Source organism: Pongo abelii, chromosome 20 (genome assembly GCF_028885655.2).
Source record: "Pongo abelii isolate AG06213 chromosome 20, NHGRI_mPonAbe1-v2.0_pri, whole genome shotgun sequence".
Lineage (NCBI taxonomy): Eukaryota > Metazoa > Chordata > Mammalia > Primates > Hominidae > Pongo > Pongo abelii.
This window is the reverse complement of record NC_072005.2, coordinates 16,384,555-16,454,703: the sequence shown is the minus strand read 5'-3', so window position 1 is coordinate 16,454,703 and position 70,149 is coordinate 16,384,555. Positions and strand designations below refer to the sequence as shown.

The following is a 70,149-nucleotide window of genomic DNA, read 5'->3' as shown; positions in this document are numbered from 1 at the left end:
CTCCCTCCTTTGAGGTAAAGGCTGGCAAGTGGCTGAGCCTGGGTGGTATTCAGGTCCGGCTGGCTCCAGTACTTGAGTGCTCAGTGCCCCACACGTCCTTCTTAGTGGCTCTGTTACCCGTGGCCCTGCTCCTCCTGCGCAGTGGCATGGTGGGGGCTACAATGTGACTGCACGTCTCCACACACACCCACTCACGTGGCCGGCCTCCTGCTGCCCAGGGCCTTCTGGGAACTGTGCAGGTGCAACCTGTTTCTCTTGGAATGGAACGGAGCCAGGGGTGGGATGGGAAATGCGCTCAGCTCAGCGTCAGGGCAGGCGGGGCGGGGGAGGGGCCCTGCAGGAACTGCCGTGGGGATGGGAATGTTCTGGGCTGCAGGGAGGCTCCCAGCCTGCTGTCTTGGGAGCTGGCACGTGCCAGTCCTTGCCGTGTGTCCCTGCCACGTGAAAGTCCTGGCTCCAGCTCATTCCTGACTATTCAGAGCTTGGGGACGTTGCCTCTGCTCTCTGACCTCAGTTTTCCTCTGCAAAATGGGCTTTTTTTTTTTTTTTTTTGAGACAGTGTCTTGCTGTGTCACCCAGGCTGGAGTGCAGTGGCGTGATCTTGGCTCACTGCAACCTCCGCCTTCCGGGTTCAAGCGATGTATGTGTATGTCTGTGTTGTCTGCATGGTGTCTGTGTGTCTCTGTAGCTGTTGTGTGCGTGTGTCTCTGTGCACGTTGTGTGTCTCTATGTGTGTCTGTGTGTTGTGTGTGTAGTTGTGTTTTGTGTGTCTGTGTGTGTTGTGTGTGCTTTGCGTGCATCTATGTGTTATATCTGTGTTGCACATGTGTTGTGTGTTATATGTGTGTCTATATGTATGCTGTATGTCTCTCTGTGTTGTGTGTAGTTGTATTTGATGTGTGTGTGTGTTGTATGTGTGCATCTATGTGTTATGTGTTTGTCTCTGTGTTGTACGTGTGTGTTGTGTGTGTTGTATGTGTGTTTGTCGTGGGTTTCTGTGTGTCTCTGTATGTTGTGTGTCTCTGTGCATGTGCCTTGTGTGTTGTACGTGTATGTTGTGTGTGTTGTATGTGTGTCTGTCGTAGGTTTCTGTGTGTCTGTGTGTTGTGTGTCTCTGCGTATGTGTTTGTGTGTGTTGTATGTGTGTCTCTGTGTGTCTCTCTGTGTGTTGCATGTCTCTGTGTGTGTGTCTGTCTCTATGTTGAGTGTAGTTGTGTTTGATGTGCATGTGTTATGTGTGTGTCTCTGTGTTGTATGTGTGTGGTGTGTGGTGTCTCTGTGTCTCTGTCTCTGTGTGTTGTGTGTCTGTGTGTGTGCATCCATGTGTTGTGTGTGTGTCCGTGTTGTGTGTGTTGTGTGTGTTGTCTGTATGTCTCTCCGTATATTGTGTGTCTGTATGTGCAGGTGTGTGTGCCTGTGTGTGTCGTGCGTGTCCGTGTGCATGCTCTGCCCATGTGCACACACGCGCCAATGTGGCATTTTTGAGGAACTGAATCCTTGGTCGGATGTGTACGCTGCCCAGAGGGTGTGGGGGCCCCTCCACGCCACCCTCACCCCATGAGCTCCCCACCCCCACAACTCTGCTGGCCTCAGCCTCTTCCACTCTCTCTGGCTGCACCCAAATCCCACAATTCTCTCCCCACCCGTTCTCCGGTGGGGCCCCACCATCGCTCCCTGCTCCCACCCTGGAGCCCTGACCTCCCTTCTGCTGGGGTTCCTCCCTCTCCCATCGGTGGCCAGAGGCGGCCTTGACGCCCGGAACCCGCTGTGGCCCCCCCGTGCCCTCCTCACAGCCCCAACCCCCACTACGGGGCCTTGTCTCCAGGGACTTGGGGTCTCCATCCTGCTGTGTCCTCGCCTCCCCTTCTGTCCCTGCCCGCCCGACACCCCACGTGCCATGTGGTGACTGTCAAGGGCGTCTGTCTCCCACCCCGTGACTCCCCGGGACTGGGGTTTTGTCTGTCTGTGTCAGCTGAGTCTCTGTACACAGGAGGTGCTCCATAAATACCCAAACAAATGAATGAATGAGGGTCAGGAGTGGGGCTGGAGAGTTCAGGGGACACTCAGACTGGGCAGAGACCTGCCTGTGGGCCTGGACAGGGGCTGAGCACTGAGAAGGTGCCCAGATGCTCTCAGCAAGCACTGTGGGTCTCAGAAGCATCTCTGGGGTGTTGTTGGACAAAAGGGTGAGCACCAAAGGAAGAGAACTGGCCGGGCATGATGGCTCACGCCTGTAATCCCAGCACTTTGGGAGGCCGAGGCGGGTGGATAACTTGAGGTCAGGAGTTCGAGACCAGCCTGATCAACGTGGAGAAACCCGATCTCTACTAAAAATACAAATAAATAAATAAATAAATAAATAAATAAATAAATAAATAAAATACCTGGAATGTGGTGGTGCACGCCTGTAGTCCCAGCTACTCGGGAGGCTGAGGCAGAAGAATCGCTTGAACCTGGGAGGAAGAGGTTGCAGTGAGCCAAGATCGCTCCACTGCACTCCAGCCTGGGCGACAGAGCAAGACTCCAGCTCAAAAAAAAAAAAAAAAAAAAGAAAGAAAGAAAAAGGCAAAGCAAAGGAAGAGAGCAGTGAGGCCTTTCACGACATAGCCCAGCTCTGAATAGTCAGGGATAAGCCAGAGCTAGGACCTTCCTGGGAGATCCAGGAGGGCTGCCTGGAGGAGGGGTCATCAGAGCTGGGCTTTGTGAGATGAGCTGGAGCTTGCCAGAAGAGTCTGGGTGGTGGGGGGTCCTCTAATCAGAAGGACACACCCACTAACTTTCTCCAGCCTGAGCCCACAGCAGCTCCAAGAAGAGAGATGGGTCATAGGTCATCTCTTTCTTTTTCTTTTTTTTTGTTTAGACAGAGTCTCGCTCTGTGCCCAGGCTGGAGTGCAGTGGCTCAATCTTGGCTCACTGCAAGCTCCGCCTCCTGGGTTCACGCCATTCTCCTGCCTCAGCCTCCCGAGTAGCTGGGACTACAGGCGCCCACCACCATGCCCAGCTAATTTTTTGTGTTTTTAGTAGAGATGGGGTTTCACACTGTTAGCCACAATGGTCTCGATCACCTGACCTCGTGATCTGCCCGCCTCAGCTTCCCAAAGTTCTGGGATTACAGGCGTGAGCCACCACGCCCAGCCCCTTTTTCTGTTTTTATAGTCTCTAAAACAAAACAATTTGGGCAGCATTTTATTATTTATGTATTTATTTATTATTTTTTTTATTTTTATTTTTTTGAGATGGAGTCTTGCTCTGTCGCCCAGGCTGGAGTGCAGTGGCCTGATCTCGGCTCACTGCAACCTCTGCCTCCCAGGTTCAAGTGATTCTCTTGCCTCAGCCTCCTGAGTATCTGGGATTACAGGCGCGCACCCCCACATCTGGCTAATTTTTTTTTTTTTAAGACTGAGTCTCCCTCTATCGCCCAAGCTGGTGTGCAGTGGTGTGATCTTGGCTCACTGCAACCTCTGCCTCCCAGGTTCAAGCAATTCTCCTGCCTCAGCTCCTGAGTAGCTAGGATTACAGGCACTCACCACCACGTCTGACTAATTGTTGTATTTTTAGTAGAGATGGGGTTTCACCATGTTGGCCAGGCTGGTCTCGAGCTCCTGATCTCAGGTGATCCACGCGCCTTGGCCACCCAAAGTTCTGGGATTACAGGTGTGAGCCACTATGTCTGACCATTTTTTTGTATTTTTAATAGAGACAGGGTTTCACTATGTTGGCCAGGCTGGTCTTGAACTCCCGACCTCAGGTGATCGGCCTGCCTCGGCCTCCTAAAGTGCGAGATTACAGGTGTAAGCCACCGCGCCCAGCCTGGGTAGCACTTTAAGTATACAAAATATCAGTAGCATTCAAAGCATGGGTGATGGGGACATAACACAGGTGCAGATACTGCCCTGAGGCTGGGCGGGCTGGGGTTGCCTTGGAAGTGGACTATGGTCAGTCAGGGTCAGCAGGCTCTGGTGGGAGGGACAGGTTGATGCAGAGGAAAGCGCTCAGAGAAAAGTACTTGCCAGAAATTTCTAGGCACTATATTCCCAGTTTGGCCAGGGGCCTTATAAAACACACACACACACACACACACACACACTCACACACACACGGTGAAATTGTGAAATTCCTCAGAAAGTTAAGCCTAACATTACTATATGATCCAGGGATTCTATTCCTGGGTATATACCCGGAAGAATTGAAAGCAGATGTTTAAACAGACACTTGTGCGCGAAAGTTCATAGCATGGCTCACGATGTCTAAAAGGTGGAAACAGCCTTCATTTTTGTTGGCAGATGAACTGATACACAGAATGTGAGGTATCTGTGCAGTGGGATATTATGCATCCGTAAAAAGGAATGCAGCACTGATCCACACTGTGACGAGAGTGAACCTCAAAAACCTGATGTTGGCCGGGCATGGTGGCTCACACCTGTAATCCCAGCAGTTTGGGAGGCTGAGGTGGGCGGATCAGTTGACGTCAGAAGTTCGAGACCAGCCTGGCCAATGTGGTGAAACCCCTTCTTACTAAATATACAAAAAATTAGTCGGGTGTGGTGGAGGGAGCCTGTAATCCCAGCTACCCGGGAGGCTGAGGCAGGAGAATCTCTTGAACCTGGGAGGCAGAGGTTGCAGTGAGCTGAGATCATGCCACTGCTCTCCAGCCTGGGCGACAGAGCCAGACTCTGTCTCAAAAACAAACAAACAAACAAACAAATCCCCACAATGTTGAGTGAGAGAAGCCAGACACAAAAGGTCACGTAGTGTGAGATTCCATTGATATGAAATGCCCAGAACAGGCAAATCCATAGAGACACAAGATAGATTCGTGTTACCTGGGGCTGGGGAAGAGGAATGAGGAGTGATTGCCGATGGGGACGGGGTTTCCTTTTGGGGTGATGGAAATGTTCTGGAATCAGATAGCGGTTGCACGACGTTGCGAATGTCCTAAATGCCACTGAATTGTTCACTTTCAAATGGTTAACTGTAGCCAGGCGCGGTGGCTCACACCTGTAAGCCCAGCACTTTGGGAGGCTGAGGCGGGAGGATGGCTTGAACCCAAGAGTTCAAGACCAGCCCTGGCAACCTAGTGACACCCTGTCTCTACCCAAAACTACAAAAATTAGCCAGGCATGGTGGCATGCGCCTGTTGTCCCAGCTACTCAGAGGTGGCAGGATCACTTGAGCCCGGGAGACCGAGGTTGCAGTGAGCTGTGATCGCACCACTGCACTCCAGTCTGGGTGACACAGTGAGACCCTATCTCAAATAAAAAATAAAATAAAATAAAATAAAATGGTTAACCATGTGTTATGTGAATTTCACCTCAATTTCAATAAACAACAGTGCACTGGCCATATCAGGGTCTTTGTGTCATGTAAGAACCTCAGTGCTTAGAAAGAGCATCTCAGCAGTTCTTAATTGGTTGACAAGTGACCTTTTTCTTCTTCCAGAGACTCTTCTAACAAAGTGGCATGAAGAAGCCACCAGTGGACGGAGAAACAGGCCCAGAGAGGGCAAGGAGCCTGCTCAAGGTCACACAGCACAGGGAGTCGGGTCTGTGGGGCACAGCTTTGAACACGGGGCTTCCCTGCCCACTCCAGGGCCAGGCCACTGGTCGTTTCCTCTTGTGGGGAGTAGTCTGAGTTTGGGGCCCCCAGATGAACCTGGGTGGGCTCAGGCCCAGTTCTCCATCTATTGAATAGGGAACTGGAAGGAAGTGGGTGAGGGGCACCCGCCTGCTGTCCCCACACTGGGTCCCCAAGCCCTACCACAGATGGCAGCTGGGGAGGATTCAGTGGGCAGCAGTGGTGTGGCAGGACCTGCTGGATTCTGGTGTACAGAGTCCAGCTCCAGCCTGTCTCTGAGCCTCAGTTTCCCCATGTGTGCAATGGGAGCTGCTGAACCCAGGCAGGGATTGGGCCACCTGTGTGAGCTGAGGCTCCTCATGGACAGGAGGGTCAGTCTGAGCCTGGCTGCCCTGACTTGTTCCTCCCAGCCAGGCCAGGGCTCCCAGTGTCCCCACCCACCCTCCATCTGTAGCTTCCCTGTCAATGTCCTGTGAGGAGGGGGAAGGAGTGTTTGACATTTCTGTGGCTCTTTTTTTTTTTTTTTTTTTTTTTGAGATAGAGTCTCACTCTGTTGCCAGGCTGGAGTGCAGTGGCATGGTCTCGGCTCACTGTAACCTCCGCCTCCTGGGTTCAAGTGATTCTCCTGTCTCAGCCTCCTGAGTAGCTGGGATTACAGGCACCCGCCACCACACCCAGCTTTTTTTTTTTTCTTTTTTTAAACATTTTTAGTAGAGACAGGGTTTCACCATGTTGGCCAGGCTGGTCTTGAACTCCTGACCTCAAGTGATAAAGTGCTGGGATTACAGGCATGAGCCACCGCGCCCATCCCCTGTGGCCTTTCTGAGCCTCAGTTTCCTCATCTTTACCATCAGGCTGCAGGGAGGACCCTCAGGAAGGATAGCAGTGGTCTCCGGGTCGCTGCGTTCAGAGAGGGCTGGAGTCTCCCTCTTCCCAGGCCTGTCTCGCACACCTCTCTCTGTGGCCTGGCCCAGTGGGTCTCAAAGCCGTGATTTCTGACCCGTGGATGCCCCCTGGTGGTCATAGCTGGCAGAGCCTTGTATCCCCAGATCCCAGTCCCAGCGCAGTACTGCTCTGGACCCTAGGGACACAGCAGTGACAAATCAGATGGGGCGGGGGTGTCCTTGTGGAACTTCTAGGCAGACCAGGGGTGTGCCGGCAAAAGTGGAACAAATCACAGCTGCATGTATCAAGCTGGAGTGGCTGGAGGGGAGGGGACATTTGAGTTGAGCGGTGAATTTCAAGGAGGCAGCGGAGGCAAGGGTGCACCAGGCAGAAGGCACTGCAACTGCAAAGGCTCTGAGGTGAGAACAAGCTTGGGGCAAAGACGCGCGAGTGGCAGGCGAAGAGGGAGGAAAGGAGAGCGTGGAAGCCGGGGAGGACAAGCTGGACCCGGAGGACAAGGGAGCGGGGACTTTACTCTGAGGGCACTGGAGAATCATGGGAGGATTCTGAGCAGGGGAGGGGAATGACCTGAATTACAATCTTTATTAAAAGATGGTCTTAGGTCATCACAAACACGCTGATGATGGCTCTATCTTTTATTATTTGGCCATAAATAATACATCATTTTGTTTCATGTAATTTTAAACTTTGCACACATAATGAGGGCAACGTCCTTCAGCAAGTCACTCTTTTCCTTAGCATCATTTATTATTATTATTATTTTATCGCGTCTTGGCCTTTTGGCTAAGATCAAGTGTAGCATTTTTTTTTTTCTTTTTTTGAAACAGAGTCACTCGGTTGCCCAGGCTGGAGTGCAGTGGCACGATCTCGGCTCACTGCAACCTCCGCCTCCCAGGCTCAAGCGATTCTCCTGCCGCAGCCTCCCAAGTAGCTGGGATTACATGTGCCTGCCACCACACCCAACTAACTTTTTGTATTTTTGGTAGAGATGGGGTTTCATCATGTTGGCCAGGCTGGTCTCAAACTCCTGACCTCAAGTGATCCACCTGCCTCAGCTTCCCAAAGTGCTGGGATTACAGGCATGAGTCACCTACACCCAGCCCTTAGCATCGTTCATATTATTCTAGCTATTTTTTTTTGATAGGGTTTTAGTCTAAATATTCTTTTATTTGGGAGGTCCACTAGCCTGTATCATGTTTTGTTAATTAGAAAAAGAAACCCCCTTCCCACTATGTGGCTGGAACTCTAAGCCAGGGATCACAGCTTGGTGAGCAGAGTGAGCTCTGTACCCTTGGGAAGTGAATGCCTCACACAACCCTAGACATGTGTCCTGTTCTAATCGTTTTAATGTCTTTAAATCTATAGTAATGTCTCCCCCCACCCAATTCCAGTAACAGCTATGTGTGCTTTCTTTTCACGTTGATCAATTTCCCTAGTGGTTTTTCAATTTCATTCATTTTTTTAAATAAACTCGCTTTGTTGATTTTCTTTATTGAATGTTTCTTTTCTATTTTCTTTGTATCTACTCCCTATTATTTCCTTCTTTCTGTGCTCTTACATTTATTTTGTTGTTCTTTTTCTAACTTCTTGAGAGGAGGCTTAGATCATTATTTTAGCCTTTATATATGTATATATGTGTACACATTTAATATCTACTCATATATATTTCTTTTTTTTTTGAGATGGAGTTTTGCTCTTGTTGCCCAGGCTGGAGTGAAATGGCGAGATCTTGGTTCACTGAAACCTCCGCCTCCCAGGTTCGAGTGATTCTCCTGCCTCAGCCTCCCGAGTAGCTGGGATTACAGGCACATGCCGCTGTGCCCGGCTAATTTTTGTATTTTTAGTAGAGATGGGGTTTCACGATGCTGACTTCAGGTGATCCACCTGGGCTGGCCTCCCAAAGCGCTGGGATTACAGGCTTGAGCTACCTCGCCCAGCCTAGAATTGTAACTCTCAAACACTCAAAGGAAAACAATGACTTTATTTTTATTTTTAAAATTATTTATTTATTTTAGCCCCCTGCCTTTTTAAATATAAGCTCTCATCATTCAAGCAATGACTTTTTTTAAAAGCCACAAACAATCTTGTAATAAATCCAGAGAGGATATAAAAGAGAACATAGAAAGGACAAAAATAGAAAACAAAGTAAGATGGTAGATTTAAATTTAGATTTAAATGTAGTATCAGTTATTACATTAAATGTAAATGGACTTAATGCTCCAGCTAAAAGTCATTTTGTCAAACTGAATTTTTAAAATTCCAACTCTATGCTATTTTCCCCCCCAAATGCTGTCACACTCCTAGGAGCAGAGAGGTCATTCTGGGTGGAATTCTGGTCTCCCAGCACTTTGGGAGGCTGAGGCAGGTGGATCACTTGAGGCCAGGAGTTCTAGACCAGCTTGGCCAACACGGTGAAACCACGACTCTATAAAATTACATAAATTAGCTGGGTGTGGTGGCGTGCACCTGTAATCCTAGCTACTCAGGAGGCTGAGGCAGGAGAATCGCTTGAACCCAGGAGGTGGAGGTTGCAGTGAGCTGAGATCATGTCACTGCACTCCAGCCTGGGTGACAGAGTGAGTGAGACTCTGTCTCAAAAAAATAAGACAAAGAAGAAAAACAAAGTTACAGTGCTACTAAAATAATAAAAATGTTTTAGCTCCCTTAGATAGTAAAATGCATACTTATCAAAATGCAGATTTGGCTGGGCGCAGTGGCTCATGCCTGTAATCCCAGTACTTTGGGAGGCCAAGGCGGGCAGATCACCTGAGGTCGGGAGTTCGAGACCAGCCTGACCAACATGGAGAAACTCCGCCTCTACCAAAAATACAAAGTTAGGCAGGCCTGGTGGCACACACCTGTAATCCCAGCTACTCAGGAGGCTGAGGCTGGAGAATAGCTTGAACCCAGGAGGCAGAGGTTGCAGTGAGCAAAGATCGCGCCACTGCACTCCAGCCTGGGCAACAAGAGCAAAACTCTGTCTCAACAACAACAACAACAACAAAAAGCAAATTTTATCCATGTTATTTATTCTTCTCCCAGACAGTGATTAACTTGGAACATTTTAACTCAGTTTATTCCCTGAAGACTTTTTTCCTGTTGTATAATTCTATCACTTAAAAAAACTCCAGAAACTATGCAATCTATATTTGTCTAGATTTTCTCATGTATTTTCTACTTCTTTGCTTTATTTCTTCTTGCATCATGCCCTTCCGTCTGAGATCACTTTCTTTGTGCCTGATGTGAGTACACTGTTTACAATTTTCTTTAGTGTTAGTCTGCTGCTGGCAAACTCTTTTGTTATTTGTCTGCAAAACGTTTTTACTGTAACCTCATTCTTGAAATACTTTTGCTGGGTCTCTGATTTGGGTTGGTGGTTTTCTTTTAGCATGTTGAAAATGTCACCCAACTGTTTTCTGGGTTCCTTTGAAAAAGCCAGCTGTCTGTCTGTCTGGTTGTCATGTCTGAAAGTGATGTGTCTTTACCTCTGGCTGCTTTAAGTATCTTTTGCCTTTTTGCCCCTTTGTAAATGTTTTTGCTGAAGTGTAACATATATACAAAAGAGTGTGCAAATCATCAATGCTTGATGAATTCTCGAGAGCACACCCATGTCACCTGCATCCAGATTGAAAAATATTCTCTAATTATTTATTTGGAGACAGACTCGTTCCATCACCCAGGCTGGAGTGCAGTGGTGCAATCTCAGCTCACTGCAACCTCTACCTCCAGGGTTCAAGCCATTCTTGTGCCTGGGCCTCCTGAGTAGCTAGGATTTACAGGCATGTGCCACCACACCTGGCTAATTTTTATATTTTTAGTAGAGTTGGGTTTTCGCCATGTTGGCCAGGCTGGTCTCGAACTCCTGAGCTCAAGTGATGCACCTGCTTCAGCCTCCTAAAGTGCTGGAATTATAGACATGAGCCACCGCACCTAGCCATTCTCTAATATTTTCTAACTTCCATTATATTTTCTTCTTTGACACATGGTGATTGAAAAGTGTGCTTTAAAATCTCTCATATTGGCTGGGCGCGGTGACTCACACCTGTAATTCCAGCACTGTGGAGGCTGAGGCAGGCGGATCACTTGAGCCCAAGTTCAAGACCAGCATGGGCAACATGGCAAAACTCCATCTCTACTAAAAATACAAAAAAAAAAAAAAAAAAAAAAAAAAAAAAAAAAAAGCTGGGCTTGGTGGCGCTCACCTGTAATCCCAGCTACTTGTGAGACTGAGATGGGAGGACTGTTTCAGCCTGGGAGGCCAAGGTTGCAGTGAGCTGACATCGTGCCACTGACTGCACTCCAGCCTGGGCAACAGAGACCCTGTCTCAAAACAAACAAACAAAAAAACCTCTCATATTTGGAAATATTTTAAAGTAATTTATTTCTTGTTGAATTCTAACTCATTTCTCTGGAAAATCCCTCAGAGAGTGGGAACTCTAATAATAATTCTTGGAGATGTGTGGAAACTTCTCGGGGATCTAGTATATATATATGTTTTGCTTTCTTGGTTTAAAGTCTATTCTGGCCGCGCACAGTGGCTCACACCTGCCACTAGCACTTTGGGAGGCCAAGCGGGGGTGGATCACCTGAGGTCAGGGTTCAAGACCAGCCTGGCCAACATGGTGAAATCCTGTCTCTACTAAAAATAAAACAAAAAACAAAAATAAAAAAATTTAGCCGAGCATGGTGGTGCATGCCTGTAATCCCAGCTGCTGAGGAGACTGAGGCAGGAGAATCAGTTGAACCCGGGTGGCGGAGGTTGCAATGAGCGAAGATCGCGCCACTGCACTCCAGCCTGGGCAACAGAGCGAGACTCCGTCTCAAAAAATTAAATGAATGAATAAATAAATAAATAAATCTATTCTGTCTGGAATTAGTATAACCACACGAAATTTCTTTTGGCATCTTTTAATGTCTTTTTACTTTTAACTGTGTTGTGTGCTTATATTTTAAGTGTCACATCTTTTCATGTCTTTTTACTTTCAATTGTGTTGTGTACTTATATTTTAGATGTATCACTTATAAACAGGGTATCACAGGATTTTGTATTTCAGTTCAATCCGACATCTTAAACTAGCAGCTTTGCTTCATTTACACTTGTTGTGGTTCCTAATGTCTGGATTTATTTCTGCAATCTTATTTTATGCTTTCTGCAGCCAGAGATACTAGGGGTGTCCCAAAAGTCCCAGTGCAGTTTTAAGTACTATTTATTATTTTAGAAAGTTTGGAACACCTCTGCATTTATCCTGATTTTTCCTTTATTTTCTTTTCTTTTCTTTTATTTTTTTGAGGCAGGGTCTCACTCTGTCACCCAAGCTGGAGTGCAGTGGTGCAATCACAGCTCACTGCAGCCTGGACTTCTGAGCTCAGGTGATCCTCTCAACTCAGCCTCCTGAGTAGTTGGGACTACAGGTGTGTGCCACCATGCCTGGCTAATTTTTGTAGAGACAGAGTTTCTCCATGTTGCCCAGGCTGGTCTCAAACTCCTAGGCTCAAGCAATTCACCTGTCTCAGCCTCAGCCTCCCAAAGTGCTGGGATTACAGGCATGAGCCACCACACCTGGCCTCCTGATTGTTCTTTTTTCCATTTTTTTTTTTTTTTTTTTGAGATGGAGTTTTGCTCTTGTTGCCCAGGCTGGAGTGCAATGGCGCGATCTCAGCTCACCACAACCTCTGCCTCCCAGGTTCAAGCGATTCTCCTGCCTCAGCCTCCTGAGTAGCTGAGATTACAGGCATGCACCACCTCACCCGGCTAATTTTGTATTTTTAGTAGAGATGGGGTTTCTGTTAGTCAGGCTGGTCTTGAACTCCCAACCTCAGGTGATCCGCCTGCCTCAGCCTCTCAAAGTGCTGGGATTACAGGCGTGAGCCACTGCACCCAGTGCCTCCTGATTTTTCTATGCCTCCTTCTCTTTTCCTTCTTCCTATTAATCTGTTAAAGTTTTCTTTCAACCCTTTTCCAACCACTGGTCTAGAAATTATATATAAATACGTGGCCCTCGTAGACTTTAGCCGAATCTCCTCCCAAATTGTATAGTGAGCTTGAAAGGCATTAACACCAGGATGTTGTCTAGTACTTCAGTTGCGCCTTTTGTCACTACTCTATACGTTAGTCACTGTTATTATTGCTTTACACAGTCAATGCCAGTTTAGACAGATCCAATGGTTTCTAAGGTTTTCCGGCATCCTCACATCTTTCTTCCTTTCCTTATGTACACAAGTTCCTTTATTCGGGGATTCTGTTATTGATAAATTGTTTTTATCTTGTCCTAATTTTTTTTTTTTTTTTTTTGAGACAGAATCTCACTTTGCTCAAGCTGGAGTACAGTGGCGCGATCTCGGCTCACTGCAACCTCTGTCTCCCTGGTTCAAGCAATTCTGTCTGCCTCAGTCTCCAAAGTAGCTAGGAACAGGTGCCCGCCACCACACCTGGCTAATTTTGTATTTTTAGTAGAGATGGGGTTTCTCCTTGTTGGTCAGGCTGGTCTCAAACTCCTGACCTCTGCCCGCCTTGGCCTCCCAGAGTGCTGGGATTACAGGCGGGAGCCACTATGCCTGGCTTGTCCTACCTTTTACAGATGAGGTGGGTACAGAATTCTAGACTGCACTTCTCTCAGTAATTTGAAGCCATGCTCCATCTTCGGACTTTTGTTGTTCCAGTTGTGAAGCCAGTTCTCTGTCCGATTGCTCTTTGGAGAGACATTTTTATCTCTTTGTGTTGCTGTTAGGATCTTCTCTGAGTCTGATATGTTCTGTGGTTTGACTATGATTATTTTAGTTATGAATTTAGGTTTGTGTATCATGCTTTGGACTCAACGGTTTCCTGAATCTTAGAATTTCAAGATTTTCAGGCCGGGCACAGTGGCTCATGCCTGTAATCCCAGCACTTTGGGAGGCCGAAGCAGGCAGATCACCTGAGGTCAGGAGTTCGAGACCATCTTGACCAACATGGTGAAACCCCATCTCTACAAAAAATACAAAAATTAGCCGGGTGTGGTGGTGTGCACCTGTAATCCCAGCTGCTTGGGAGGCTGAGACATGAGAATCGCTTGAACCTGGGAGGCGGAGGTTGTAGTGAGCCGAGATTTCGCCATTGCACTCCAGCCTGGGCAACAAAAGCGAAACTCTGTCAAAATGAAAAACAAAAAACACTTCAAGATTTTCATTAATTTTGGAAAATTCTGGCCATGATCTCTTTGCATGTGGCTGCTCCCCAGTTCTCATTTTTTGGTTTGTGTTAGATACTTGCTGGCATGTTGGGCCTTCTTATTGTCTTGTGTTAACCATACACACACATCTCACACACACACACACACACACACACACAGAGTCATCCCTCCATATCCTCAAGGGATTGTTTCCAGGACTCCCCTCAGATACCAAAATCTGAGGATGCTCAAGTCTTTTATATAAAATGGTGCAATATTTGCATATATCCTATGCACATCATCTTTAAATCATCTCTAGATTACCCAATACAATGTAGATGCTACATAATCATTATACTGTATTATATAAGGAATAATGACAATAAAAAAGAAAACCTGTACATGTCCAGCACAGACACAATTGTTTTTCAAATATTTTCAACCCACTGTTGGTTGAATCCATGGATGCAGAACCCATGGATGTGGAGGGTTGACTGTAAATATATATATGTCTCATTAGCTGGGCTATGTCCTGGGTAACTGCCCCAGACAGCTTTCTTCTAGTGCACTAATTCTCTTCAGCTGTGTCTCACTTGTATTTTAACACCCTCTGACCAAGTTGTTAATTTCTTTTTTTTTTTGAGACAGTGTCTTGCTGTGTCGCTCAGGCAAGAGTACAACAGTGCCATCTTGACTCACTGCGAGCTCCATCTCCTGGGTTCAAGTGAATCTCCTGCCCCAGCCTCCTGAGTAGCTGGGATTACAGGTGTGAGCCACTACGCCCAGCTAATTCTTTTGTATTTTTAGTAGAGACCAGGTTTCACCATGTTGGCCAGGCTGGTCTCAAACTCCTGACCTAAAGTGATCTGCCCGCATTGGCCTCCCAAAGTGCTGGGATTATAGGCGTGAGCCACCATGCCCGGCCCCAAGTTGTTAATTTCTATGACTACATTTTTAATCTATTTTTTTTCTTCCAAATCTGCATTGTCATTTTTTGGGGGGTGTTTTGTTGGTTTATTTTAGAGACAGGGTCTCACTATGTTGTCCAGGCTGTCCTTAAACTCCTGGGCTCAAGTAATCCTCTAGCCTCAGCCTCCCGAGTAGTTGGGACTACAGGTGCATACTACCATGCTCAGCTTTGCAGTCTTAAAAAAAAAAAAGAGAACTGGCCGGGCGCGGTGGCTCGTGCCTGTAATCCCAGCACTTTGGGAAGGCGGCGGGGGTGGGGGGGGGGTGGATCACCTGAGGCCGGGAGTTTGAGACCAGCCTGACCAACATGGAGAAATCCCATCTCTACTAAAAATACAAAAGTAGCCAGGCATGGTGGCGCATGCCTGTAACCTCAGCTACTCAGGAGGATGAGGCAGGAGAATTGCTTGAACCCAGAAGGCGGAGGTTGCAGTGAGCCAAGATTGCACCATTGCACTCCAGCCTGGGCAACGAGAGCAAAACTCCGTCTCAAAAAAAACAAAAACAAAAACAAAAAAACTACAAAAAGTCTATTAAGAACTACAAAAAGGGCTGGGCACCGTGCTTCATGCCTGTAATCCCAGCACTTCGGGAGGCCAAGGAGGGAGGATAACTTGAGCCCAGGAGTTTGAAGCTGCAGTGAGCCATGACCATGCCACTGCACTTTGGCCTGGGCAACAGAGTGACACCCTGTCAAAAAAAAAAAAAAAAAAAAAGCATAAAGAAAGAATACAGAACAAGCCACTAAGCAATATCAAGCTTAAGGAAATTGCCAACACAGCAGAGGCCCCAGTCGTACCCCCTTCCTGTTTTTGCCTTTCAGAGATAACCAGGGATGTGAATTTTTTCAAATTCTCAAGCATCTCGTTAGACTTTTGCTGGATATATATAGATCCCTAAGCACGTAAAATATTATTTCCATATTTTATACTAGATTACTGCACTTTCTTTTGTAAACATTTTTCCTGCTCAATGTTGTTTAAGGTGTATTCTGAGCCGTATCACTGCTCTAATTGAATTCATTCTCACTGCTGTAATCTCTTGTGTGAATGGACTACAGTGGTCCCTTTTCCTATTGAAGGACTTTTGGTTGCTTTCCAATTTCCTGCTGTCATGAACTATACTGCTGTAAGTGTAACTGTACACCTGATATTTCTCTACATATTTGTGCATGGACTTCTCAGGGCTTTTCTCAACTAGAGTTCTGCAAGAAAATTCTGGCATAAAGATGACTTTGGGGAGGATGTTCTCAACTTTCCCACAGTGAGTACATAGCTAGCACGTTCTAGATGTTTAGGAGGTGGGGCAAGGTGGCTCACGCCTGTAATCCCAGCACTTTGGGAGGCCGAGACGGGATGATGGCTCGAGCCCAGGAGTTGGAGACCAGTGTGGACAAAATGACGAGACCCCATCTCTATAAAAAATACGAAAAATTGGCCCAGCGTGGTGGCACGTGCTTGTAGTCCCAGCTCCTCAAGAGGCTGAGGCAGGAGGATTGGTTGAGCCTGGCAGCTCGAGGCTGCAGTGAGCTGTGATCACGCCACTGCACTCCAGCCTGGGTAACATAGCAAGACCCTGTCTCAAAAAAAAAAATTTTTTTTGGGGGGGCCAACCTGATGCAAATAGCATCTAACTGTGGTCTTGGTTTATGTGTACGTATTTCCTGAATACCTACATGGTTGAACGTTCGCCTTTTTTTTTTTTTCTTTTGAGATGAAGTCTTGCTCTGTTGCCCAGGCTGGAGTGCAGTGGTATGATCTCGGCTCACTGCAACCTCTGCCTCCTGGGGTTCAAATGATTCTGATGCCTCAGCCTCCTGAGCAGCTGGGATTACAGGCGCCCGCCACCATGCCTGGCTAATTTTGGCATTTTTAGTAGAGATGGGGTCTCACCATGTTGGCCAGGTTGGTCTCAGACTCCTGACCTCAGATGATCCGCCCGTCTCAGCCTCCCAAAGTGCTGGGATTACAGGCGTGAGTCACTGCTCTAGGCTGGTTTTTGTTGTGTTTTGAGACGGAGTCTCGCTCTCTGTTGCCCAGGCTGGAGTGCAGTAACGCCATCTCGGCTCACTGCAACCTCCACCTCCTGGGTTCAAGCCATTTTCCTGCCTCAGCATCCTGAGTAGCTGGGATTACAGGTGCGCACCACCACGCCTGGCTAATTCTTGTATTTTTAGTATAGACGGGGTTCACCATGCTGGCCATGCTGGTCTCGAAATCCTGATCTCCAGTGATCGGTCTGCCTCGGCTTCCCAAAGTATTGGGCTCACAGGCATGAGCCACCACGCCTGGCCGAACGGTCGCCATTTGTATTTCATCTTCATACTGTTTGTTCACATACTGTTTGTTCACACATTTTGTTAGGTTCTCTTTTTCTGATTTGTAGACGTTATAACCCGCATGCAAATTATTTGCCTTGTTGGATGTTGTAACAGCTCTGTCTTAACAGCATTTTGTTCTTTTCTATTCAGAGTCTCTGTGCCTTTAAGCACTTGGAGCAGACTGACTGCATAGTGTATTTGTTTACATGCCCGATAATCTTCGAAGTTCGTGAGAATCTGATCCTGCTGTTTCAAGTTTGCTTTCACGCACGTGTTTTGTAATTTTCAGGATGTGCCCTCATGTTTAGGGTGGATTGTGTGCGAGGATCTTTGGTAACAAGGGATGAAGTTAGGTCCCTCCAGGGAGGTTTTGTGTCATAAACATCTTGGCCTGGTTGTCTGCAAACCAGATTGATATTACAAGTGTCGGGTCTAAATGAGTGGTGACTTTTTCTCCTGTGGATCTCAGGCAGAGAGAGGACACAGTGCTTATTCTCAGGGGTGGAGGGCAAATGTTTTTTCTAGTCCATCTTTTTACTGTTAAGTATCACGGCCCTCGAGGATCCCAGCTTCATGCAGGAGTCGTCTCCACTGCATTTCACCATCTTCCCGACGCCCAAAGTCCTATCTGCCACCTGGCCCCCCAAACCTACACCCTGTGGTTTCCAAGAGCAACTCCGGTGTGAGCCCCCATGGTGTCTTCCGTGTCTACTTCCTTCGTCTTGGGCTCCTATGGATCTCCTTGCTTTTTTATGGGCACGGCTAGGCACATCTGCTTTATTTCCTGCATTTCTACAGTCTGTAGTGGAGGGTTTGCAGGTCTTATCTGATAAGTTGCTGGAAACCGAAGTCTCTCTTCTGTCCTGTGGACCAGCCCTCTCCTGTCCCTGCAGCGTCCCAGCATGGGGGCTCTGCAGGGTGGGGACAGTGACAGCCCACACTGGAGCTTGGCCCCGGTTGTGGCAGCGAGGATGGCAAATAGGGTGAGCCCCAGGGTTTTCTGGAGAGGCCATCAGGGCCGACTGCCGACATGGGTGTGGACAGTGAGGGGAGGGGCCCCAGGGATGCCTCCAGGACTTTGGTCTGAGGCCTGGGCTGGGGCAGCATCATTGACTGAGATAGGGAAGACCTACGTGGGTGGAAGGTTCTAGGTCGGATGCCCACTAGACACCTGAGGACGGGCTCCGCAAGACAGGAGAGGGAGGGGGAGAATGAAGGCAAGAGGGTGCTGGCCAGGCAGGGCCATCAGCACTGGTCAGGGAGGGAGCCAAGAGCAGGCAGCACTTCCTGCCTATGTGCTATTTCCCCCATGGACCAAGTAGCAGTTCACAGAAGAAGCACCTGGGGACCTTGTTAATGTTTTCCGGGACCCTGGCCCCAGAGCCTCTGCTTTGGCAGGTCAGGGCTGGCCCATGAACCTGCATTTCTAGCTAGGACACAGGGGATGCTGCTGTGGACACAAGGACCATGCTCTGAGTAGGCCATCAGTTTGGGGAGAGGTGGGGACAAGCTGTTGGCCATCTGAGCGTGCAGCATATTGGATGAGAGAAGACTCTGCCTCTGTGGCCTCCTCTGTGTGGCCCAGGAGTGGTGGCCCATGGTCCAGCACTGCAGCTGCCTCTTTCCGCAGCTGCTTTTCCTGTGTTTCAGCTGGGGAGGCAGAGGGAGCTGGTGACACCTTGTGGGGCCACAGGGAAGGTCGGCAACAAAACCAGGCAAGCCCTGTGGTCACGCAGAAGTCAGGACCACGCTGCATCAGAGGAAGGCGTGGAGTATTCAATGAATGGAATTTAATGTAACTATGAAATGAACACACACAGGGTGGGGAAGGCGGGTGACCAAGCGCAGACATGGGTGACACGTGGCCCCGCTCTCTGGACCCTCAGTGGGAAAAAGTCTGAGGCTGGCGTCTCTCACCTAACCCCACCTCCCCTGGTGGGTCAATACTGATCTGGCTGAGTGACAGCGTCTCGTGACCCAGGCTGGCCCTGGGAAGGCGCCACAGGTGAGGCCTGCAAGTCCAGGGAGCAGGCAGATGCTGCAGTGGCCCCCGAGAGCGCCAGGTGCCGGCCCCAACGTGTAAACGGCCCGCTGCGGGCGCTGCCGGGAAGGAAGACAAGAAGGGTGAGGGCTCGTCCTCACTAAGTGCTGCCTGAGTGCCGCAGGACGTGGGTGGGACATGGGGACAGTAAGGATAACACAAACAGCAACGAACGCACAAAGACAAGTTCCAGGAACACCCATAAACCCATAACGTTCAACAAAATGGCAACAAAACAATGCCCCTGCTAGCCCGGCGAGGCTGGCGCTTCCTTCGTGGCAGATGCTACCTGCAGCTGGCTGGCTGGCCGGCAAGCGTTGGCCAAGCCTTTTGGTACCTGGGAGCTTAACAGCATAAAAGGCTGTAACCTCTACAGGGAAAATTTTCACATCCTTCCCCTGAAATTGACTTCAGGGGCGAAGAAACGAGACTTCTCGAAGACCAGCCTCTTCTGGGAAAGGGGCTTCTGAGACGAGTGTTGACGGCAGAGCAGGTGGCCTGGGGAAGGCAGGGGTCCCTGGGCGGAGGCTGGGAGGGTGGCCAGAGACCAGGGAGGGCCCCTCCATCTGGCGGGCTTGGCAGGTGTGTCCCCTGGTGCTGCCACCAGGAGCCCTGAGGCCGGGGTGTTGGCCGCAACAGTCCCTCACTGGGTCCGGAGCTGGTAATCTAAGAGACAGGAGGGAGGCGTCATGCTGGGCTCTGCACCCTCCCCGCTTTCGGGACCCGACCCGATGGCTCCACCCTGGGGGCAGCCACAGAGGACCCCTCAGCACAACCCCACCCCACGGGTGGGGCCTCACTCACCTCCGTTCTGCGTGATATAACGCACCCAGGGCAGGGCCTGGTACCCACTCTTCTCAATGATCTTCAGGTAGCGCACCTGGGGCACAGGTAGCAGGGCCCTGAGCACCACAGGCTCCCGCCCTGTTGGTCCCCCCTTAATCTTTCCTGCTGGGGCAGCCTGGGGCTGGCAGGGGAGGCCGTGACGAGGATGAGCACAGGCCTCGGGGGTGAAAGGGATTTGTCTGGACCATGCAAATGTGTGGGAGGGCAGAGCAGCCTCTGGAAGCGGTGAGCAGCCAGGATGTGGCTCGCAGACACAGCCTCAGCAGCCTGCTGTGGGGGGCCCAGCCAGAAGGCCCCTGGCTCTCTGGGAGCCTCTCCTCCCTCTGTGGGATTTTGAGGGGGTGCCAGGGAAAAGAGTTCCCATGGGGCATGAGTGTGGACGGCAGAGCCTCAAACGCTAGTTTTGGGGCAGAATGAGTGAGCTTTGAGCTCACGGGTCAGGGCTGAGCAGCGGCAGCCTGGCCTCTCCCCGTCTGTGCGGAGGCAGAGGCCCGCAGCACAGCAGGGTCCTGATTCCAGCTGACTGACACCCTTTCCCAAGCTGGCTGCGTTGATATCTGTCACCTGCGGCCTCCGTCCCTGTTCTGGGCCCCGGCCGCCTGAGCCTTACGCACCTGGATGCCGGAGGTAGTGAAGTAAGGGATCTCGAACTTGACACTGATCGGGGGCTTGCCCTCCTTGTCCTCAGCCTCCACGCTAGGCAGGCCGAAGTGGGCCCGCATCAGGTACTCCTTGCCGCCCTGGGGAGCAGACGGAGGAGGCGCTCAGGACTAGGCCCTGCCACAGCTTAGCCAACAGCTCTGGCCCTAGTGGCGATGGGCAGAGACTGACCACTCACCCCAGTCCAGGGAGGGGAGCATGAGCCCCTGTGCTGGGGAGCCAAAGCTCGGCCCTGTGCTGCCCCAGGCTGGTAAGGATAACCTCTGCTCTGGGGTGCCCAGCTGCCCTGAGGACACCCCTGCGCCCAGAGCTGAGCTCACCAAGCTGCCAGCCCCAGTCACCAAGCCTCTGCCAGTGTGGTCTGCAGTGGCCCAGCACCCCCCGCCCAGCTCCCCTAATGCACTTTCCTCCAAGGCTGGCGAACCAGACAGACTGGCTATGGGAAGGAAGAGTGTGTAATGACCGTGGCAGGGGAAGGCTGCCGGGGACAGGGGCCACACGCCCAGTCTCAGGACAGCATGTGAAAGAAAAGAGAGTGTCCAGGTGAGAACCATAACCAGGGAGAGGTGACAAAAGGAAGAAACCAAGGAGCGTGCACTGAGTGACGATTCAGCCCTGGGTCCTGCTCCTGAGGGAGAGCAGGGGGTGGCTGTGGCTCTGACTGGAACCCGAGTCCTGGCTGTGACCTTCACCCTCCCCCTGCCTTGAGGAGGAACAGGTCGCAGCCTGGTCACCCCCAGCACCTGGTCTCGCCCTGAGCAGTTGGGGGCACGATCTCAGCTCTGGCCACGCCTGGGACCCCACAGTCTCTGCTCCCCAGGGCTCAGGTCGAGATCCCATGGGAGCTGCTGCCGCCTAGGGCTGTTTCTGCCTCAGAGCAGGGGCCGTCCCCGTGCACCTGGGGCAGGGCCGAGTGGTCCATCTCTACCTACTGCCACCAGGGCAGCGTGAGAGTGAGGACTCTGCCTGACTTGGTGACATGTGCTGAGTACAGACTCCGGGAGGATGATGGGGGGAAGATGCGACATCAGCAACTGGTAAAGCAGGCAGCGAGGGAACAAACCCGCTCGGTGACTAGCCTGTGCTCCAAACACTCAGCCAGACCCCAAATCTGAACCTTAGCAAAGACCGAATGGAAAACACAAGACAAAGAAAATGCAGGGAAGCAGACGCCAGGGGCGGTGGAGGCCTGCACACCCAGCCCATGTCGTCGCGTTGAGCCGAGCGGGTTTAATTCTGCTCTCGATGAGAGCTGTAGGCTGGCGCCGGCTCACACACCAAAACCCACTCGACGCCACAAAGGCACAGTGAGAAGGGCTCCCCGGGGAGGAAGAGCAGGCATTGACAGGCGTGCTGCCAAAGGCAGACAAAAGAGGACAGGGCTGCCATCATCACAAGGGAGAAAGGTGCACGGGAGGACAGGCCACAATCCTAGAGGCTGCCATCCCATAAGCCACAGGGACAACACAATAGTCACAGGTACCCACGCACCAAGTAACATGGCAGCAACTTCTGTGAAGCAGGTGCTATAGCAGATGCAGAGAGAGAGCCAAGAGAAGGCCTGGACGCAAGGCCCGGCCCAGATCTCCATCCAGGTGGACAGTGTCATGTGCCATGGCCACCCATGGGCACACAGGCACACATCAAATTCTCTACCCTGGTAACAGACAGCAGTAGGGACAGGACCGAGAAACACTCTAGGTTTAAAAGCAAATAGCCCACACTATGGCACTTCCACAAAAAATTGAAAATAGAATCACCATACGATCCAGCAATTCTACTTCTGGGGATACACCCAAAACGAATGAAAGCTGGGTCTTGAAGAGGCATTTGTGCACTCACGTTCACAGCAGCATTATTCACAATAGGCCAGGCGTGGTGGCTCACGCCTGTCATCCCAGCACTTTGGGAGGCCGAAGCAGACAGATCACCTGAGACCAGCCTGAGCAACATAGCGAAATCCTGTTTCTACTAAAAATACACAAATTAGCTGGGTGTGGTGGCGTGTGCCTGTAATCTTAGCTACTTGGGAGGCTGAGGCGGGAGAATCGCTTGAACCCGGGAGGTGGAGGTTGCAGTAAGCAGAGATCGTGCCTCTGTACTCCAGCCTGGGCAACAGAGCGAGACTTCATCTCAGAAAAAGAAAAAACTAACCAAAAAAAAAAAAAAACTTTTAGTATGGAACAATCTAAGAAAGGGGGAAGGGTATCTATCTATCTATCTAATCTGTGTTTCTAATCTATCTTTCTGTATTTCTTTTTTTTTTTTTTTTGAGACAGAGTCTTGCTCTGTCACCCAGGCTGGAGTGCAGTGGTGCAATCTCAGCTCACTGCTAGCTCCGCCTCCCGAGTTCACACCATTCTCCCGCCTCAGCCTCCCGAGTAGCTGGGACTACAGGCACCCACCACCACACCCAGCTAATTTTTTGTATTTTTAGTAGAGACGGGGTTTCACCGTGTTAGCCAGGATGGTCTCCATCTCCTGACCTTGTGATCCGCCCACCTTGGCCTCCCAAAGTGCTGGGATTACAGGTGTGAGCCACCGCGCCTGGCCCTCTCTGTATTTCGTAAAATTTATCTTTTGCAGTTCCTTTTGTCCTTAGGGTGTGTTACTTGAAGTAATGTGTCTCTGTGGTTGTCATCAACTTGATATGCTGATGAATTAATTTTGCTTTTGGTTTTTAGGAATTACCTTTTTTCCATTGTGATTTAATTTTGTTTTCTATGCATGGAAAGCACTGACAGGTGTACCTTCACACAGTGCAGGTTTGGTTCCAGACCACTGCCATAAAGCACATAGCACAGTTAGGCAAGTCACACACATTTTTTGGTTTCCCAGTGCATGTAAAAATTACGTTTACCAGCCGGGCACGGTGGCCCATACCTGTAATCCCAGCACTTTGGGAGGCTGAGTCAGGCGGATCAGAAGGTCAGGAGTTCGTGACCAGCTTGGCCAACATGGTGAAACCCCGTCTCTATTAAAAATACAAAAATTAGCCAGGTGTGGTGACGCATGCCTGTAATCCCAGCTGCTCAGGACACTGAGGCAGGAGAATCACTTGAACCTGGGAGGCGGAGGTTGCAGTGAGCCGAGATTGTGCCACTGCACTCCAGCCTAGGCGACAGAGTGAGACTCTGTCTCAAAAAAAAAAAGGTTACCATATACTGTAGTCTGAATGTGCAACAGTATTATGTCTAGGAGAATGTACACACCTTAGTTAAAACATACTTTATTGCTAAAAAGTGACAACACAGAGACCATATGCTGTTGGAATAATGACGCCAACAGACTTGCTCAACGCAGGGTTGCCACAAACCTTCCATTTGTTTAAAAACTAAAACAAAAATAAAAATGCAGTATCTGGGAAGCACAATAAAATGAGGTGTGCCTGTGCATGGCTTCGAAGTCAAATCTACACAAGCACAGTCCACGCCAGCCTGTGTCTCGGCCCTTAGCCCTGTCCCTTCCTCCCCCGTCTACAGCTCACAGTGCTGTTTATTTGGTGGGGTATTCTCCCAATGTGTTTTAAATGATAAACACTATTTTCAACAGTGGAACTGCAGGAAAAGAGGAGCTAATCCAACAATCCGGGATGGTCACCACCCCTCCATGGAACATCCACAGCTCCCAAAGCCGACCGCCAAGAAGACAGCCAACACCAGAAGGAAAACGCTCTGCTGCAGTGCCGCGTGGAACGGCAGACGCCGAGCTGGCTCTACTTGCGTATAATGAGGAAAAGCAAAATACGCAGAGACAAAGGTGAGGAGGAGACGCGCGGAAAGGCTGACGGGAGTATTAGGTGGTGGGGTAACGGGCTTTTCTCTCTCCTTCCTCTACTTTCCACATTTTATGTCATGTGATTAGACTGAGGCTGGGAGGGAAAGTACCCCATCATGAAATTCAAGGCACTTGAATTGCAGCATTTCCAGCTTAACTCAGCTGGGGCTGTCCCCAAGTCCCCCTGGGATGCAGACGGAGAGAGAGGGGAGAACATGGAAAGCAGCGCCTGCCCTGAGCCCGCCTGGTGGAGCAGGTCAGTGCCACCCGGCTCAGCTCCAGAGCCATGCCTGGGCCTAGCCTCTCTCTGCACTGCGTACACCCGGCAAGCCCAGACTCAGCTCCTCAGAATCCTTAACACGGTGCCGGGGAAGCCACGCCGGTGCAGAACTGGCCCAGGACGTGGGCGGCTGGTGCGGGGCTCTGGAGGCTGTGCTGGTGCGAGGCTCTGGAGGCTGTGCTGCTCTGGCCTACAGGCAGCTGTGCCCCTCGATGGCAGGCAAGGCTGAGCCTGCACGGAAAGGGCCCTGGACCTGCCAGTGTGGACGGGGCTCTTTCAGGGCCTGCATGGACAGGAACCCCATCTCACATCAGTACTCAGGGGCATCACAGAGAGGGAGGGAGAGAGCACTGCCCTGAGGTGAAGACAGAGGCTGGTTCACAAACAAGAGGAAGGCAGAAAGGGGCCCAGGGGCCGAGTCAGCCTCTGCCTCCTCCCACTCCAGTCCTCGGCTCTCCGTCCACCCTTTCAGAAGCCCCAGGTGTGGGGGACACAGTGGCCACTGTCACCCCATCTTGAGGTGCAGGGGGTCCTGCGGCACCAGGCTGCCTTGCAGAGACAGGTGCGGGGGGCACGTGGATGTCTGGATGGCGTGCTCACCGGGAAGGACTTGATGGACCACACGATCTCGCTGTTCTCGGGGACCCACTTGACGCTCCCCACCGTCGTCTTGAACTTGGGTGAGTCGGCATCATTGGGCACGGGAATGTGGATCTCCACGTTGTTGGCTGTTGACCGCCGCTTGAACTGGCTTTTGGCCTGCAGGCCAGGCCAATGCGGCCCAGGGTTATGGAGGCCAAGGTGAGCTGGCCCAGCCTCTCCAGGCCACATGCCCCTCAGCCTGGCCTGGGGGATCCTCCCTAGCCCCGCCCCTGGCCCCACTTCTCCAGGCACTACCCACACCCACTCCTGCCCAAGACCTAATTTCAGGAGTTTCATCTTCGTCCTCCTGTCTGCTCAGCTTCCAAGGCTCCTCATCCCTCCCTCTGCCCTGCCCTCCTAGGACAATGTCTGTGTCCCAGGGCCAGGCTGCGCTGGACAGGGTCACTGAGGGGCAGAGGTGCTCCACCTGGGGGCAACACCTCTGGGAGTGTCCTGGATGCCTGGCTACAGGCCCCTCCCCACAAGTGGAACCATCTAGGAGCAGGCCCCAGGTGGTGTCCCCTCAGTGTCAGGCCACTCCTGCATCTGAGGCCACAGTGAGGGTGCACGGATGGCAGCCCTACGGCAACCCCAGCCCTCGGTTAGGCTCCTGGTATGGGCCAGAGACACCAGAAGGCCCTCAGTGGGTGGCCTCGGCCCACGCACCTTGATCATGTACTCGATGCGGCTGTGGGAGTGCTTCTCGATCACCGACTCAATCCATATCAAAGGCTTGACCTGCCGAGGAGGGCAAAGAGGGTGCTCACACCTGGCCTTGTTTGACAAAGGCCCATTTCAGAAGGGAAACCAAGGCCCAGGGCAAGGGACCATCTGCCCAGGTGTGGGCCCAGAGCCCTGCAGGGAGCGCACAGCCAGTGTCAGGGAGGGCCAGGGCAGACAGGCCGATGCAGCCGGGAGCTACCGGGGAGGCCTCGGTGCAAATGCAGAAAACATGACCAGGGCCTGCTCTGGGGGCTGCCTGGGAAAGGGGTGGTGGCGGCCAAAGGGGTCTGTGCCCCTCAGAAAGCTCGGAGTCACAGGTCCTCAGACTCCATCTCTGTAGAGCCAGGCAGCTCATGGAGCGTGGGGTGGGGCTGGCCCTGGCGCCCGCCTGGGATTCACCTCCTGGAGGTGAAGGGGAGGAGGAGGCCGCCGACAGCCCAGCCCCAGGGTGGTGCACTCACGTGGGTGTTGAGACGGTAGGACATGAGCTCGAACTCGCCATCAGGCGGGATGAAGGAGATGGTGCGGTCGTTCTCGAAGCGTGATAGCCGCACACACTGGTGGAACTTCACATCCTCCAGCTCCACAGATTTGCTTTTGCCACCTGGGGTCGGGGGTAAGGGTAGGACAGACCTGGGCCCTCAGGGTCACTGCCTCAGCAGTACTCCTACCACCTGCGACCCACCCCGGCAGAGCAAGGCCCCCAGTCCACGCACTAAGAGCAGCCTGGGCCACAAACACCAAGGGAGCTGGGTCCCAAGACAACTGCCCCATCACTCCTCACACCCCTGGGGTCCCCAGGGGCAGGGCTGGTGGATCTGGTTCATGCTGAGTCCCCAGCGGCCATCCCAGGGCCCAGCTAGGGGACCTGCTCAGGACACATTCACTGAATGATTGATCAGTGGACTTGGCTGGGGGATGGCTCGGGGCTCCCCAAGGGCTCAGGCCCTGGCATCCACGGGGTCCTGGGTCCTACCTTGGTTTCCCACCTCACTGAGGGCTATGTGGGTGGGGACCTGCCCAGCCCCGGGCGGGGAGCTGCCCTGATAGGCTGATGCCCGAGAAGCCCTCACCGGGCCAGGAACAGGGGCATGCCCAGCCACTGCACCCTCTTCCAGTGGCCTGTGACAGCTGAGAGGTGGGAGGCACAGTTCACAAAACCAGGCCCTGGGCCCCTCTGCCCCTACCCTGCTGTGGGAAGTGTTAGAGGCCAGGCGGCAGGAGCGAGAATCACCATGCGTGGCCTTCACACGGCCCACACCTAGGGCCCAAGGTGAGGGGAGAAACCTGGCCTGGGAGGGAGAGAGCAAGGCCTCAGCCTAAGCCCCAGTGCCCCAGGCAGAGCAGGGCAGGGTGCAGGACCTGGCGTGTGAGGCCGGGTGACGGGGGCCTCCCAGCTGGACTGGAGGATTTTCACTCCCCTGCGCCTTCTATGTCCAGGGATGGATGAATACTCTACACAGCTGTCTCAAGCAGTGTGAAGTGCTGCTAAACCAAGTGCTTGAAACCAGCTCGTTCCTCCGCCTGGCCCAACCCTGCCCTGGGCTGTAATGTGTGTGCCTGGTGAAGCCATCCTCACGGGCAGGGCCCTTGGCAAGGGTACTCACGGCCCGTGTTGTCAAAGAGGACCTTGTCATTGAGGCCCAGGCGCAGCTCGGGCATGCCCGAGAGGAAGACTCGCATCTTGATGGAGCCCACGATCTCGCTGCGTAGGACGTTGCCATTGGCGCTGACCTGGGGGTGGCGGTGTGGGCATGAGGGGAGGTCCCCAACTCACCAGCCACTGCCTCCTACCACATCATGTGACCCTCTGGCCATCCCACTCTCAACGCCCTTCTCACCTCCAAGTCCATCCCTCTCCTGGGCATCCCCTGAGCTGGGGGAGTCCCAGCTGTGGCTAAGGTCTACCCCTAACCCACACCAACCCACGCCTGGCTGAGGGTCCCCAGGCTCACCCCTCCAGCCTTCATGCCAAGGCCCTGTGGACATGAGGTGGCCACTGTGGGTCCTGCCCTCTAGGCCTCAGGCCACACTGGGGCCTGATGATGCATGCCTGTAGCCCCCTCTGAGGGTTCTCTATCAGGCACCAGTCCCTTCCTCCCAGGAGCCCCCTGAATGCTCTGGGCCGGCCCGGCAGCTGGTCCCCATGCTGAGTCAGCCTTGAGAGTCCATGAGCTTGGCTGGACCCAGGCCAGGACCCTATGGTCCCTGCTCACCCGATGGGCTGGGCTGGGGTTTCTTGAACCAGGCCAGACTTGCTTTTCTTGAAAGCTGTTTCTCTTCTTGGCCTCCCAGGGAGGCCACTGGCCCCTCACCCTCCAGGGCTTATGAGAGATGGTGCTTCCCGAGTCCTGACCCCTTCTTACTTCCCAGGGCCACCGTGAAGTGTGATAACACTTGATCCAAAATAATCAACTTAAATCCAGTCACAGTGGCTGACACTGACAGCATTTCCACTGCGCTAGGCATTGCTCCACACACACCTCGACAACCTCTGGGGCAGGGACCGTGGGGAGATGACCTGAGGGGCTGTAACCCACTGCGCATGCCGAGATGCATCTGAAAGTGCAATTGAAAATCCACACTGGGGCGATGGTCCTGCACCCCCTAGACTGTCCTGCGTGAGCCAAGATGCTGCAGCATCTCTTCTTGCATCCATTTTAGAGGTGAGGAAACAGGCACAGATCGGAGGCCCCGTGCTGAGGGCACAGAATGACAGGCAGAAAAATCGCTGGGGCTGCAGCCCTGGCCACCACTGCACACTGCCACGCTGCACGAGGCCATGCCCACACCAGCAAGTGGGCCAAAGGCCACCAACTTGGACACCTGGGCCCAGATGCTGGCTCCAGCTAGGCTAACATGTGCAGGGCCTGCATTTCCTGTCTGCAGAGTGGCAGGAGAGTCTGTGCAGTCTTATGCGTGATGTCCAAAAAGCACTGGGTAGACAAACAAAAGCCCCTCACCAGCTTGCCGCCTCTGAGGGAATCGGAAAAACTGAGGTGCCAAGCAAATGACAGCCCTGGGAGGGGCAGGGAACCGGACATGGCCCCAAGGGCTCCCGTTCTGTCACCTTCCCCAGCCTCACCTCCTCGTGCTGTCCTGTCCTCATCTTGCAAGCAGCTCCCTGATCCCATGGTGCACAACAGCTTCCCTGCGTCTGCCTGCTTGTCTCTCTCTCTCTCCCTGCTGGGGGAAGCCACGTGGGGCTGCGCACTGCCATGTCCAGCACCAGAAACAGCGTGTGTGGCAGGAGGTGCTCAGTGGGCACGCGGAGGCTCAGGAGCTTGGGACCCTCACTGGCTGGGGCTCCAGGAGCCCGAGCATTGGGATTTCGCCTGCCTCTTTCTCGGAGGGCCCTCCGCTCCACTGTGACGGCCCCTAATTCCCCTTGGGTGCTGCCTCCCCCTCTGGGAGTTGGGACTGTCCCTGGCAGCCAGCTGTAACTGAACACACGAGGTCGTGAATGCTGCGAGAGCAGGCCCAGGGAGTGGAGCTGAAAAGCCGCCCAGCCCACGAGGCTGATCTCGGCCCTGCGGGCAGCAATGAGAACCTTCTCAGCAGAGGTGTGACTAGCCATGCAGAGCTGGTGCCCTTCCCAGGGCGGGTGCTGAAGGAATGCTTGCTCAGGGCCCGGCTGTGTAAGTACGAGGCTGCACTCAGATGATTGCATCTGGAGGCAAATTTGTTGACCCAGCCACCAGCTCTGCAAGCCACTTAGGAAGGTGGCATTCTGACAGCTGCCCTTGTGCTGAGCTGTTTGGAGGAGTGGGATCCTTCTGGGCGGAGCCACACGCAGCAGCGCACTGTGGCAGGGACCCCCGCAGCCCCAGCGCTTTCCTGCTCAACTCTCTCTAAGCTGCCCCCTGGGACTTGCCTTTGCACCCCAGGGCACCCAGATGGACCCTGCTTTCGGCTCAATAAACAATCAGACAAGGGACCCCAGGGGAGAGGGGAATGTGGTTAGCGAGGCCACTGTCCCATCCCAGAAAGTAAGAAAGTGAAGAGGTCTGCACAGAGCGCACGGGAGAGTCTTTCTGGGCAGCACTCTCCTTGGCAATTCCATGTCTGCAGCCTCAGCCCTCTGGAAATCCCGGCCCAGGTCACGGAGACACCCCAGTGCACACATCTGGGGCTGAGCAAGCGTGCTCAATGCTGCACTGCCAGTGGCCGTCAGAAACGGGCACCCGAGTGACCTGCGTGACTGGATTGGCTGAGCCCATACAGTCCACCCACACCACAGGGATGAGGCCAGCGTGAACACAAAAGAAAGCAAGTGGCTGGCGAGGCAGGTCGGCTGGCGCCCCTTCCCCTGCCACTGACTACAGCTCTGAAACCTGGGCAGGAGGCTTGGCAGCTGCTGGAAGACTGCCGGGACACGAATGCACAGTGTCCCCACCGCCCCCCATGAGAAAGTGCAGCAGCAATCTGGAAGCAGAAGTGTGCACCACAGAGCACACGAAAGCTCAGCGGAGCTTCCAGGCCTGGCTCTGGGGCCAGAAGAGGAACTCCTGACTCTCCCGGAAAACACAGAAGCCCCCCATCTCCCCTGTTGCTCATGCCCCAGGCCCTGTGGTTTCAGCTACTGTTCCGAGGAGGTGGGGCAACTGTTGTCCTTTTCTCTCTCTGTCCTCTCTCCATGTGGGCTGGGAAGTGGGCCCAATGGCCGACGTGTACAACAGAATAAACCGCAAGGAATCAGAAAAGTACCGGGTAGACAGCACAGAGCCAGAAGCTCAGGAAAGTCACCCCATGAAGTGGTTTATGTCTCCAGAACTCTCTAGAATAGAGCATCTGTGAATCCTGTGCATATACCATACTTTGACTTACCAAAGAGTTTGAGAACTGTACTAACCACTCAGGTCCCAGACTGACCACTGGGCAGTGCACACCCAGGAGATCTGACCAGGAAATGGCACAGGGGCTTTAAAAACTGACGTGATGTTCATGGCCTACAGGTTGGGGATTGGAACTTGTGGCCTGAAAGTAAGATTGGCTGTTGGCTAAAACAAAAATATCAATATTTCCCATATAGCTTAAATAAGACCTAGAGTATCACCACATAATGCTCAAAAAGTCCAGGACGCAATCCAAAATTACTCAGCGTACAAACAACCACGAAAATGTCAACTTGCCTGGAAAACCCAATCAACCGCTGTCAACACTTCACAGATGTTGGGATTATCTGATGAAGACTTTAAACAGCTATTTTTAAAATTACAAATGCTTGCAACAAATGTTAAAATAGAAAGTCTCAGCAAAGAAACAGATGATAAAGAAGAATCAACCAGGAGTTCGAGACTAGCCTGGGCAACACAGCAAGTCCTGGTCTCTACAAAATATAAAATAAAAAAAAATTAGCCAGGCACGGTGGTGTATGCCTGTGGTCTCAGCTACTCAGCACACTCAGATGGGAAGATCACTTGAACACAGGAGGTTGAGGCTGCAGTGAGCTATAACTGCACCGCTATGCTCCAGCCTGGGCAACAGAGTAAGACCCTGTCTCAAAAAAAAAAAAAAAAAAAAAAAAAAAAAGAAGAATCAAATGGAGAAATTTAAAAAATATAGTAACTGAAATAAACAACTTGCTCAATGGACTTAATAGCAGAATGGAGGCCAGGTACAGTGGCTCATGCCTGTAATCCCAGCACTTTGGGAGGCTGAGGTGGGAAGATCACTTGCCCCAGGAGTTCTAGATTAGCCAGGGCAACACAGCGAGACCCTCATCTCTACAAAATTTTTTTAAAAAAATTAGCCAGGCTTGGTGGCGCACACCTGTAGTCCCAGCTACTCAGGAGGCTGAAGCAGAAGGATCGCTTGAGCCCAGGAGGTTGGGGCTACAGTGAGCCATGCTTGCTCCATGGCTCTCCAGCCTGGATGACAGAGTGAGACCCTATCTCCAAAAAAAAAAATAATAATAATAACAGAATGGAGATAAATAGGAAAGGGCCAAGGACCTGTGAACTTAAAGGCAGATCAATGTAAATTATCCATTCTAACAGAGAGAAGAAAAGACAGAATAAAATAAGCAGCCTCAGGGACACATGATATAATAACCAAAGGTCTTTCATGTCACTGGAGTCCTGAAGGAAGAGTAAAATGACAAAAACATGTCTGAGGGCTGGGTGCGGTGGGTGGCTCATGCCTGTAATCCCAGCACTTTGGGAGGCTGAGGCAGGTGGATCACCTGAGGTTGGGAGCTTGAGACCAGCCTGATCAACATGGAGAAACCCTGTCTCTACTAAAAACACAAAATTAGCCAGGTGTGGTGGCGAATGCCTGTAATCCCAGCTACTTGGGAGGCTGAGACAGGAGAATTGCTTTGTAGAAAGTAAAAAAGTTCCTCTTCAAAGTTTCCCTTCTTACTAAAGAATAAATCATAAGTGTTAGAAATAATGTACATTCTATGTCCTTGTACTTTAACTGAAATATTTGTTTTAAACATAAAGGGATGTTAGATATAAGGGAATGAGTACATTCTGTGTCCTTGTATTTGTTTTTGACGTAAGAGATGTTAGATATAAGGGAATGAGTACATTCTATGTCCTTGTACTTTAACCAAGATATTTGTTTTAGATGTAAGGGATGTTAGATATAAGGGAATGAGTCAACTTCCTCTTTTTCCTTTGTTCTCCCTTGCCTTTACCTATTTAGGAAAGTTTTAAGTTATTACCCAGTCAGGTTTAGCTTAGATTGTGAGGTCTGGCTCCAGCCAATGGAGATAGGACACAGCAGCAGGGACAAGCTGCATAAGTGATAAAAATGGCTTTCCTCCTTTGTTTGGGTGTGCTCTCACCATTGTTCCATCTGCGAGGAGCACCCTTTCTGCAGAAAGTAAATTTGCCTTGCTGAGAAAACTTTTTGTTTGAATGCTGATTTTTCCTTGTGGTACTGAGGAACAAGCATTGTGTTTCTGAATAAACATTTTACTTATAACAGCTTGAACCTGGGAGGCAGAGGTTGCAGTGAGCTGAGATTGTGCCATTGCACTCCAGACTGGGCAACAAGAATGAAACTCTATCTCAAAAAACAAAACAAAATGAAAAAACAAAAAACCGTATTTTAGGAAACAATGATTGATAACTTCCCAATTTGATGAAAGACATAAACTTACAGATCCAAGAAGCTGAACAAATCCCAAACAGTAGAAACACAAAGATATGCACACCTCATCTAACTGCTGAAACTAAAGGCAAAGAAAAATCTGGAAAGCAGCCAGAGGACAATAACACATCACCTATAGGGGAATAAAGATTTGGGGGACTGTGGATTTCTCACCAGAAATGATGGATGCCAGAAGGAGGTGGTATAACATATTAAAGTGCTAAACAAAAACCGTCAATTCAGAAGTCCATATCCGGTGAGAATAGCCTTCAGGGATAAAGGTAAAATATAGAGACATTCTTAAAGGAAAGCCAAGGGAATATGTAGCCAGTAGACCTCTTCTACAAGAATGGCTTTTAAAAAAAACCTTTTTAGGGCTGGGCGCAGTGGCTCATGCCTGTAATCCCAGCATTTTGGGAGGGTGGGGTGAGCGGATCACTTGAGGTCAGGAATTTGTGACCAGCCCAGCCAACAAGGTGAAATCCTGTCTCTACTAAAAATACAAAAATTACCCAGGCGTGGTGGTACATGCCTGTAATCTCAATTACATGGGAGGCTAAGGCTGGAGAATCACTTGAACCTGGGAGGCAGAGGTTGCGGTGAGCTGTAATCACGCCACTGCACTCCAGCCTGGGTGATAGAGCGAGACTCTGTCTCAAAACAAAAAACAAAAAACAAAAAACCCCAAAAACTAGCCGGGCATGGTGGCACACGGCTGTAGTCCCAGCTACTCGGGAGGCTGAGGCGGGATGATCACTTGAGCAAGATGATCACTTGAGTCAAAGTGTAGTGAGCTGTGTTCATGCTACTGCCCTCCAGCCTGGGCAACAGAGCGAAACCCTGTCTCAAGAAAACACTTTTTTTTGAAATTAATGGTTAAAAGCATTTTGTAAAATAAATCTCCAGGCTCGGATAGTTTCAGTGGTGAATTCTAACAAATGTTTAAAGAATTAACATGGATTCTATAAAATGTCTTCCAGAAAACAGAAGAGGAAAAAACACTTCCTCCATTACCTTGATACCAAAACCAGACAAAAACATTACAAAAAAGAGAAAATTACAAGCCAGTATCTCTTATGAGTGTAGATTCAAAAATCTCCAACAAAATACCAGCAAAGGAAATCCAGCAATACATAAAAAGAATACAGGTTAAGCATTCCTAATTCAAAAATCCCAAATCCAAAATGCTCCAAAATCTAAAACTTTTTGAGCCCTGAAATGATGTCAAAAGTAGAAGATTCCATACCCAACTTCATGTGACAGGTTGCAGTCAAAATGCAGGTGCACAATGCAGTTTATTCAGCATCTCCAAGGGAAAAGTAAAATTACCTTCAGGCTATGTGCATAAGGTGTATATAAAACATAAATGAGGCCGGGTGCAGTGGCTCACGCCTGAATTCCCCCAGCACTTTGGAAGGCTGAGGTAGGTGGATCACCTGAGGTCAGGAGTTCGAGACCAGCCTGGCCAACATGGTGAAACCCCATCTCTACTAAAAATACAAAAATTAGCTGGGCGTGGTGGCAGGTGCCTGTAATCCCAGCTACTTGGGAGACTGAGGCAGGAGAATTGCTTGAACCCGGGAGGCAGAGGTTGCAGTGAGCTGAGATTGTGCCACTGCACTCCAGCCTGGGCAACAAGAGCGAAATTCCATCTCGAAAAAAAAAAAAAAACCATAAATGAATTTCACGTTTGGACCTGGGTCCCAGCCCCAAGATATCTCATGATGCATATGCAAATATTCCAAAATCCAAAGAAATCTGAAATCCAAAACACTTCTGCTCCCAAGCATTTGTATAAGGGATACTCAACCTGTAATACACCATGACCAACGGGATTTTATTCCAGGAATGTGACACTGGTTCAATAATCAGAAAGCGGTCAGTGGAATACACCACATTAACAACCAAAAGAAGAAAACTCATGTGATTACATCAATTGATGCAGAAAAATAACTGAAGAAAATACAACACCCACGCATGATTAAAAAAAAAAAAAAAAGTTAGCAAACTAGCAATAAAAGGGAACTTCCTCAAGGTGAAAAAGAACACCTGCAATAAACCTACAGCTAACATCCTAGATGGTGGCAAAAGACTTAATGGTCTCCCTCTAAGATCAGGAACAAAGCAAGAATGTCCGCTCTCACCACTCATATTCAACCTTGTGCTGGAAGTCTCAGTAAGGGAAGACGTAAAGCAAAAGAGATAAAAGGAGCTTCCAGAGAGCTGAACATGTGGAGGTTCCTGGAGGGTGGTGTGCCCAGACAGGGCAAGGAAGCTCTGGGTCCCTTCCCTCTATACCTCGCTTACCCAAAGAGGGGTTCGTGGGAACCCTAATTTGAAGCTGTTTAAAGACTACCTAGATTTTGCTCCTGCTCCAAGATGGCCAACTAGACGCAGCCAGGAGAAACATCTCCCACTAAGAGACAGGGACACTGTGTGGACAGGTGTGCTCCTAGACTCCTAGATCTTCAGTGGGAAGGCCCTGAGAGTGAACGGAGGGAAGACACAGAGGCTGGAGGGAAGACAGAGGAGGAGGCTGGGAACCCTGCACAGGGCTGCTGTGCACCAGGAATCGTTCCTGGCTCCCAGTGACTCCTGTGGAGGGGGTGAATTGAACTAGCAAGGGGCAACCCACTCTTGCCATGGCCTCTGGAATCCCGGTAGGAGGGACCCCTCGACCGCCACGGCCAGCTGCGTTGGCAGGGGAAGCTGCTTAAAGAAGTGGTAGTGATGCAGGGCAGGCGAGCCCCAAAACTGAGACAGCCCGGGAGGGTTCTTGGCTTCACCCAGGAAAGAACTCAAGGGCCACTCTGGTGGTGATAAACAGAGCTTTTACCAAAGCAGCCATGTGCACAGCAGCAGAGGCACTGCTCCCTGTGGAGCGGGGCTACCCCATGGGCAGTGCGCCCAGAGCAGCAGCTCAGAGGCAGCTCTGCAGTCACATTTATACTGACTTTTAATAATATGCAAATTAAGGGGCAGTTTATAAAGAAATTTCTAGAATGTGGGTGGTAGCTTCTAGGTTGTTGGGTCATTGCCATGAAAAAAGGCAGTAACTTCCAAGTGTTGCCATGGCAATGGTAAACTGACATAGCACACTGTGGGGTGGGTCTTATGGGGAGGCGCTTCTGCCCTGACCTGTTTTAGCTAGTCCTCAATTTGGTCTGGTGTCCAAGCCTCACCTCCTAAGTCGAGTTCTGCCTCCTACCTCAGTCGGGGCAGAACTCCAGCCTGAGCCAGGCCAGGGGGTTTGCTGCAGAAGCATATGTGGTGGAGCACAGCCAGGACACCCATCCCCTAGGCTTGACTTGCTCTCATAGGAGACTTTAGCCCTAGGGGAACTGTCAGACCTGAACTCTCCAGGGCAGTCTTGCCCATCAGATGGGGCTGGTCTGACCTGAGCAACCCTCAGTCTGCTGGCCTCTCCTGCGGCCCCAGCCTGGCCAAGCCTGCTTGCAGTGCAATCCCCAGGTACCTCCTGGGGGCAGCATCAGAGCTCCTGCACTGGCAGACTGTACCTGAACGGGGAGTACTTCTGCAAAGCGGCCCCATGGACACACTAGCCCACCTGAGCTCTGCTCCCACTGCAGCCTCCCCTGCGTGGTTTTGCCTGCAGGTTCTTGCCCACAGCCACCCTCAATATCGTTTTGCTGGTGGTGTGTGCGTGGGTGGACCTAGCCCACCATTCCCCAACAGCATGCCTGTGTGTGTACCCTGCTGTGCCACTGTTGCCAGCGTAAGTGCACCCCAGCCCCCCATTCTCCTCTCCCACCACCATTGTTGTCAGAGTGTTGGCAGCATAAGAGCCCGCCAGCCCCACCCCTCCCAGTGCCCCACCCATGCTGGGCCTCCCACAGGAAACTAGGCAGAGAAAACAGGGGACCTATCCCCAGCCCTGAGCAGCCACCGCTGCCAGTGTGAACATGCACAAAGGGCACACACAGTCCTGTACCCACCAACGCCCCCATGCTAACCCCACCATCGGCACCAATGAACAGGTGCACAGTTGCCAGTGTGGCCCCTGCCCCCACCCCAGCCATATTGCCACTACTGCTGCTGCTACAAATGCCCTCCCAGAGGCTGGCTTCCTGACATCCACTAGCACCCTGTCACAGCCGATAAGTGTGCACCCCACTGTGCTGCCACTGGCACAAGCAAACAAGAACAGATCCCGCTGCCACTACCCTATGAAGTGCTTTGCCTGGCACCACCCATTGGAGTGTTGTGACCAGCTGTCTGGGAGCAGCTTGGCCCCTCTAGCAGAGCAGGTTCTTAACCTGAAGGAGCCAGAGATCAAAGCCAGGGCTGGATACCAGTCCTCCAGAGTTAGAGCATGCAGTTCAGGAGTCCTAAGCTGAGCCTTGGTCCCCTAAAATCTTCCAATAATGAAGCCATCCAACTGAACCCACCTTATATACAATCAAACCCCCAGGGTCATCAAATAGGATAAAGGAAAAAGAAACCCATTCAAAGGACAGCAACTTCAAAGACTAAAGGAATATCAGCCCACAAAAATGAGAAAGAACCAGCGCAAGGACTCTTGACAACTCAAACAACCAGAGTGTCTTCTTTCCTCCAAACTCTCCAAACTGCAGTAGTTCTCCAGCAAGAGTTCTTTTTTTTTTACTTTTGAGATGAAGTCTCACTCTGTCACCCAGGCTGGAGTGCAGTGGCGTGATCTCGGCTCACTGCAAGCTCCGCCTCCCGGGTTCATGCCATTCTCCTGCCTCAGCCTCCCAAGTAGCTGGGACCACAGGTGCCCGCCACCACACCCGGCTAATTTTTTGTATTTTTAGTAGAGACGGGGTTTCACCATGTTCACCAGGATGGTCTCGATCTCCTGATCTCGTGATCCGCCCACCTTGGCCTCCCAAAGCAAGAGTTCTTAACTAGGCTGAGATGGCTGAAATGACAGAAATAGACTTCAGAATATGGATAGGAACAAAGATCACTGAGATTAAGAACACTGAAACCCAATCTAAGGAGGCTAAGAATCATAATAAAACAATATACGAGCTGGCCAACAAAATAGCCAGGATAGAAAATATTGTAACTGACCTGATACAGCTGAAAAACACAGTATAAGAATTTAATAATGTAATCACAAGTATTAATAGTAGTACAGACCAAGCTGAGGAAAGAATCTCAGAGCTTGAAGACTGGCTTTCTGAAATAAGACAGTCAGATAAGAATAGAGAAAAAATAATGAAAAGGAATGAACAAAGCCTCCAAGAAATATGCGATTAAAAGAGACCAAATCTACAACTCATTGGTGTCCCTGAAAGAGATGGGGAAAATGGAAGCAACTTGGAAAACATATTTCAGGATACCATCCATGAGAACTTCCCCAGTCTAGCTAGAGAGGCCAATATTCAAAATCAGGGAGTGCAGAGAACCCCTGCAAAATACTTCACAAGATCATCCCCAAAACACATAATCATCAGATTGTCCAGGGTCAAAATGAAAAAAGCTAGAGAGACATAGCAGGTCACCTACAAAGAGAAGTCCATCAGACGAGCAGCGGGCCTCTCAGCAGAAACCCTACAAGCCAGAAGAGATTGGAGGCCTATATTAAACATTACTTTTTTCCTTTTTTTTTTTTTGAGATGGAGTCTCGTTCTGTGGCCCAGGCTGGAGTGCAGTGGTGGGATCTCAGCAGGTCACTGCAACCTCCGCCTCCCAGGTTCAAGCAATTCTCCTGCCTCAGCCTCCCAAGCAGCTGGGACTACAGGTGTGCACCACCACATGCTGCTAATTTTTGTATTTTTAGTAGAGACTGGGTTTCACCATATTGGCCAGGCTGGTCTTGAACTCCTGACCTCAGGTGATCCCCTCCCCTACCCCCCCACCCCCCGCCCCCGCCCCCGCCCCCGCCTCAGCCTCCCAAAGTGCTGGGATTACAGGTGTGAGCCACCACTCCTGGCCAATATATTAAGCATTTTTAAAGAAATTCCAATCCAGAATTTCACATCTGGCCAAACTAAGCTTCACAAGCAAAGGAGAAATGAGATCATTTTCAAGTCGGGTGTGGTGGCTCAACCTATAATCCCAGTACTTTAAGGGGCTGAGGTGGGTGGAATGCCTGAATCCAGGAGTTTGAGACTAGCCTAGGAAACATGGCAAAACCCCATCTCTACCAAAAGTATATAAATTAGCCGGGTGTGGTGGTACCTGCCTATAGTCCCAGCTAATGGGTAGGCTGAGGCCAGAGAATAGCTTGTGCCAGGGAGGTAGAGGCTGCAGTGAGCCATGATCATGCCACTGCACTCCAGCCTGAGCAACAGAATGAGACCCTGTCTCAAAAAAAAAGAAGAAAAAAAAAGATCCTTTCAGACAAGCAAATGCTGAGGGAATTTGTTTACCAGCAGACCTGCTTTACAAGAGCTCCTGAAAGAAGTACTAAATATGAAAAGAAGGCCGGGTGTGGTGGCTCATGCCTATAATTCCAGCACTTTGGGAGGCTGAGGCAGGTGAATCACCTGAGGTGTGGAGTTCGACATCAGTCTGGCCAACAGGGTGTAACTCCGTATCTACTAAAAATACAAAAATTAGCCTGTCATGGTGGTGGGTACCTGTAATCCCAGCTACTCGGGAGGCTAAGGCAGGAGAACTGCTTGAGCTGGGGAGGCAGAGGTTGCAGTGAGCAGAGATCATGCCATTGCACTCCAGCCTGGGTGACAGGGCAAGACTCTATCTCAAAAAAAAAAAAAAAAAAAAAAAAAAATTGCCGGGTGCAGTGGCTCACTCCTGTAATCCCAGCACTTTGGGAGGCTGAGGCAGGTGGATCACAAGGTCAGGTCAGGAGATCGAGACCATCCTGGCTAACATGGTGAAACTCTGTCTCTACTAAAAATACCAAAAAAAAATTAGCCGGGCGTGGTGGCACGCGCCTGTAGTCCCAGCTACTCGGGAGGCTGAGGCAGGAGAATCACTTGAACCTGGGAGGCAGAGGTTGCAGTGAGCTAAGATCACACCATGGCACTCCAGCCTGGGCTACACAGTGAGACTTCGTCTCAAAAAAAAAAAAAAAAAAAAAGGAAAGAAAAGGCCATTACTAGCCACTACAAAAACACACTTAAGTATACAGACCAGTAACACTATAAAGCAACCACACAAACAAGTCAGCATAATAAACAGCTAACAACACAATGACAGGATCAAATACACACATATCAATACTAACCTTGAATGTAAATGGGCTAAATGCCCCAATTAAAAGGCATAGAGTGGCAAGAGCTGGATAAAAAAGTAAGACCAAATGATATGCTCCCTTTAAGACACCCATCTTGGCTGGGTGCAGTAGCTCATGCCTGTAATATCCCAGCACTTTGGGAGGCCGAGGCGAGCGGATCTCTTGAGGTCAGGAGTTTGAGACCAGCCTGGCCAACATGGTGAAACCTCGTCTCTACTAAAAACAGAAAACAGCCAGGTGTGGTGGCGCATGCCTGTAATCCCAACTATTCGGGAGGCTGAGGCAGGAGAATTGCTTGAACCTGGGGGACAGAGGTTGCAGTGAGCCGAGATTGCGCCACTGCACTCCAGCCTGGGCAACACAGCAAGACTCTGTCTCAAAAGAAAAAAAAAAAGACCCATCTCAGATGCAATAACACCCACAGACTCAAAATGAAGAAATGGAGAAAAATCTACCAAGCAAACAGAAAACAGACAAAAGCAGAGTTGCAATCTTAATTTCAGACAAAACAGACTTTAAGCCAACAAAGATCAAAAAAAGACAAAGAAGTGCATTGCATAATGGTAAGGGATTCAATTCAACAAGATCTAACTATCCTAAATAAATATGCAGCCAACAGGAGCACCCAGATTCTTAAAGCAGGTTCTTAGAGACCTATGAAGAGACTTAGACTCCCACACAATAATGGTGGGAGATTTCAACGCCCCACTGACAGTATTAGACAGATCACTGGGGCAGAAAATTAACAAAGATATCCAGGACCTTAACTCAGCACTGGATCAACTGGACTTTATAGATACCTACAGAACTCTCCACCCAAAAACGAGAGAATATATCTCATCTGTACATGGCACATACTCTAAAAACAACCACACAATTGGACATAAAATAATCCTCAGCAAATGCAAAAGAACCAAAAGCATACCAGCCACTCTCTCAGACCACAAATCAATAAAAATAGAATTCAAAACTAAGAAAATCGCTCAAACCCACACAATTACATGGAAATTAAACAACCTGCTCCCGAATTACTTTTGGGTAAATAATGAAATTAAGGCAGAAGTCAAGAAATTCTTTGAAACGAATAAGAACAAAGATACAACAGACCAGAATCTCTGGGACACAGCTAAGGCAGTGTTAAGAGAAATTTACAGCACTACACGCCCACATCAAAAAGTTAGAAAGATCTCAAATTAACAACCTAATATCACAACTAAAAGAACTCATGAAGCAAAAGCCTCCAACTCCAGAGCTAGAAGAAGACAAGAAATAACCAAAATCACAGCTGAACTCTAGAAGACTGAGACACAAAAACACCATTCAAAACATCAAGTAAGCCAGGAGCTGGTGTTTTAAAAGAATGAGTAAGATAGATAGGCTGCTAGCTAGACTAATAAGAAAAGAGAGAAAACCCAAATAAACACAATTAGAAATGACAAAGGGGATATTACCATTGATCCCACAGAAATACAAATAACCCTTATTAACACTTCTATGCACACTAACTAGAAAATCTAGAAGAAATGGATACTCTCCTGGACACATATACCCTTCCAAGATGGAACCAGGGAGAAACTGAATCCCTGAACAGACCAATAATGAGCTCCAAAATTGAATCAGTAATAAATAGTCTAACAACCAAAAAAAGCCTGGACCAGACGGATTCACAGCTGAATTCTATCAGACGTACAAAGAAGAGCTGGTACCATTCCTACTGAAATGATTCCAAAAAAACTGAGGAGGAGGGACTCCTCCGCTACTCATTCTATAAGGCCAGCATCGTCCTGATACCAAAACCTGGCGGAGATACAACAAAAAAAGAAAACTTAATGCCAATATCCTCGATGAACATTGATGCAGAAATCCTCAACAAAATACTAGTAAACTGAATCCAGCAGTACATCAAAAAGCTAATCCACCACAATCAAGAAGGCTTTTATCCCTGGGATGCAAGATTGGTTCAATATATGCAAATCAATAAACATGATTCATCACATAAATAGAACTAAAGACAGAAACTACATGATCATCTCAATAGGTGCAGAAAAGGCTTTTGATAAAATTCAGCATCTCTTCATGTTAAAAACTCTCAACAAACTAGGGTTTTTTGTTTTGTTTTTTGTTTTTTTTTGAGACAGGGTCTTGCTCTGTCGCCCAGGCTGGAGTGCAGTGGCACAATCTGGACTCACTGGAACCTCCACCTCTGGGGCCCAAGTGATCCTCCCACCTCAGCCACCCGAGTAGCTGGGATTACAGGCACGCATCACCATGCCTGGCTAATTTTCCTGTTTTTAGTAGAGCGTGAGCTACCATGCCCAGCCAACAAACTAGGTTTTGAAGGAACATACCTAAAATAATAAGAGCCATCTATGACAAATCCACAGCCAACATCATACTGAATGGGCAAAAGCTGGAAGCATTCCCCCTGAAAACTGGCACAAGACAAAGATGCCCTCTCTCACCACTTCCTATTCAATATCGTATTGGGGGCTGGGCATGGTGGCTGACGCCTGTAATCCCAACGCTTTGGGAGGCTGAGGCAAGCAGATCACCTGAGGTCAGGAGTTCGATACCACCCTGGCCAACATAGTGAAACCCTGTCTCAACTAAAAATACAAAAATTAGCCAGGCACGGTGGCATGCGTCTGTAATCCCAGCTACTCGGGAGGCTGAGGATGGAGAAGCACTTGAACCCAGGAGGTGGAGGCTGCACTGAGCCAAGATCATGCCACTTGTACTACAGCCTGGGCTACATAGTGAGACTCTGTCGAAAAAAAAAAAAAACACTGCTAAGAGAATAAAAAGATAAGCTACAGACAGGGGGAAAATACTTCCAAATCACCTGTCTGATAGAGGACTTCTATCTGGACACAAAGAACTGTCAAGGCTCAACTATATGAAAATAGCTCAATTTAAAAATGCTAAAAAGATGCACAGAGACATTTCTCCAAAGAGGATATACAGATAACAAAGAAACATGTAAAGCAATGCTCATTATTAGCCATTAAGAAAATGCAATAGGCCAGGCGTGGTAGCTCATACCTGTAATCCCAGCACTTTGGGAGGCGGAGGCGGGTGGATCATCCGAGGTCAGGAGTTCGAGACCAGCCTGGCCAACATGGTGAAACCCCGTCTCTAGTAAAAATACAAAAATGAGCCAGGCCTGGTGGTAGGCGCCTGTAATTCCAGCTACTCGGGAGGCTGAGGCAGGAGAATCGCTTGAGCCTGGGAGGCAGAGTTGCAGTGAATGGAGATAATGCCATTGCACTCCAGCCTGGGCAACAAGAGCGAGACTGTGTCTCAAAAAAAACAAAACAAAACAAAACACAAAACTATGCTGAGATACTACTACATACCTATTAGGATGACAAAAATAAAACTACTGACAAAGGATGTGGGGTCATCACAACCCTCATCTGTTGCTGGTGAGAACGCAAAACGGCAATGGTTTGGCAGTTTCTTATAAAGGTAAACATACACTTACCGTGTGACCCAGCCATCCCACTCCTGGGTATTTACCCTAGAGAGATGAAAACTTATGTCCACACATAAACCTGGACACGACATGTTTCTAGCAACTCTATTGACAATTGCCAAAGATTGGAAAACCACCCAAATGTCCTTCTGTGGTTCAGAACAGAAAATAAATATAAATAAATATAAAAGGGAATAGACTTTTGATACACAAAACAATTGGATTTGGATGAATCGCAAAGAATTAGAATGAGTTAAAGCAGCCAGACTCGAGAGCTCATGACTGTATGACGCCATTCATACGACAGTTTCAGAAAGACAGCTACGGTGACATATGATGCTGCTCGTGTGACAATCACAACATGATGAAGACTCCAGTGATGGAGAACAGTTCGATGGTGGCCAGGAAATGGGGAAAAGGGGAGTGTGGAGCTACAAAGGGGCAACATGAGGAGGTTTTGAGGTTCTGTGTCCTGGGTGTGGTGATGGGTACACAAATCTGTACAAGCGCTAAAATTCATTTTCAAAACATCAACTTTCCCCATAATTAAAAAACTAAAAGAAAAAAAAATACAAAACAGTAACACTGAACACAAAATCAAAACCCAAACAACAACAACAACCACCAAAAAAACAAGCTGCAGGAGAACCACATCTTATGATCTCAGGTTTACAGAAAAATCAATATACTTGTTTCTGTCTATCTACAGAATGAGGCCCGAGAGGGTGACGGTGAATAAATCCTAATCTTTCTGATTATAGGAGCCCTTTAGTTTCTTTTTTTTTTTTTTCTGTACGTGGTGACTGGTAAGAGCCCTTCACTTTCTAACCTCATACCCTGCTTCTAATTTTTAAAAATAATGTGCATGTATGGATTCTCAGTCAGCATAAATGCTAATAAAGAAAACAAGCTTTAGCCAAGCGTGGTGGCGGGCGCCTATAATCCCGGCTACACGGGAGGCTGAGGCAGGAGAATTGCCTGAACCTGGGAGGTGGAGGTTGCAGTGAGCCGAGATCATGCCACCGCACTCTAGCCTGGGCGGACAGAATAAGGTTCCGTCTCAAAAAAACAGATGAGACAAACTCACATTTCAATGAGTGGCCCAAACTGAATCCTGCTATCTGTTACCACACAGAACGGCTCTCGGAGCTTTGCCAGTTTTAAAATCCTGAGTGTATTTCTATCGTGGAGGAGATAAAACCCTACAGAAGAAGGAAAGAAAGGAGGCCTACCAAGAGGTTGACAGACTCGATGACGTCCAAGAACACCTCATTCTTCCGATACTTGATGCCTTCGGACCGCCAGGACACTGCGTTGGTGACGGTGGCTGGGGGCCGCGGGGCCCCTGTTTCCAGCTTGTGGCCTTCCTGAGTGATGTACCTGTGGGGCCACATGCTCAGAGTGAAGGAGGTGGCACCCGCACCAACGCCACAGCTTCTGGCCCTGACATTTCGGCAGGGTCGGGGGTGGTGCTGTGCAGGTTCTGACTGACTTGAAAACAGCCCCTGGATTTCAGCAGCTCCAGAAAAGGCAGCCTGCGGTTTCACCTGGGGCTGCTTCATACAGAAAAATCTTCACAATTTCCAAAAGCCAATACACTCAAGTTATAGAGTCTAAAGTGCTCATTTTGGGTGGCCAAGAAGACCATGTTGGGAAGGAAAAGAAGAAGTGGGTGTGAGCTGCTTCCTGTCCCCGCTGAGCACGCGGATGGAACTGACGCCTCGGAGCATAACCTGGTGACCCCATCCCGCTGAGGGAGCAGCAGGTGCAGCGGTTAGGAACACAGGCTTCTCTGGGAGTCTGTTTGCTTGCCCCCTGTAAAGGGGAGACGGTATATGGGGAGGCTGTGAATCGAGTGAATGTGAAGTGCTGGGGCCTGGCCCCCAAGAAGCACTTAATTCACATTGCTTATTATCTGAAGGGCAGGATTCCAAAGAGGGGAGATTTCGATCACAGTCGCATTTTATGACAGTAAAAACAAAGGAGGTGACTCCTTAGTAGCAAGGCACTGAGGGCATCTGTGCGGATGGAGAGTAAAGATGAGGAGCAGGAAAGGCACTGTTATGTGGGGGCGTAGAGGAGGAAACGAATTAAAACCACTAAGAGCAACTTAGTAAAAACCCAAATACGGCTGGAGGTGGGAGGCGGGTGGAGGACAACATGAACACAAACTTGCCCCTTCTGTTTCCACACCTGATGACATCGATGTCATGACACTGCCCAGGCCTGGCCCTAGGCCCCACCCCCGCCCACTCACTCCTGCAGGATCTTGCTGTCAGTGGTCTGGGGGTAGCCGAAGTCCATGAGCTCGTCCAGCAGCTCGTAGATGATGACAAAGTTGTCCCGGATGCTCTCCTCCTCCAGCTCCTTGAAGTACTCGGAAAACACCTGTGGCGGTGGGGGAGGGAGGGAGGGATGGGAGGCAGATCGTTGAGAGGACGGATGAGGAATGAATGAACACTTGCACACATTCATTTGCCCGCTAAGTCCTACCAACAGCCCACTTCCCAGGCTCGGTGGCGTGCTACAGGGCCCTGGACCCAGGTAATGGGGCAGGAGGACAGCAGTGGCTGGCTGTGGGGTGGGGACAGGCTGGAGCCACTGCAGATGTCCCCTGAGGCCTTCAGAAGCTCCGCGTTCCCATTCTCTTCCCTGCCCAGACACCCGCAGGCAGGCAGCCCCTCCTGAGCGACTGTAACTGTCATCCCTTTCTGAGTCTGGAGTGACTCAGGCAAGGACCTTATGAGCTGCCATCTTCCCCATTTCAATGGAAAGCTTGATGCATCTTCCCCATTTCAATGGAAAGCTCAGAAGGTTAAGGAAGGGACGCCAAACAAGAGGGGCTGTTAGAAGCACTTTGGCAGGCACAAATGCTGAAGGAAGGAGCGTCACTAAAACAGAAAGGAACAGCCCAACCCTTGGGTGAGGACCTTCCCCTTCCCGCATCCCCCATTCTCTGATCTGCTGACTCCTGCGTACTTCAGGACTGTGATCGCCCGGCCTCTGCTTGGAAACCACAGACAGCACAGCCAGGCCCAGCCCTGCCTGTGACAGCATCACGGGTCCAGTGAAGGCAGCCCTCAGCCTGCACGTGGGGCCTTCCCAGGTGACCCTCGGCTCCTTCCCCAAGCCCTCACCGCCCAGGCTTGCCCCTGTTCCCCAACATTCTGCACAGGCGCCATCAGTGAGGGAAGAAAGCTTTCCCAGGCCCAGCACAGGCCTCCTGGGTCCTGTTCCCCACTTTCTTGAGCCCCACAGCCCACCTTGGCCAGGCCCATCCTCTCCAGGAAGCCAGCAGCAGCCTCCTCACTGGCCTCAAGTCCTCCTTCTGCTCAGCAGCCAGAGAGGCTGCTTTAGATCAAACCACGTCTTGTCAGTCTCCTGCTTAAAGCCCTCCACTACCTTTCACCAGAAGTGGAATGAAATCCACACTCCTGTATAATCCACCCTCTTGCCAGTTGACCTCAGCCTCACACTCTGCCACATGCACGCCAGCCTCCCTGGCCGCACCACACACACACCTGTCCCAGGGCCTTCGCCCTGGCCGCTGTCTGCGTCTCACTGGCGTGTCAGCTCTCGCCAAGGTGGGCATCAGGCATCTGTGCCTTGAGAGCCCCCTGGGAGATTCTGAGGTGGGCTCAGCTCTGCAGCCCCATCCAGCTGGTCACCCCACATCCTTCCAAAGCTCACTGACCCTTGCTTGTCCCTTCCAGGGTCAGGGCACCCCTGCTCTGAGCCCTACCTTTTCCTGTTCACTTTCCTTTCTTCCCCAGGGTAGGGGAGCAACGCGAGCTATAGAATTCCACAGGCATGGGGGGTTGGGGCTCCCCTTTCCCACTTTCTGGGCTTCCAGCCCCAGCGCTCCCTGGGGATGCCACAGCTCTCTGTAGGGTAGCCAGGTATGGGGAGGTCCACAAGCAGAGCCAAGACAACTGCCACCCAAGCCCACGGCCCCTCCGAGCGAGACTCACCTGCACCACCTTATAGAGGAAGGAGAAGACCAGCGACACGCACGCATTCTTCTTGGATGTGGCAACCACTGCATGGCGGCCACAGTTAAGGAGCATTCAGAGGCTGGGGCTGCTGCCTGGAAGATCCTGGTTCATGGAGGGACCCTTTAACCCTCACAACCCTCAGAGCCTTCCCTATCCCCATTCCCAGCCGTTTACTTGGCCCATGGTGGGCTACAAAGCTCCTGGTCCAATCTAGACCTGGAACACAGGAGTCAGCAGCCAGACGCGCTCCCAGGCCCCAGGGAGCACTCACTGAGATGGAGAATCACAGGGATGGCAGGTGGCACAGGGCACCTGTCCCGGCGGCTGGGTGAACGGCTGCCTTGAGCAGGGAGGGAGTGAGGCTCATTCCGGGAGCAGAAAGCAGGACACACTGGCCCTGCTCCTCCAAAGCCGACCTCATCATGACTCTGCTGAGGTCCAGGGTCCCCCGGCCAGACTCTATGGCAAGCAGCCAGGGCCAATTCTGGCTTCAGCCCTTCCTGGCTTTGGAATCACAAGCCTTGGCCCATGAAATAAACCTTTCTAGAGAAACCTCCATATTTCTGTCCTGTGTAACGGGGGCCTGTGAATGAACTCACCAAGGCAATGTACGTGAGATGTCTGGCACAGATGTTCCCTTCTGCCACAGGAGCCAGCCCCTGCCTCCCAGGGTCAGTGTGTGCTGGGCGCTTCCTATTCCTTTTTCCCTAATGGGCCCCTGGGCCGCCAGAGAAGGCTGGTTCTTCCTCTGTAGGCCCATGCACTGCACCCTGGACATCCCTGTTCATGGCACGTCTGTGCTGCCTGGCTCGTCTGCCCAGCAGTGAGCTCTAGAAGGGAGAGCGGGGGCTGTATCCTCTCCCTTCTTGCCTCACCCCAGCACAGCACAGGGGCCCAGGAAAGGGACGCTGGCCCAGTCAAATGAGTGCTGGCCTCCCTCCTGCTGCCTGGCAATGTGCCCTCCCCAGATGCTTTATAAGCAGGGGCAGTGGGGGCCTCTCACCTTCATGGGTGCCTCTCAGCCACGGCCTTGCTGAGCACCGTCCAGCTGGGGGTGAAACGATGTCCACTAAGCCAGAGGGGTGAGCCCTTCCTGTCTCTTCCCTAGATGCCCAGGTGTTAAATGTGGGGGCCCAACCAGAAACTGATCTGATGGCTCCTGCTGAGCTCAGACCACAGCCACCTCACCCTCCTCCCAATACCTGGGCAGCTTCAGAGGACTGTCAATTCCCTGGATTAAAAGCTACCTAGGCCGGGCGCGGTGGCTCACGCCTGTAATCCCAGCATTTTGGGAGGCTGAGGCGGGCGGATCACGAGGTCAGGAGATTGAGACCATCCTGGCTAACATGGTGAAACCCCGTCTCTACTAAAAAAATACAAAAAAAATAGCTGGGGGTGGTGGCTGGCGCCTGTAGTCCCAGCTACTCGGGAGGCTAAGGCAGGAGAATAGTGCAAACCCAGGAGGCAGAGCTTGCAGTGAGCCCAGATCGCGCCGCTGCACTCCAGCCTGGGCGACAGAGCAAGACTCCATCTCAAAAAAAAAAAAAAGCCACCTAAGATCATCTTCAGAGCTATTCTCAGGGCCTTCCAGAGCCAGGTGAAATCTACACAGAGGCATACCACAGGGAGCCCTGGGCCAGCACGGCCCACATGGGAATATGCACACGAGCCACCAGGAACAAATCTTCCTACAATGCAGATTCTGATGGGGCAGGGCTGGGTGGAGCCTGGGATTCTGCATTTCCAAAGGGCTCCCAGGGGATATTCTGGCCCGTTGGCCACACTGTACTGGCAAGGCCTCAAGTGTCTCCAAGAACACAGGAAAGGGCACAGAGCCCATGTCTGCTGGGAGCAATATGCACAAGTCAGTTCAACTGACCGAATGGTCCTGCAGTGAGGGGTCGTTGTTCCCACTGAACTGTGGGAAGGTGAGGGATTCGCCTCCAGCCCCATGGCTGCTGGAGCTGGGGCTCAAACGGCCTGTGAGTGGCAAATCAGGCCCTTCCGCAGTAGTGTGGGTACTGAGATGGGCCTGCAGGTCTGCCCAATGCCGTGGGGTGGCCAGTTAGACCTCCCTGATAGAGACTGGCTTGGCCAAGTCTCCCTATGGGCCCAAGGACAGGAAGGGTGGGGGGCTCTGAGATCTGGGCGGGGCTGTACCCCACCACCCCTCCGTGGTCCAGGCCACTTCCCCTCCCACCTGCACGATGGCCCCAGCCTACTACCCACCTACCCATGTCCTCTCCTGTCCCCACAGTCTTGCCCCACTCAGCAGCCAGAAACCTCCAGAAGATGCACATCTAAAAGCCTCCAGACACTTCCTGTCACATTTCAGATGATGTTCTTTGAGACCCCAGACCCTGCTGACCACTCTAGCCTCGCTGCTGCCACACGCCCCCTCTCCAGCCACCCCGACTGCAGCTGCTGGAATGAGCCTCTCCCCTGCAAAGGCTTCACCCACGCCTAGTGCCTGCCACCCCTCCAGCTGGCAGAAGCCAGGCCTCCCTACAGGCTTCCTCCAGGGTGTCACTTCCCTTCCCGGGCCCCTGGGCCGAAGAGGTTCAAGTCACACCCGCTCCTCTCCCCACACACATCACATGTGTCATTGTGCATTCTCTGCCTGTCTGTGCAGGCAGCAGGGAGCTCCAGGAGGGCATGGCTGTGTTCAATGCTCACGCTGTGCACAAACCAGCCCTGGTTGCAGGCATGTGGATGTGCACACACACCAACACTCACACAGGAGTCCCTTGGGAGCGCCCCCTGCAAAGGGATACGATACAGGTTGTTGTGTTTGATCCACATGAAACGGACCCCACCGTGGGCCAGGATGGGCGACAGCATCCCCTCCTCCTCCTTCTCCATCAGGATGGGCATGAAGTGCTCCACCTCCGACATGTCCACATCGCCACGGTAGTTCCGGCAGATGAGCACCTGGGGTGGGGAAGGAAGAGGAAAGATGCTTGCATTTTCAGTTCTACAATCTGGGGGCTTGGGGCAGGGGGTGAGATGCACCAGGCTGATTCCCTTTGGGGACTCCGGTCATGGCCGCTATCCGCAAAAGAGCAGGACTTGAGGCTGTTCTGATCTCCATCCCCCAGGGAATTCCTGGAGAAGAGCATCTCCCAGTGTGAACGTCCACAGGGGCCACTGCAGTTCTTTGCAGGGTGAAGGTAGAGGGGAACTCTGCAGCAAAGGTCCAGGACTGAATCACCCAGAGAAATCAGGTTAAGAAATGCCTCACAAGCTCTCAACGCAGACCTTCTCAGAGCCTTTGCCGGGTCAACGCACCCTGTTCTCCCGCCTGTGTCAGGGCGCCCACTCCCGCTGAAGGTTCATATTTACTGAAGTCTACAGGTGGCCTGAAGGGAGAAGCCCTCTTCCTGGTCTCTTTCATAGCCTCTGGGTCAGGATATACAGCATCCAGAACCCCTGTCCACTGCTGATAGGAATGGAAAATGGGACAACTACTTTGGTGTAGTCTGGCAGTTTCTCAAAAAGTGAAACCCAGAGTTACCACACAATCCAGTCATTCCTCTCTCTGGTATTTACCCAAGAGAAATGAAACCACATGTCTGCACAAACACTAGCATGAGAATCTTAACAGCAGCTTTAACTGAAACAGACCCAGACTAGAAACAATGCCAATGTCCTTCAGCAGGTGAACTAGAAACAAACTGTGTCCGTGCACACCATGAGAAGCACGCCTCAGCAACGAAAGGGATCGGACTCCTGATACACAGAATCACTGTGCTGGCTGAGAGAAACCAGACAAACGAGAGCTCATCCTGCATGACTGCACGTGCATAAAATCCTAGAAAATGGTGATGAAAAACACATCGGTGGCTGCCTAGGGACAGGGCTGGACAGCAAAGGGGCGTGAGGAAGCTTTTGGGGGTGATGGAATGTGTGGTTATGGCTTCCCACATGACTGAACTCATCAAATTGTACACTTTAGATAAGTGCAGGTTATTAATGTAAATTATACCTCATTAAAGAATAAAAAGGAGGTCGGAAGTTTTGCTAGCCTGGGCATGGCTGCGGTTGGAGATGCTGCCTGGAACAGCTGCAGCTCTTGGGGCCTGCAGGACAGCCAGCTGCAGGACTCAGCAACGCGCTGAGAAGGCCATCGCAGCGCTGACCCTCCTGGGAACCACCTGCCTCAGAACTTGGCATTTCATCACACGCTGCCTTTATTCTCTCAAGGCGAGACTGGGGGTGGTGCGGGGTGGCACCTTCCTTTCCTAGTGTCTGCTTCGTGGCCTGTGGAACTGATTGGAGGGAGGCAGGTGATGACGTGTTGAGGGAACAGCCCCTCCCCCTGCTGTTACTCTTAACCCCCCAGGTCCTTCCTCACAAAGGGTGACAGGGCTTTTCTCACACAGAAGCCAGACGGGGTCTCTGCCCCACTGCTGAACTGCCACTTACCCCAGCCTCCCCGGCACTGAGAACAAAGCCCAAGCCTGTCTCCGTAGCTCCCAAGGACCGGCGTGGTCTGGCTCCTCACAGCCCCTCTGACGCCTCTTTGCCTGTGCTGCCCTGGTTCACTCTGCTCCAGCCTGGCCCCTTAGCTGGTCTCTGAGTGATCCACATCTGCTCCCACCTCGGGCCTTTGCCCTGACCTGGCTCTTCTCATTTCTCAAGCCTCAGCTCAAATAACACCTCCTCTAGGAAGTCCTCCCAGCTGGGCGTGGTGGCTCACGCCTGTAATCCCAGCACTTTGGGAGGCTGAGGCGGGCGGATCATCTGAAGTCAGGAGTTTGAGACCAGCCTGACCAATATGGTGAAACCCCGTCTCTACTAAAAATACAGAATTAGCCAGGCTTGGTGGTGCATGCCTGTAGTCCCAGCTACTTGGGAGGCTGAGGCAGGAGAATCACTTGAACCTGGGAGGCAGAGGTTGCAGTGAGCCGAGATTGTGCCTTTGCACTCCAGCTTGGGTGACAGAACGTAACTCCATCTCAAAAAAAAAAAAAAAAGTCCCCCCTGCTTGCTCTGGCTGAGATCATGTCCCCTCCCTCTGTACCCTGAACCCTGCTTTATCCCTATCACCTGCTGCGTTATACATTTATTTCTATCCTCGTTTATTGTCTGACATCCCCTGAGAACAGCGACTACTCCTGTCTCATTCACAGCTGTTTTCCAGCACCCAGAACGGGGCCTGGCCCATAGTAGGTGCTCAGTAAACATTTGTGGAGTGACTACAGGGGTGAGGAGAAAAAGGCGGCAAGGATAATGTCCAGGTCTCCCATGCAGATGGCTGAATGGGTGATGGCATCACTGAGATGGAGAGAGAGCAGGTACGGGGAGTGAATTTAGAGGAATGCTGAATTTGTGGTGGTGGCGGGACCTCTCTAGTGTCCCAGAGGCCAGTGATCTCCAGAGAAGTACTGTGAACAAAGTCGAGAGTCACCGGCCCATGGACATGAGTCAAAGTCCACCTGGGAAGAGTGACAGCATGGGGAGGCACGCGTAGGCCTGAGCCGCTCCACAGCCCTGGGGAGGGCAGAAAAGGAGGAAAGTAGGCAGTGCGAGAAACAAGAGGAAACCCCCCAGAGCGCAGCCTCCTGGAAGCGGAAGGGAGCGCTGAAGAGGAGGTGGTTAGTGGTGTCAGAAGCTACTGAGAAGCCAGTTAGATAAAGCAGAGAAGCTTCCTACTAGGACAGCTTCCTCCCAGCCCAGTGTGGCCACGCTGGTGTCCTCGGTGACCAGACACGTGGCCATGAATTTCACAGTGTGCTTTATTTTTGATTAAATGCAGTCGGCTCACAAGGCCGACTTTGGAAACAGGAGGTCCGTGGGTTGTGGAATAAGAAAGGGCATCAGAGGAAGGGAGGGAAGCCCACGGCTGCCTTGGGGAGCTTTCTGAAAGGCAGGTCTGATCATGCCTCTCTGGGCTACGGTCTCCTCATGGTGGCCCCTGGTTGGAATTGAAGTGGTCCTCTTGGTCCCTCTCTCCCATCTCAGCATTGGCCAGAACTTCTGGCTCAGCAGCCCCAGCAGGCTGCCCCTTGCAACACCTCTTTTCCATATGATCGTGCCTGGTCACCTTCCAAACCCACTTCCAGCATCACCCTCTTCCAGGGAGCCTTTCATAACCACCTCCCCCTTCCACTGGCTAAAGATGAGGTTGAGCAACTGCAGGACTTGGGACCTTGTTCCTGCCCCTGTGGCTGCCTGGATCCAACTGTGTAGTAATGTCTCTGCTTCTAGGTGACTCCCCTGCTAGACCGAGAGGCCTGGGAAAGCTAACATGGACCATGGGTGGTGCTGAGCCTGTCTTACGCATCTGCTCAGCAAATATGCACAGTAACTCCATAAAAGCCTCTTTCGACCAGTGAGGAAAGCGAGGCTCAGAAAGGAGAAGGTGCCTGTCCCAGGTCACACAGCTGAGCAGCAGGGATGGGTTTTGAGCTCACCCCTAACACCACAGCCACGGCGCCAACGGACACCCTATGCCTGGCACAGGGCAGGGTGCATGCTAGGTGCTCATGAAATGTTTGCTGAAGGAATAAGCAAGCCAAGACAGGCAGCCCACTGTCACCTCTGGGGAGGCAGTGGCCAGGGCGGAAGCAAGACTCATTCTACCAGGACTCAGGGTACACCACACCACCAAGCCCCTGGCGTGCTCTAAGACGGGTGTCTTCCCTCCTTCTAAGAAGGCGGGGGAAGGAAGCCCAGCACTGGGTCTCACCAGTTGTTGACTTTGGGTGCCTTCCAGAGCAGGCACCCACTCAACGGACTTCAGGAAAGTGCTGGGGGTGGGGTGGGGTGGGAAGGGGCAGCCACTTCACCTCTTCACTCTCAGCTGCTTTAGGGCTCACCCCTGCCCGCCTCACCTAGGACCTGACATCCACGTTTGTTTCTCTCACTGATCAATGTTGGGCTTCACATTGTTGGACCGGTTCTTGTTGCTTCCACATGCAACAGGCCAGGCAGCCACCTGCCTTGCACCTGGGATGGACTTGGGAGAAGGCAGAGGACCATTTCTAAAAGGTGGGGACAATCCCTTCTTAAAGTTTTCTCAGATCCTCTGGGGAAGATGCCTGGGTTCTAGTTTATGTCCAGCTCCCTGGTGTCTCTAGTCCATTTGTCACCCCTCCTCAGGGAAATCCTCTCTCATCCTCGGGCTGAGGCTGTCTGTATAACACACTCGCCCCGCACCACCACTGCAATTGACATTTATTTGTGTTTTTGGAGATGGGTATCCATCTCCCCTACCAGCCTGTGAACACCGTAAGAACACAGATTGTTGAGCCCTGGCACATGATTAACGCCTGTAATCCCAGTCCTTTGGGAGGCTGAGACAGGTGGATCACTTGAGGTCAAGTGTTCGAGATCAGCCTGGTCAACATGGCGAAACTCCGTCTCTACTAAAAATACAAAATTTAGCTGGGTGTAGTGGCGGGTGCCTGTAATCCCAGCTACTTGGGAGGCTGAGGCAGGAGAATTGCTTGAACCCAGGAGGCGGAGGTTGCAGTGAGTGGAGATCGCACCACTACACTCCAGACTGGACGACTGAGCATGACACCATCTCAAAAAGAAAAAAAAAAAAAAGGGACTGTTTTTTGCTATACACAAATCGACCCCAGGCTTAGTACCCTGCCTGGCATTAGTAGGTGCTCCCCAGATATCAGCTGAATAAACAAATGATTCTGGATCAGACTCTTAGACTTGCTACTTCTCTGAGACCATTGTGACCTTGGTCAGGTTGCTTCACCTCTCCGTGCCTCAGTTTCTCCCTCTATAAAATGGCAATCGTGATCACCACTCACCTCACCTAACTCTTGTAACTCACTATCACAATGAACGTGGAGAAATTCCTACTGAGAGAAAGTGCACGATAAACAGAAGCTGCAACGCCCTGAGGAGGCGGGACTGGCTCGAGAGCACCCAGTCCCCGCCACGCCTCGCCACCCCCGGCCAAGGGTCGCGCAGCCCCTGGAGGCCCTGCCTGGCTCCGAGACCGGCTGCGGCCCCTCTTCTGGGTCCTCCACCGAGGCCTGAGCCCCCGGCCCCGGTGCCGGGGAGCAGAGGGCGGTGCAGTCAGTTACCTGGCAACGCGGTGGCTGCAGCCCACCGCGTTACCTAGCAACAGGACGGGGATTACCCACTTAAGACCCCCCGCCCGGTTACCCAGAAACAGGATGGGGCTCTCAGGTGAGGTCTACCGGCCTCTCTGCCTCACACCAGGGTGGGGCTCATAAGCCGGTTACCTAGCAACAGGGTGGGTTCCCGCGGGCGGAGGCCCCCGCCAGTTGCCTGGCAACAGGGAGGGTGGGGAGCCATCAGTACCTTGCCCTTCAGGTCCAGCACGTAGACGGCGCTGGCGGACATGGTGGCTGCAGGAGGCCTCGGCAGCGGCCGAGGGCGGTGGCGGCGGCAGCGACGGTGGGGACTGCCGGGCGTTGAGCAAGGCCGGGCGCGGCCCGCGACAGCTCACCTCCACTTCCGGTTCGGGGAGCCGCGCTGGGACCGTTATGTCCGGTCCGGGAGGCGCTGTCAAGAATGCGCAGGCGCAGGACGGACTGTGCGCAGGCGCATTACGTCGTATGTGACCTTGTTTCTTGCTCCCGCCTGAAGCATCCCGGAAGTAAGGCCCGGTGGGGCGGGGCCGACCAAATCAGGGCACCCAGTGGCCGCTGCCAGGCTGAGCTATGGAGCCAGAGCAGCTGGAAACGGCCTCCCGTGGGCCGAGTTAGGCGAGAGAGCCTGGTGGTGAAACCGACCTGGGGCCCAGCCCTATGGAGCTCACAGTCTGGTGGGGAAGTCTATGAAACAAGTGTACAGTCACCAATTGTGATAAGCTCAAAAGAGAGAGGTAAGGTCGTGGTTACTTGGAAAGAGGTCAAACTTTCTGAATGGCAATCAAACCTTATCAACAGTCACCACCTGTCATTGTCAACATTTATCAATGAATGAGTGTGCCTGTTTATTGCCTGGAATGTTATGAAAACCAGCCTCACTGAACCTTGACCCAACATACCGTGTTTCATTTCTGCAAAGTTAGTAATCGGTAATGCAACTGGTGGCCCTCGATTAATCCATTGAATCATATCTAATTTGCTTTTATGAACTCTTGGGCTTTGGAGAAATGCCTGCATCCTGTTCCAGCTAGCCATCATAGTACCCTGGGGATCCCCAACCCTGCAATACCAGAGTGATTTACCCAGGATGCCTGCCTCTCACATCTTTTACTTTCTCTCTTATCTCCGTTTTGGCGTTTGGAAAGATGATTTTTGCAACTCGGTTATTATATAGTCTTTTGCTTAGGAAAGAAATGTGACTGAAACTCTAGAGAAGCAAACTAGAATGTTTGAAGACTGCTAAGTGACTCCTGGGCTGGAGGGATTCTTGCACAAGGCACAGAGCAAGCAGCCAAGAGAGGGGTTTTGTTGTTGTTTGCTTTTTTTTTTTTTTTTTTTTTTTTGAGACGGAGTCTCGCTCTGTCACCCAGGCTGGAGTGCAATGGCACGATCTCGGCTCACTGCAACCTCTGCCTCCCGGGTTCAAGCGATTCTCCTGCGTCTCAGCCTCTTAAGTGGCTGGGATTACAGGCATGTGCCACCACACCTGACTAATTTTTGTATTTTTAGTAGAGACGTGGTTTCACCATGTTGGCCAGGCTTGTCTCAAACTCCTGACCTCACGTGATCCACCCACCTCGGCCTCCCAAAGTGCTGGAATTACAAGGGTTAAGTTAAATATTAAAAGATAAGAGAGCCAGTGCCCTTATACAAAGGCTGGGATGTAACAAAAGCCCACCCAGAGTTGTGCCTAGGCCTTTCCTGGGCCTTGAAGCATGACAAGATAATGAAGGAATTCTTAACAGGACCCTTTTAGGATTAAACAAGCTTTATTGGCAGTCTCAAGAAATTCCTCAGGCCTCCACAAACAAGTTTATTGGGGTTTGAAGGAACTCCCCCAAACCTCCATGATTTAGCAGGAGATAAGATAAGGGTAATCACCCCAGCACCTGGACCCACTTAGATTAAGCAAATTTACTGAGGCTCCAGCGGAAGGTCTTCAGGACTCACATCTTAGTTATAGGTTAAAAGACTAAATAACTTACTTATGTCTTTAGATGAAAGCACACTTACACGTAGACATATAGCTTAGAAGGTATATGAGCTCTGGAAGACTTTGTAATTTTGAGTTGGTCTGGTGATATTTTCCAGGCCTTCTCCCTGTAACTAGTTACAGAAATAAAAACTCTCTTCCTGCCTAGTTCATCTGTGTCTCATTATTGGGCTGTGAGATATAGAAGCCCAACCCTCAGTTTGGTCTGGGAACAGGTTAGGAGTGGCGGTCTCAAAAGCCCCCCCAATACAACACACACAATAAGAACCACTGAGGCCTGAAACCCATGTATAGAGATTCTGTTTTAATTGGTCTGGGCCAGGGTTTGGTTATTAGGATTTTTCTTTTTTTTTATTTTTTCTTTTTTTTGAGACAGTGTCACTCTGTCACCAGGCTGGCGTGCAGTGACACCATCTCGGCTCACTGCAACCTCTGCCTCCCAGGTTCAAGTGATTCTCCTGCCTCAGCCTCCCAAGTAGCTGGGACTACAGGCGCCCGCCACCACGCCCAGCTAAATTTTGCATTTTTAGTAGAGACAGGGTTTCACCATGTTGGCCAGGATGGTCTTGATCTCTTGACCTTGTGATCCGCCCCTCTCAGCCTTCCAAAGTGCTGGGATTACAGGTGTGAGCCACCGCGCCTGGCCTTCTTTTCTTTTTTTTTTTTTTTGAGGCAGGGTCTTATCCTGTCACCAGGCTAGAGTGCACTGGCACAATCTCGCAATCTCGGCTCACTGCAACCTCCACCTCCTTGGCTCAGCTGGGACTACAGATGCACACCATCAAGGCCAGCTAATTTTGCTTTTTTTTTTTTTTTTTTTGAAACAGGGTCTCGTTCTGTCACCCAGACTGGAGTGCAGTGGCGCAATTTCAGCAGCTCATTGCAACCTCTGCCTCCTGGGTTCAAGTGGTCCTCCCACCTCAGCCTCCTGAGTAGCTGGGACTACAGATGTGTGCCACCAGGCCCGGATCATTTTTTGTATTTTTAGTAAAGATGGGGTTTCACCATGTTGGCCAGGCTTAATTTTGCAATTTTTATACAGATGGGGTTTCCCCATGTTGCCCAGGCTGGTCTCAAAACACCTCGGCTCAAGTGATCTGCTCGCCTTGGCCTCCCAAAGTGCTGGGATTAAAGGCGTGAGCCACTGCACCCAGCCTGGTTATTGGGATTTTTTCCAAGCTCCCCAGATAATACTTATAGGAAACAAAATTTGAGAAACCCTGGTGTATCATAATAGGTATGATCTTTCTTTCTTATTTTATTTTTTTGAGACTGAGTCTCAAATAAAAAAAAAAAGTTGCTTGGTGCTATGGCTCATGCCTGTAATCCCAGCACTTTGGAAGACAGAGACAGGAGGATCGCTTGAGCCCAGGAGTTTCAGACTAGCCTGGGGAACATGATGAAACCCCATCTCTACAAAAAATACAAAAATTAGCTGAGCATGGTGGCATACACTTGTAGTCCCAGCTACTTGGGAGGCTGAAACAGGAGAATCACTTGAACCTGGGAGGTTGTCAAGGCTGCAGTGAGCTATGGTGGCATCACTGTACTCCAGCCTGGGCAAGAGAGTAAGATCTCTAAAACATTACAATAAATTGGGCAAAATATGAGACTAAGTCCAATAGGGTTTGTTACATATCGCGTCTATTTCTGTTAACTCTTGCTGAACAGACCCTGATGTTCTTCCTTAGCAGTAGAAAGTCACAGTTGTGGCCGGGCCTGGTGGCTTATGCCAACAATCCCAACACTTTGGGAGGCTGAGGCAGGAGAATCACTTGAGGTTGAGGCCAGTAGTTTGAGACCTGGGCAACATAGGGAGACCCTGTCTCTACAAAGAAATAAATAAATCACCTGGGTATGGTGATGTGCACTTGTGATCCCAGCCACGCAGGAGGTCGAGGTGGGAGGATCACTTGAGCCTGGGAGGTCAAAGCTGCAGTGAGCTGTGATCACACCACTGCACTCCAGCCTGGGCAACAGAATGAGACCCCATCTCAAAAAAAAATAATAATAATAATAATAATAGTCCTGACATCTCATCAGATTCCTTCCAGAGCTTAATCACTGGGCAATTAGTATCAAAAGCCTCTCTTGGCTGGGCATGGTGGTTCACGCCTGTAATCTCAGCACTTTGGGAGGCCGAGGCAGGTGGATCACCTGAGGTCAGAAGTTTGAGACCAGCCTGGCCAACATACTGAAACCCTGTCTCTACTAGAAATACAAAAATTAGCCGGGCATGGTGGTGCACACCTGTAATCCCAGCTACTCTGGAGGCTGAGAGGCAGGAGAATTGCTTGAACCCAGGAAGCAGAGTTGCAGTGAGCCGAGATCGCACCAATGCACTCCAGCCTGGGCGACGAGCAAAATGCCATCTCCAAAAAAAAAAAAAAAAAATTAACTTAACCACTTAGTACTGAAACAGTCATTACGAAAGCCGGAGGCCTGCATTAGTGAGACCTGGCCTGCCACAACACTCCACACACACAATAAGAATCTCTGTTCTCCGGGCTCGCTTTGAACTCCTGGGCTCAGGCAACCCTCCGGCCTCAGCCTCCTGAGCAGCTGGGATTACATTTGCATACGTACCACTGTGCCTGGCACCAGGCCTTGGCGGTTTTTAATGCTCCCCAGGTGATTCTAATGTAAATTTGAGGACAGCGGTGGTGGACTGTAAGGGTATTGGATCCCAGTAAACCACACCTCCTAGTGTTCATGTGGAGTTCCCTGCCAGACTCCGGGTTTGGCTACGTGGCTTGTTTTGGCCGCTGAAATAGGCTATGTAGGCCGGGCGCGGTGGCTGATGTCTGTAATCCCAGCACTTTGGGAGGCCGAGGCGGGCGACTCACTTGAGTTCAGGAGTTCGAGAGCAGCCTGGCCAACATGGTAAAACCCTGTCTTTACTAACATACAAAAATTAGCCAGGCATGGTGGTGGGTGCCTGCAATTCCAGCTACTCAGGAGGCTGAGGCAGGAGAGTCACTTGAACCCGGGAGGCGGAGGTTGCAGTGAGCTGAGATCGCACCACTGCACTCCAGCCTGGGCGACACAGCAAGACTCTGTCTCTAAATAAATAAATAAATAAATATTAATAAAATAATAATAATAAAGAAATAGGGTATGTGGAGGGAGATTCTGGAGGGTAAGATGCCACCCTGGACTTTCTGGCCCCAGGAAAGCCAACACAACTAAACGAGTGAACTGAACCACACTCCATGGAACAGAATCCTCCAGCCTAGCACAGTCAACCCACAGAGTTGTGATAATAAATTTTTGGCCGGGTGTGGTGTCTCACACCTATAATCCTAGCACTTTGGGAGGCCGAGGCAGGTGGATCACGAGGTCAAGAGATCGAAACTATCCTGGCCAAAACGGTGAAACCCTGTTGCTACTAAAAATACAAAAATTAGCTGGGCGTGGTGGCATGTACCTGTAATCCCAGCTACTTGGGAGGCTGAGGCAGGAGAATTGCTTGAACCCGGGAGGTGGAGGTTGCAGTGAGCCGAGATCACGTCATTGCACTGCAGCCTGGGCAACAGAGCAAGACTCCATCTCAAAAAAAATAAAATAAGATAAAATAAAATAAATTTTTGTTGTTTTAAGCCACTGCCTTTTGGAGCCGTTTGTTATGCAGGGAAAGAGCTGAAATAACTACCTTTCCACTATACTAATAAAGGGTTTCCACAGTAGTGGAATATGCATAATGCAGACTCCTGCTGCTAGCTTGTGGATGGAGAAGGTCTGAAACTGTCTTTCCACCAGGCCATGGGAGAATCACTGGCAAAAGCCACTGCTAATGAGAGTGTGTGTCACCTCTCTTAGGTATGACCCATAGGCGGGAACAGATGTGCCATCGAAATTTTTCCACCTGAGTTGCCGTTTTCCAGTATGAATATTTTTCTGTGCCACAAATCCAAAAGACATTTTGGTGACAGCCTATAAGAGGACAGTCAGCACTTTGAGAGGCTGAGGCGGCAGATCACTTGAGGTCAGGAGTTCGAGACCAGCCTGGCCAATATGGAGAAATCCCATTTCTAACTAAAAATACAAAAATTAGCCAGGCGTAGTCGCGGTTGCCTATAGTCCCGGCTACTTGGGAGGCTGAGGCAGGATAATCACTTGAACCTGGGAAGTGGAGGTTGCAGTGAGCCAAGATTACGCGACTGCACTCCAGCCTGGGCAAGAGAGTGAGACTCTGTTCTGGGGAAAAAAAAAAAAAGACACTCAGACTTACAATAACTGGCTTTTGCTTTATTGTGTAATTTACACAGGACAACCCCAAATTCCACACTTCGTTTTTCTCTTCTGCCTTCATTATTCTTTCAATATCTATGTCAACAGAGATTGTTTCTCCCAATAACATATGTAGTTTGATCCTCAACCAGGACGCACAGGCCCTACAAGATCCCAGCCCTCCAACACGGACACCTGGACCCTCCCATTTGACTGCAGCCTTGTCTGTTTGTATTGGGGCTCTGCCCTGGTCCTGTCACCCCTGAGGCGTCCGTAAGGTAGGAATGCCAAACAGGATTCGTGTGATGTGTCAACTCTGAGTAAATACAAGAGGCTGCTAGGAGCCCCCAGCTGAGGACTGAGAGGCAGGCTGTGTCTGGGTTCCATTGCAAAGAATGCTGTGATGCATTAGCAATGTCTGCTATGGCAACACCCATTAGAAGCACCTGGAAGAGGGCTTTTGGGAAACAGGCTCAGAAAGGAGCAAGGTGTGTCCATTCCATTCTTGCCTTAGGTGGCTGTTCCATTACCCAGGCTACACTGTCTCAGTGGCCAGGTGGCTGAGGAGGAAGTCTGAAGGCGACAGAGTTGCAAGTGGCTTCCCTGGGGCCTGCAGGGGACAGCATAGGCCCAAAGCTAGAGGAAGCTTGGAAGGGTGCCCACGCTGGGTCCTGCAGGGCTCTGCATACTGCCGGCCACCATAGCGCTAGCTCCTTATCCTCTGGAGTCTGTCTCATCCAGGAGAAGACAGCTGGTTGGCCTCAGAGCATTAAATGCAACTCAGGGGTGAAAACATTTTTACATGACACAGACACACAATGGGCTTTACCTCTGGATAAACTTAGAAACTTTCCATCCAAACGAAAAGGGTGTATCTTCTGTATGTTGCCAAGAAGCCTAAACTGAGTACAAGGACAATCTTACTTTAATCAAGTTCCAGAATGAGGGTACACAGCTTTGAAAAGCAATCTGTAGCAGAAGATGCAAGGGTGTGTGTAAAGCCGTGTTTCTAGAATATACCAAAGGAAACACACACAACCCCAGCGTGGACTTTTGCGAACCCTCGATGCTGCTCCATACTGGGGGGGGCAGGTGGCTACTTTGTCCAGCTGACTTTGGGAATGTCGTAATGCTCCGTAAGTGTGTCCAGGTGTCTGTTGAAGTCCTGGGAAGGTGGAGTAGAAGGCTGGTGTCAGCGCAGACCCAAGCCGGCTACTGGGGAGAAGTGGCACTGCCCAGCTCCGCCTCTCCCACATCCTATCTCTCCTGAGCCCCCTCCTCTCAAACTCCCCCTGCCAGGTCTTACAGACTCCTGAACCCTGGGCTCCCCTTTCATAACCCTGGGGAACTGTCACTTCTGTTAGATAAACTTCCCTTCTCGTCAACATGCCAACAGCTCCCTCTGCCAGCTCATAGCCTCTGGGCCCAGCTGGGACCCTGAATGGCTCAGTCTCCCCCACTGGACACGGTGACTCACCTCCACTCTCTGCTTGTGGGTTTTGGATGCTTTCTTTAGGATCCTTTCCATTTGCTGGAGAGAGAAGAGACATGGAGGTGAGTTTACAGGTTCAACACAGCCCAGGCTGGCATGGGGTGGAAGATGGAGCCCTGGCCAGACTGGCTCTCACATTTAGAACAGCTGGAGGTTTCAGGCTGTGTGCCTTGTCCTCCTCCCTCAACTCCACCCAGGCTGGTCCAACAGGGAACCCAGGTCACTTGCCAGCTTTGTGAGTGGCAGGAAATGAACCAGCAATGCCTGAGTGTGTACCCATGAGCAGACTCTGCTGGGAGCTGCTGGCACGCTTCCTGCGTCCTGAGGAGGCTGTTAGCACTCCCAGTTTGGAGGAAAACAAAGTTCCAGAGTGGGTTTCAGGAATGATAAGAAAGAGAGAGGTAAAGGGTCCGACACAGAGCAGGTGCTCAAGTGACACTTCCCATCCTGACGTTAGGGCTATAAGACCAGGATCACCATCCCCAGGGTTATTCTGAAATACGCCTCCTGCACCATGACCTGCTCCGATCCTCACTTCAAACACTCAATGACACCTGGAAAGGTCAGTATCTGGTAGCAGCTGGGAGTGTGGGCTGGGCGCGGTGGCTTATGCCTGTAATCCCAGTACTTTGGGAGGCTAAGGCAGGAGGATAGCTTGAGCCCAGGAGTTCAAGACTAGCCTGGGCAACATAAGGAGACCCCAACTCTACAAAAAAATCAGCTGATTTTGGTGGCTCATGCCTGTGGTCCCAGCTACTCGAGAAGCTGGGGTAAGAGGACTGCTTGACCCAGGAGGTTGAGGCTGCAGTGAGCTATGATCGCACCAATGCACTCCTGCCTGGGTGACAGAGTGAGAGAGACCCTGTCAAAAAAAAAAAAAAAAGAGTTGGAGTGTGGGATATAAAGCCAGACAGATCTGAGGCCACACCTGGCTCTACACCTCCTGGCTGGATGACTGTGGCCCACTGTTTGGTGGCCCCTGTAACTGTGCTGCCTATGATTCATCCCTTGTGCAGTCCCCATGCCACAGTGACTCTGACCTGGCCATGGACTCAGTTAACTCAAAGGAACACAGTACCAGTTCTGGATCCATGCATAAGACCTGGCAGCATTAGCTTTGTGCCCTTGGAAGCCAGTTGCTGTGCAGGAAGTCTGATGGCCCTGCTGGAAAGAAAGGACCCGGAAGATGAGATGACATGAAGGAAGAGGCCACGAAAGAAGCACTGAGAGGTGGGGCATGGCGGCTCATGTCTGTAATCTCAGCACTTTGGGAGGCCGAGGTGGGAGGATCACTTGAGGCCAGGAGTTTGAGACCAGCCTGGCCAACATGGTGAAACTCTGTCTCTACTAAAAATACAAAAATTAGCCAGGTGTGGTGGCACGCGCCTGTAGTCCCGGCTACTTGGGAGGCTGAGGCAGGAGAATAGCTTGAACCCAGGAGGTGGAGGTTACAGTGAGCTGAGATCGTGCCATTGCACTCCAACCTGGGCAACAGAACGAGACTGTCTCAAAAAAAGAAAAAAAAAAAAAAACTATATGGTGGCAAAGCCATCTTAGATGCTCCAGCTCAGTTGCACCTTCAGAGACTCCAGGCCCAGCTGCCATCTGACCACACCAGACTCCAAGTGAGGTCAGACCCCGCTGAGCCCAGTCAACCCAGAGCATCATGAGATATTATTGGTAGGGGCCACCTGGCTGCTCCTCTCTGTCCCCCCTCTTCTCCTTCATTCCCTCCTCACCTCCTTCTGTGTCCAGTCAGCCCTTGCCTGGCTGATTCTCCCTCTAAGGCGAGTGCCTTGCCCGTCTCTGTCCCTCTTCCTGCTGCTGTGAGCCCAGCCAAAAAGCCTGTGTCTCCTTGCGAGAAGCCACACTGACTTGTCCAGCTGCCACACAATGCCAGGCAGCTGGCTGGGCTCTGCCCACAGGCGTGACACCCAGCTACTATTTTAGTTTTTGCAGAGATGGGGTATCGCTATGTTGCCCAGGCTAGTTTAGAACTCCTGGGCTCAAGTGATCTTCTGACATCGGCCTCCCAAAATGTTGGGATTACAGGCATGAGCCACTGTGCCTGGCTGACTCCACTTGGATTTCTACTGGGGCACTGCATTTACCTGCTTTAAAACTACAGCTTTCGTTCCCCCTCCCTCGACTCCCACTCCAGAAAACCTGCTTTACCTGCAATCCTTCCCACCCCAGTAAACAGCACCTTCATTCATCAAACTGCCCAGCCCAAAATCTTCGTCATCCTTCTTTCTTTCCCAGCTTACATCCAACCCAACAGCTAACCCTGAATTCATCCTTGAAAACCTATTCCAAACCTGTTACCTTCCACTGGCTCCATCACGACTGCTCTACTCTAAGCTCCCATTATTAGTCTCTTGATAGCTGCATAAGTCTCTCATTCTGGCTTCCAGCAATAAAATCTCAGCCCTGCCTCTGACTATAGCCTCAGGGTTAGAAGGGAAAGAAATGCATTCACTTGGCCAGGCATGGCGGTTCACGCCTGTAATCCCAGCACTTTGGGAGGCCGAGGTGGGTGAATCACTTGAGGTCAGGAGAGCGAGACCAGCCTGGCCAACATGGTGAAACCCCGTCTCTACTAAAAATACAAAAATTAGCTGGGCATGTTGGTGGGCGCCTGTAGTCCCAGCTACTCGGGAGGCTAAGGCAGGAGAATCGCTTGAACCCAGGAGGCAGAGGTTGCAGTGAGCTGAGATCGTACTAATGCACTCCAGCCTGGACACCAGAGCGAGGCTTTTTCAAAAAATTTAAAAAAGGCTGGGCGTGGTGGCTCATGCCTGTAATCCTAGCAATTTGGGAGGCTGAAGCAGGCAGATCACCTGAGGTCAGGGGTTCAAGAACAACCTGGCTAACATGGTGAAACTCCATCTCTACTAAAAATACAAAAAAATTAGATGGGCATAGTGGCAGGCACCTGTAATCCCAGTTACTCAGGAGGCTGAGGCAGGAGAATCGCTTGAACCCCAGAGGCGGAGGTTGCAGCGAGCCGAGATCGAGCCACTGCATTCCAGCCTCGGTGACAGAGCGAGACTGAGTCTCACTCTGTTGCCAGCGTGGAGTGCAGTGACGTAATCTCAGCTCACTGCAACCTCTGCCTCCTGGGTACTGGTTCAAGCAATTCTCCTGCCTCAGCCTCCCAAGTAGCTGGGATTACAGGCGTGTGCCACCACGCCCGGCTAATTTTTGTATTTTTAGTAGAGACAGGGTTTCACCATGTTGACCAGGCTGGTCTTGAACTCCTAACTTCGTGATCCTCCCGCCTGACTTGTTAAATCCTTACCACAACCCTGTGAGGTAGACTTTAGTGCTACTTTAAGTAAAAGGTAACCGGCTCGCCCAGCGTCACACCACTAACTCGTGGCAGAAGCAGAGTCAAACTCAGGTCTGTCATGCCAGAGGTAGTGCATCCGTGTGTTTTCTGTATGCCTGAATTAGATCTGGGAGTAAGAAGTTAATTGTCCCCAATGTCCATTTTCCCTAGTGTCACCGTACAGAATCACCTAGACCAGGGTTAGGGTTTCTCAGCCTCGGTGCTACTGACATTTGGAGCCGGATCATTCTTTGCTGCAGCGGGCTGTCCTGTGTATCACAGGGTGTGTGGCGTCATCCCTGGCCTCTAGCCACTGTTGCCAGTAGTCCCCACCCCAACCCAGTTGAGAACCAAAAATGTTTCCAGACATTGCCACATGTGCTTCGGGGTGGGAGTTTAGGGGGGTGGAGACTACCCCCAGTTGAGAATCACTGACCTACACTGATTATTCCCTCTCCCCAGCATAATGGACCCAGTTGATCTGCCTTACTGTGAACTCTTCTGTTCTTTACTGCACACATTTATTGTGTTTCATATCCAGAAAAAATAATTTATCGGAGCCTTAAAATACAATACAAACAAAGTCGTCATGGGCATGGCCATTCAATATCAACAGCTGAGACTGGGTGTGGTGGCTCACACCTGTAATCCCAGCACTTTGGGAAGCTGAGGCGGGCGGATCACTTGAGATCAGGAGTTCGAGATCAGCCTGGCCAACCTGGGGAAACCGCGTGTCTACGAAAAATACCAAAATTAGCCGGGTGTGGTGGCGGGCGCCTGCAATCCCAGCTACTCGGGAGGCTGAGGCAGGAGAATTGCTTGAACCCTGGAGGCAGAGGCTGCAGTGCTCCGACCCCACCAAAAATAACTAATTTTTAAAAAAATACAACATGTTTGAATCTGCCAAACAAAGTTGTCTTGGAAACAAACTTTGTGGTGACTTCGAGCGGCGAGCATGGCCATTTAATATCAAGAGCTGGCATCCACTAAACATTTATGCACTGCCTTTTACTTTCATGACTTCCTCTCAAGTTCCCAACCCTCTTAGAAAAAATTACTATCCTGACTCGTACAGAAAAGGAAACTGAGGCACGGAAATAAGAAAGTCACTGGCCTAGTGTCGCAGGGCAAATGAGCCACAGCACTGGAATCCAAACCCAGGTCTCCAGCTCTGGCCTCCTTTCAACGCCAGTTCTAGCTCTCCCCTCTGCTGCCCACTCGAGCCAGCGGGGTCTTCTCATCCTTGGAGCTCCCCCAGCAGAGGGCGACTCTTCTCTCACTCACGCACAGCATCCTTTCCCCGTAATTAAGGTCTCCTCTGACCGCTCCCCTGCCCTCGGAGCGTCCCAGCCCTGACTCCAATTTCGGGTCTCCGGGCGCCGGGTGTTCCCGCCCTCCCCGCCGCCTTCTGCTTCTGCTCACCCGCTTCTCCTGCATTTTCTCGAAGGCCGCCTGGGCCGGGGTCCGCTTGTCCAGGCCGCGCCGCTTCTCCTCCTCGTTCTTTTTGCTCGTTCCCATTGCTTCCAGGAGTTTCGCTTTGTCTTTGTCCTTCTTTTTCTTCTTCCTGGAAAAAGACATGAGGAGGGGGCGAGTCGGAGGGTCAGGGCCAGGGGTCCCGAGAAAAGGTCTAAGGGGAATGAAGACGGAATCCCGCGGGCCCTCGGGCCTCACCGCTTGGTCACTCCCAGCTCTGCGACGCCTTTCAGCTTCAGTGGTCCCTTTTGGACCTGCTCGTAGGCCTCCATGACACTCTCCGGGGGTTCGGCGCTGTTTGCAAACACTATTTCCGCCCGAATGCCCGCCTCGCTTCTCTTTGGTTGGCTGAGCTACAAGGTGAGCATGCGTTCTTGGTTCTGGACCTGGGCCACACTTCCGGGTAGTGGGAGGGACAGAGAGCCAAGCGAATGAATGCCCTTCGCTTCCTATCTGCTGCCACACTTCCGAATGTGGCGCCCACTTCCGGTCTCCCATTCTTCACACAGGGTGCTGGAAACCCAACCCCTTTTTGAGCGTTTTGCGCACTTTTGGGTGACCTATTCTTTCTCCTTGATTTTTTTTTTTTCTTTTTTAGAGACACGATCTTGGTCTGTCACCTAGGCTGGAGTGGAGTGGCGCGATCGTAGCTCACTGCAGCCTTGAACTCCTGGGCTCAAGAGATCCTTCCGCCTCAGCCTCCCCAGTAGCTGGGACTACAGACGGGCGCCACTGAGCGCGGCTAATATTTTCATTTAAATTTTTTTGTCGAGATGGGATCTCGTTGTGTTGTCCAGGCTGGTCTCGAACTTGTGAATTCAAGTGATCCTCCCGCTTCAGCCTTCCAAAACGCAGGGATCACAGGCCTGAGCCACGCCCCCCCCACCCCCGTTCTCTTTTATTGCCATATTTTGAGAGTTCACTGGATAGCTGAACCTAATTTTGTAAACCTAATCAGTATTCATTAATTTTTCAGCTTTAGGTAAATGACAATATCGTGTGACAAGGTTGGTGGTATGTTAAAACAATTAAAAATCTATTTTATGCCGGGCGCGGTGTCTCACGCCTGTAATCCCAGCACTTTGGGAGACCGAGGTGGGCGGATCACGAGGTCAGGAGATGGAGACCATTCTGGCTAACACGGTGAAACCCCGTCTCTACTAAAAATACAAAAAATTACCTGGGTGTGGTGGCGGGCGCCTGTAGTCCCAGCTACTCGGGAGGCTGAGGCAGGAGAATCGCTTGAACCCGGGAGGCGGAGGTTGCAGTGAGCTGAAATCACACCACTGTACTCCAGCCTGGGCGACAGAGAGAGACTCCATATCAAAAAAAAGTATATATATATTTAAATCAGCACTTTGGGAGACCAAGGTAGGTGGTTCATGTGAGGTCAGGAGTTGGAGACCAGCTTGGCCAACATGGCGAAACCCTGTCTCTACTAAAAAAAGCAAAAACAAAACAAAACAAAACAAAAAGCAAAAATTAGCTGGGCATGGTAGCATGCCCCCGTAGTCTCAGCTACTTGGTAGGCTGAGGCAGGAGAATCGCTTGAACCCGGGAGGCGGAGGTTGCAGTGAGCCAAAATCGCACCACTGCACTCCAGCCTGGTCAACAGACAAAGACTCCGTCTCAAAAAAAAAAAAAAAAAATCAATAGAGATAGGGTATTGCTGTGTTGTCCAGGTTGGTCTCAAACTCCTGTCCTCAAGCAGTCCTCCTGAAGCGTTAGAATTACAGGTGTGAGCCACCACCCCTGGCCCTTTCTTTCTTTCTTTTCATCCTTTCAGCACTGTGCGGTTTTCTTACATAGGATGTGTACATGCATATATCTTTTTTTTTTTTGAGACAGAGTCTCGCTCAGTTGCCCAAGCTGGAATGCAGTGGCACGATTTTGGCTC

The 70,149-nt window shown here is 51.0% G+C and overlaps 2 protein-coding genes and 1 pseudogene across 4 annotated transcripts; 1 reads left to right on the top strand and 2 right to left on the bottom strand.

The window, feature by feature from the left end:
* The first annotated feature begins 7,243 nt into the window (after positions 1 to 7,243).
* Positions 7,244 to 7,366, top strand: LOC134760755 (U2 spliceosomal RNA; annotated as a pseudogene).
* Positions 7,367 to 18,690: 11,324 nt separating this feature from the next.
* On the bottom strand, positions 18,691 to 56,171 carry AP1M1 (adaptor related protein complex 1 subunit mu 1). Its single transcript, XM_002828857.6, has 12 exons — positions 55,942 to 56,171; positions 50,424 to 50,580; positions 47,626 to 47,693; positions 45,912 to 46,042; positions 44,887 to 45,034; positions 27,494 to 27,620; positions 26,348 to 26,490; positions 25,830 to 25,901; positions 25,122 to 25,280; positions 20,419 to 20,544; positions 19,763 to 19,838; positions 18,691 to 19,624 (listed from the first exon to the last, which is right to left on the bottom strand). Exons 1-12 carry the CDS (start codon positions 55,981 to 55,983, stop codon positions 19,602 to 19,604), a joined length of 1,272 nt encoding a protein of 423 aa, XP_002828903.1. The 5' UTR covers positions 55,984 to 56,171; the 3' UTR covers positions 18,691 to 19,601.
* Positions 56,172 to 61,959: 5,788 nt separating this feature from the next.
* FAM32A (family with sequence similarity 32 member A) lies at positions 61,960 to 68,657 on the bottom strand. Of its 3 annotated transcripts, XM_024236395.3 has the most exons (5): positions 68,451 to 68,657; positions 68,202 to 68,343; positions 64,527 to 64,612; positions 63,434 to 63,487; positions 63,038 to 63,121 (listed from the first exon to the last, which is right to left on the bottom strand). In XM_024236395.3, the coding sequence occupies exons 1-4, from the start codon at positions 68,522 to 68,524 to the stop codon at positions 63,469 to 63,471; spliced, it is 321 nt and encodes a 106-aa protein (XP_024092163.1). In that variant the 5' UTR covers positions 68,525 to 68,657; the 3' UTR covers positions 63,038 to 63,121; positions 63,434 to 63,468.
* Between the last annotated feature and the right edge of the window lie 1,492 nt (positions 68,658 to 70,149).

Coding starts and splice junctions, on each gene's coding strand:
- AP1M1 (XM_002828857.6), bottom strand. CDS start 55,983: ATGTCCGCCAGCGCCGTCTACGTGCTGGACCTGAAGGGCAAG. Junction 25,902..26,347: donor CCTACCGTCTCAACACCCAC/GTGAGTGCACCA, acceptor CCTCCTCGGCAG/GTCAAGCCTTTGATATGGAT. Junction 19,839..20,418: donor TCACTACCTCCGGCATCCAG/GTGCGTAAGGCT, acceptor CCTGTGCCCCAG/GTGCGCTACCTGAAGATCAT.
- FAM32A (XM_024236395.3), bottom strand. CDS start 68,524: ATGGAGGCCTACGAGCAGGTCCAAAAGGGACCACTGAAGCTGAAAGGC. Junction 68,344..68,450: donor GAGCTGGGAGTGACCAAGCG/GTGAGGCCCGAG, acceptor GTCTTTTTCCAG/GAAGAAGAAAAAGAAGGACA. Junction 64,613..68,201: donor AGAAAATGCAGGAGAAGCGG/GTGAGCAGAAGC, acceptor CTTTCTTTCCAG/CAGGGCCATCAGACTTCCTG.